The sequence below is a fragment of the Wolffia australiana genome, chromosome 12, assembly GCF_029677425.1.
Source record: "Wolffia australiana isolate 7733 chromosome 12, ASM2967742v1".
NCBI classification, from domain to species: Eukaryota; Viridiplantae; Streptophyta; class Magnoliopsida; order Alismatales; family Araceae; genus Wolffia; species Wolffia australiana.
Genome location: NC_135846.1, coordinates 12,138,737 through 12,199,684, shown reverse-complemented (window position 1 = coordinate 12,199,684; position 60,948 = coordinate 12,138,737). Strand labels below are relative to the sequence as shown.

The following is a 60,948-nucleotide window of genomic DNA, read 5'->3' as shown; positions in this document are numbered from 1 at the left end:
TCCATCTAGGGTTTATTTGAACAAATTGGAGCATGTGACAGCTCCAAGGTGGGTCAGTCAGCTCAACAAGGCATCAAATAATATCAATACCTCCTTTGATTTGTGCCAGAAAGGAGGAAGATGGGTAGAGGTCCATACCAAAGTTAGGGGTTGTCGATCGATTAAGGTGAGCTTATGAATGTCATCTTATCTCACTCCTAAATCCTTCTAAACTTAAGTAAAAACTATTCTCATCTTATCTCGCACATTCCTATGCTCCTATATAAATCAATAATCTCTTTCTTATTATAATTAATATTTGTATTCCCTTTTCTTCTTTATTCTTCCCCTTACATCTTACTAAAATCAAATTCCCTATTCACCAGCAACCAAAATATTAATATGCCTCATTTTATCTATCTCCTATCTTACATATAATCTAAATATCAATTGAACTATATAATAACAATAAAGTCATCTAGTTGTAAGAATAGTATCCATATTGATGTCTCCCTCTTATTAGTCTTTGATTAGTGTCAGCCAATCATGAAAAGTGAACTGTTATGGCACCACGATTAGCTATGCCATAATGACATTTATTACCAGCACAATCTCTTTCTCATTTTTTTAATCTCAGGGATGACGTACCCCAATGAAAAAAAAGAACAATATTTTTCGCATAAAATTGACGTGGAGACCAAGGCTCGAAAACCTAAAATAATATATTTTGTTTCTCTCCTATTACCCTAGCTTCCTTTCGCTTCCTCTCTCTCTATCTCTCTTTTTTTCTCTCTCTCCCTATCACTCTTTATCGCCCTTCTCTCTCTCTCCATCTCTCTTTCTCTATCTCGCTTCTCTCTCACTCTCTCACTCTATATCGCCCCTCTTTCTCCCTCTCGCTCTTCTGTCTCTCGGTCTGTCTTTCTCTATCACTTTCCATTGCTCCTCTCTTGCCCTCTCACTCTCCATTTATCTTCTCTTTCTTCCTCTTTATTTTTCTCTGTTTCATATCTCTCACTCTCCATTGCTCCTCTCTCTCTCTCTCCCTCTCACTCTCTATTTCTCTTCTCTCTCACTATCCACTGCTCCTCTCTTGCCCTCTCACTGTCTATTTCTCTTCTCTCTCTTGCTTCTCTCTCACTATCCACTGCTCCTCTCTTGCCCTCTCACTGTCTATTTCTCTTCTCTCTCTTTCTCTTTCTTTCTCTCTCCTCTCCACTGCTCCTCTCTTGCCCTCTCACTGTCTACTTCTCTTCTCTCTCACTATCCATTGCTCCTCTCTTGCCCTCTCACTGTCTATTTCTCTTCTCTCTCTTTCTCTTTCTTTCTCTCTCCTCTCCACTGCTCCTCTCTTGCCCTCTCACTGTCTATTTCTCTTCTCTCTCACTATCCATTGCTCCTCTCTTGCCCTCTCACTGTCTATTTCTCTTCTCTCTCACTATCCATTGCTCCTTTCTTGCCCTCTCACTGTCTATTTCTCTTCTCTCTCTTGCTTCTCTCTTACTATCCATTGCTCCTCTCTTGTCCTCTCACTGTCTATTTCTCTTCTCTATCTTTCTCTTTCACTCTCTATCACTCCTTTCGCTCCCTCTCTCTTTTAATCTCTCTTCTTTCTCTCCCTCTTACTCTCTTTCGCTCTTCTATCTCAATTGCTCTTCGTTGTCTCCCTCTCTCACCATATCGATCCTCTCTCCCTCTCACTCTCTTTCGCTCTTCTCTCTCTCTCAATCATTATTCTCTGTCTCCCTCTCTCACTGTCTATCCATTCTCTCTTTCTCTCTCTATCGCTCCTCTCTCCCTCTCACTCTCGTTTGCTCTTCTCTCTCTCTTTCTGTTTTCTCTATCTTTGTCGGCCTTATCTCTTGCTCTTACTTTTCTCTTCCTTTATGTTGATAGCTCATTTCTCTCTCTTTCTCTCTCTCTCTCTCTCTCTCTCTCTTTCTTCGTCAATTTTCTCTATCTCTTGTTTGCTCTTCTCTCTCTCTCTCCCTCTCCCTCTCTCACAATGACATGTGCAAATTTGTGTTATGTGCGATGCAAATTTCTGCAAATATTGCACTAGATATCGCACAAGGGTTGTTGAAATGAGCTTCTCCTATTATTTCTTTTATGTCATTATAGAATCTCTATCCTCTTCCCTATAAAGACTCTGTAATTAACCCTAATTAGGGTTAAGGCTTTTGATTCTCTATTTCTATGCGTTATCAGAGCCTCTTCGAATTTGATTTCAGTTTCGGCTCTGCTGTTCTCTCACGTTGGCTCGCCACTCAATCGTCTCTTCGACAGTGCCTTTGGCTTTGCCTCCGACTGATTCAGTGGCACATTTGGCTCCTTTTTTAGGTCCGGCCGTCACCGCAGTCTGGAAAATTTTGGCTCCTCTACTCGGGCAGGCCTCGCATCTGCTCGCTGCGGCTTCGCCGGCCCTCGCTTCAGCATGATCATCGTCCAGCCTACCATTACTCCTTCACATCGGATTATCATCAGGTGTCGCAGGAGTAGTTACCATGGCCACCGACGACTCAACCGCATCCTCTGTCAACCTGCCTCTAGTGTCGTCTACTCTATTGGTGCTTGAATTTTTCTTTACAGGATTAAATCATCTTCAATGGTGCAATTACATGCAAATCTCCTTGAAAGGAAAGCTTATGAAAACACCTTTTGAAAGATCCCCCACTTCCTACTGATCATGGTTATGATCATTGGTTTTATGTCGAGGGTATTGTTCACTGTTGGATTCTTGACAACATCAATCCATCCGTTACCGGTGAATTCTTATCCTTAAACACTGCAAAGGGGATTTGGAATGCCTCTCAAGAGTCTCATTCAAAGAAGAACAACTTGGCAATTATATATGATCTTGTCACTCACCACACCAATTTGGTGTAGGGTCCACGACCAATTCTTGATTATAGCACCAAACTGTCCTCTCTATGGGTCGAGATAGACCACTACATTCCTCCTGATCCACACTGCGTTGATTGTGGTTATGTTCTTCAACTCAAGGTTTTTAAAATCCTCATGGGATTAAATCCCTAGTAAGAGTCTCTTCGCAACCGACTCATCCATTGGGAGAAAATTCTCAATTATAAGGAAGCCCTGCAAATTGTTCAAAATGAGGAAACTCGGACTCGTTTTGTTCACTTTGAGCCAGCCTATGCAATGGTTCTTCTCTAATTTGGGGGTTTTCATCTTGTGCCTGTTTGGGGAGGGCAGTCCAACATGCCATCTCCTGCATTGACGTAGTCACATCAAACTCTCAAAGTCCCTAAGTCGGTGCAACCTGTTCAAGGGACTCAAGAAGATTCTTCCCTTTTCTGCAACTATTGTCAGAAATGTTGTTATACAAAGGACACTTTCTAAAAGCTGTAGTGAAAGAATGCTCATCAAAGTCATTTGGTGACCACTCTGGTGATAACTTGCATTCTTACTTCCAAATGCAGGCCTAAGTTGACCATTTTAAGGCATTCTTATCATGAAATCGATGCACGTTATCATGTTTTGTGGTCATTTTAATAAAATCATGGCATTTAGACCTGAGTTCCTAAAACTTCATTAAAAGAGGTGTTTTTCTTAATTTTAATGAGTTCATGCGTCTAAGGACTTAGGAAGCATCTTAAGTAAATATTTATATTATTTTATTTTTTTAAAATTTATTTTAAATGCCATAGAAATAGAGAAAATTAAATTTTGAAACCAATGAAAAAAATCTGACTCAAAACGCATTTCTATTTGAGGAGATATGATATTTTTAAGGTTTAGGGCTTTTTCTGATATATTCAAAATTCCAGGGGGCATAACCGTAAAAAGGAGCCAACAAGCAGCCCGTCTGACGTGGTGCGCAGGTGGCGCACGCGTGGCGCCGCATAGGGTGACGTGGCGCAAGGAGATGCGCTGATAGCAGTCGCCAGTCACCAGAATGGACGGCGCTCACGCGTGACTGTCCGATATGGCCCATCCAACGGCCAGCTCTTCTCCCGATCTGCGCTGATCACAGATTCGACGGCGTGCGCATCCAGCGACTCTCCTGCTCTATTCTACTTTGTTTTTTCTCTTCTCCCCTAAACCTTAAAAAATAGGGTTGATGTGGCGACATCTGAGCCGTCGCGCTCCTCAGAAGGGAGATCCGACGGCTGATAACCCTCGGGACCTCCCTTAACACTCTGTTCCTCGTTTTGGTTGAGACTATCCCGTTTTTTGAGCTTGTTCTTGGAGAATCTTGAAACTTCTTGAGAGATCTGTGATTCCATCTCTTGGCGGTGATCCTCGGGGCCTTCGTGACGTGATCGAAGAAGAAAAACTCCTCCGATGAGTCACACAAACCCCGTGTACATATATTTCATTGGACAAATTGTCTTTGCCTTCTCTCCTTGCGATTTCTTTGATTACAGCCTTGATCCGGCATTGAATAGAGTCAAGAATCCATTGGATAGAGGGTTATCGACGAGAAACCCGATGGGAGCACGTTAGATAGATTTGATTTCTTGTTTTAGATAGGATTAGGACCACAGTTTTCATCAATATTATCGATCCCGCATCTTCTCTTCATTCCACGCTTTCTCCGTCGATTATAGTCCGATTCACGCGATCTTGGGCTCGTCGGAACGTTCGTTTCCTCTATTTTCTGTCTATATATATATACATTCCTCAATATCATCTCACCTATTTTCTCTCTCTAATCTCATAGTAATTCGATATCGATATTCGAGATTTTCTGATTTTGACACTAATTCCTTGAGGATTCGATCCGTACTCACCGTTATACTGAAATCTTAGTTCCCGTGAGTCAGAATTACAATTTTTTTGACACGTGAGCGCGTGCACTAACCTTAATTAGTAGCCAACACGACTGTGCGTTCATGGTTTGTCATTTGGCTCCTCCTATCTATTTACCTATGACATCAGTTTCAGGTGTGGCTTCTCCTCCTATGCCACTTCGTCTACTTCCGGAGATATCTCTGTTAACCTTGTTTCTCTTTGTCACCTTGCTCGAGACTTGGGTCAGGTGTTATCTTTCACACCTGATACATGTTTCTAATGTGATAAGGTGTTGGGGCAAACAACTACACTTGCTGAGAAACACAGGGGCCACTATATCCTTTTTTGTTTTTCTTCGGTCTCTACTGGAGGAATGACTCTCTCCTCTATGACACACGGCCATCTTTGGCTTCTTCTCCGTTGGTTGGGTCATCCTTCCTTATCTACTTTGAAGTTAATTTTTCCTCTTTTGTTTCTTAGACATCCTATGGACGAGTTTGTCTGTGAACCGTGTCATTTGGTAAAACATACTCGGACAACGTACCCTCCTAATATGTCTTCATGCTCTTCTTCTCCTTTCTCTCTCATTTATAGAGACATATGGGGTCCTGCCCCTATCCCTAGCACTTCAGGCACACGATGGTTGGTGATATTTGTTGATTACTGCACTCGCTTGACATGGGCTTATCTCTTAAAAAATAAATCAGACCTTACCCAAATTGTCATTTCCTTCCATACCCTCTTCTAAAATCAGTTTTCCACGTGTCCTAAACACTTCCACTTTGATAATGCCTGTCATTACCTTAACTCCACTCTTTCTACTTTCTTTAGATCCCATGGCATTGTTCATGAAACATCTTGTGCATACACTCTAGAACAAAATGGCCTTGCTTAACGAAAGCTTCACCACATCTTTGATACCACCAGAACCCTTCTTCTTAACATAAACATGCCGAAGTATTTTTGGGGTGAGGCTTCCCTCTAGTGTCATTTCTCATCTATCTCCCCTTGATGCTCTCCAGAAATCCTACCCATCTGTGTTGTTGAAAACTAACCTTACACCATGAATATTTGGATGCATTTGCTATAACACCAACCATCACCCTTCTCGAGACAGACTTGATGCTAAAGCGCTCCGATGTGTCTTTGTGGGCTATTCTGCTCATCAAAAGGGCTATAAAAGCTATCATCCGTCTACTCATCACTTCTTTGGGAGTAAGAGTGTCATCTTTGATGAGTCGACACCTTTCTGTTCTTCGTCCACTTCTTCTCCTCCAATACTTGATGAGTCCCTTGACTTCCTCATCCCCCTTGCTCATGTTCCCATTGCTTCTGACCCCGCTCCTCCTCAGAAATTCAATTGGACCAGGTATAATCAACATCCATGCCCTGCATTGGTTTTTGCTGGCCCGTCACCTGAATCAGCACCTAATCACTCTCCCGTCTCTCTTGCTCATGATGAACGACCTCCTCCCTCTCATAATGACCTTCCCATTGTTCTTCCCAAAGCCACTAGTTCATGTACCTCCAAAGCCCTTTATCCTTTGGCAAATTATATCTCCTTCCATCATCTTTGTCCTTCTTACTGCGCCTTTCTCATGAGACTAGATTGCATTGTCATTCCAAAGATAGTAGATGCAGCGTTGGCTCATCTTGAGTAGCTTCCTGCCATGGAGGAAGAACTTGACGCCTTGGACAGAAATCAGACTTGGGAGCTTGTTCCCTTTCCTCCAGGAAAACATTTTAGTGACTCTTCTTGGGTTTATGACGTCAAGTACAAGTCAGATGGCTCTCTTGAACGGTACAAGGCACGTCTTGTGGCTACGGGTTATACTCAGCAATTTGGTATTGACTAGCTGAAGACGTTTGCACTTGTGGCTAAGATGAACACTGCAAACCTGCTCATTGCCCTTGCCTCTCATCATGATTGGCCTTTACAACAATTTGATGTCAATAATGCCTTTCTACATTGTGATCCTCACGAGGAGATCTATATGTCCTTGCATCCTGGCTATACTTCTCCTTCGGAATCTCCTTGGGTCTGTCGTCATTAGAAGTCCCTATATGGCTTAAAGCAATCTCCTCGGGCTTGGTTTGGACGCTTCATGCAGTCAATGAAATTATTTGGCTATCTCAGTGCAACAATGACCAAACTCTTTTCTATCGTCATTCAACAATTGAGGAGTAACCCTTCGTCTTGTCTACGTGGATGATATTATTATCACAAGAAATGAATCTCATGTAGCAGCACAATTGGCTACACATCTTATCGTTGAATTTGACATCAAACACCTTGGACCACTTCGCTACTTCCTCGGTATTGAGGTGACATATTCTGCAACAGGTATTTTTCTTTGCCAGCAAAAATATATTACTGACCTTCTTCAAGAGCTTAGAAAAATTGGTTCACAACCTCTTTCCACTCCTATTGATGTCAATCATCATTTATCTACAATAGAGCATGATGAGTATGTTGATCAGGGACGATAGCAAAGATTGGTTGGTAAGCTCATATATCTTACAGACGCTTGCCCTGATATTGCATATGTAGTGGGTACTTTGAGCCAATTCATGCATGCAGCCAATCATGTACTCCGATATCTCAAGGGAACCGTTGGACTTCATTTAGATGTTTATACAGATGCTGATTATGCTAGTTCCCATGTTGATCAAAGATCAACGACTAGATATTGTACTTTTCTTGGTGGCAACCTTATTACATGGCCCAACAAAAAGCAGTCAGTGGTTTCTCATTGTAGTGTTGAAGCAGAGTTTTGTGCTCTTGCTCAAGTCTTTTGCGAGGCATTGTGGCTCACCAATCTTCTTGAAGAACTTAAATTGTCTTGTGATCTGCCTACTGAAATTTTCTGTGACAATCAATATGCTATTAGCATCGCCCATGATCTAGTGCAACATGAACACACTAAACATGTTGAGGTTGATTGTTACTTCATCAAAGGAGAAGTTTGAGTCCGGAAAATTCTGCACATCGTACATTCCTTCAGCTCAACAATGGGCCAATATCTTCACCAAACGATTGTCTACTACATGATTTCAAGAGTTGTGTGTCAAGCTGGGAATGGATAATATCCACTCACCAGCTTGAGGGGGAGTGTTGAAATGGGCTTCTCCAATTATTTCCTTTATGTCATTGTAATGACCCAGGTTAACAGGCCCATTATAGAATCTCTCCTCTTCCCTATAAGGACTTTGTAATTAATCCTAATTAGGGTTAAGGATTTTTATCCTCGATTTCTACAAGGGTTTTGGTGCAACTGAAAAATTATCACATGTGTGCAAATTTTTGAACCACATTATGTGACCTTCCCTATTTCAAACCATAATTTCAATATAAACCCAAAACATAAGTTTCTTATAAAAATTACTCCTTAGTTATCATTTCATCTAATCGTCACTTCGTCTTGACCTCCTTCATTTTTTTCTCTTATGAGTTTTAAGGACTGGATGTCGCCAATCATTAGCCATAATCGTCGGTTGGTTGCCATTCGACAAATTAAATGGCGACACCTGGTGCGGCCAAGATAAAAACCTCAAAATTATCTTGAAATTCATATAAAATTAAATATAACTGAGAAAAGATAATCAAATATATATTCTGACTTAGAAAAACCATGAATATAATGTCAAAAAACTCAGGAAAAGTCATATTGTGATTCAGAAAATCATTTTCTGTCTGCACTTATGGTCATAAAATCCCAAAAATACTTAAAAACTTATTCAAAAAACATCATTCCAGATACTTCAAAATTCTTAAAATCTAAAATCTTAATATTTTGCTTCATTATAATAATATAGATAAACTTCATTCTCCACTTACTCACTATCTCTTGTATTTATAAAAATATTAATTGTAATAAATAATGTATTTAATATCTTATACTATAAAGGGCTTACCTCTACCTATTTTTCTCTCGTAATCTTTACTACTTATTTTTTTCTTACTACTTATATTTAACTTATCATTGTCTTATTTTAAAATCATTTTATCTGTTATGTTACTCAAATATATAACTAATTTGTATTATTTTAAATTTTATTAACTTATTTTCCTTAACCCTAACTCAATCATTCAACTAACCTCCAAGGATAGTCCTTAGGGAGATGACATCACTCCTACTATACGTATTTGTTAGAGTTACATAATTAGAACTTTTATTTGATTCAGGAAAATTAAATAAGAATTATAAAATTAAAAACTAACATTAAAATTAAGACCACAATTTTCCTTCATCAGAGAGCATCTTTACAGGAAAATCTACAAGGATGACTAGTGTTCTTTTAATTTTCCTAGTGGACTTAAAGCACCTCTTAAAATTAAGAAAAAATGCTCTAGGAAGCACTTAAAATTGAAAATGACGGACCAAGGAAGGCATTGAACACACCTAGGTCAAAGTTGATTGTGTTTTTGGTCAATAAAATAATGCTAAAGTTGGAAATCTTCTCCATCTTGAGGAGCCCTGCTATCATTCTATTGTCGTCATTATGTTGTTCCGATCGCATCATGAGTGGAGAGGAGCCAGTGGCCAAAAGGAGAAGAAGAGTGGGGCATCTAAAAGGTTATGGACTGGGTAATTTATTTCAGGGCCTTCCCCGATTTATACTTAATATTATTTTTTAATAAAACCCTAAACATTAAGTATATCTTCTGATGTCCAAAATACCATTTATGCATGATCCTTTAGGCCCATGTCTCATAAATAAATAGTAAGTTACCGGAGTTTATTATCTATATAATCATATAGAATAAATGATTATGACTTGATTTATCCCAACTGACATGTTGAGCTTGCATCATGTGGGATGATTATCATTTGGTTAATTCAGGGAATTTTTCCCCGAAAGAATACCCACTATCTGTCCTCAGTGTCTCCACACTAATGATTGCAGGGTCAAATAAACTCATCATATGGTTGGGACTAGATACTGTATTCTATCTGGATGTTTTGATGTCCTTCTAGAGTATCATTCAAATATAAATATTTAGAACACGTGGTAAAAGACTAGTGATCTCTATAATATGATGTCATCATAATTCAGTTAGTGTTTATTTATGAGAATTCACATTAGTATAATCCTTAGATACTGTTATCAATAGCTCAGACTGATAACAATGGATAAGGCTTGAATTAATCAAGCTTTTAAAAAGTGGAATATATGATTGACTTGAAAGTCAAATAATTTATTAATTAGGGTACATGTGAGAGCATTGGATACTTGATTTAGATGATCAGCCTGTGCTATATAGAAAATTTAATCTCATCAATTTGGATATCCATTTAAGATATTAAGGATAAACCTTGCGGTGTCATGTAAAAAATGAGGCTTAAATTAAAACTTTTAATGAGCAAAGCCTCAAGTATTACTTCCTTCAAGACGTTTTCAAATTTAATGATACCAAGGTCAAAGCATGTGCAAAGGAGACAATGTAGAGGTTATCCTGACCATGAATGCAATGAAATATCTTTTACACATGTTTCCTGTACAATAATTCTGGTTGTAATAAAATTATAGAGATCCCTCTTTTAAAATTTCAGCCTTTATAAATTCTAACCAGAAATTTGGTTGTCATTTTCTTGTGGAGTTTTGAAAAATGGATTGAGATTAGGTAAGTATTCCTCAAGTGTGCTTACATTTGATCCAAACGATATTCCCCCATGGTCTTTGGGTTGATCTTTAGTTGGTTCCCCCATTACCAATGGGTCATTGGTTTGGATCTTCCCCATGAACCATGACACTGAAAAAATATCAATAGCACATTCAATCTATGCAAAATTAGTGGTAATGTTGTATCAAATGATACACATTCTCCATGAAAATTTTCACATTTTTCTTCATGGTCTGATACCATTTTATTGGTGCCCAATAGCTATAGAGTGGAGGAGGAAAAATGGAGGGCATATGATAATAACGTACTTACCAAATAATGAACATTCTTACTTTTTACCTATATCTTCATGCACATATATTTATTCTCTCCTCAACTTGTCCTACAACTAGACATGGTTGTTCAGTTCCTTTGTGAGAATTTGTGTGAATTTTTTATCCTGTTCAGTTTTCCGAACAGAACAATATCAAATTCGAACATATCATCGCACAGACCAGTGTACGGTTCTATTGTTCACTGTGCGGATTTTGTTCTAATTTTTTTTGAATGTGCAAATTTTGTTTGAATGTGCAAATTTTGTTCATTTTTGCACAAAAAAAGAACAGAACGAAGAACAAGGCCCTGTGCGGTTCTTCTGTGCGAATTTTTTGTTTGTTTCAAATGAACATAACAGAACAACCGTGTCTACCTACAACTGGAAGACATTAGAAAGTGCAATTACATTGATACCTATTAATAAGACATTTTTAATTTCTGATCTTCGAGAAGTACCCTCCTTTTCTGGTTCAAAAATCTTCTTGACATCCATTTCTTTTGTGCTAATTTCATCACTATTATAGTAAAATCTTAGTGTGTTATAGCCAGATAAAAATGGGTGGGAGACCTCTATGAATCTGCATGTCTACTTTTGTGTTGGCATCATAAGATATTACTTCCATAGAAAGTTCTAACTTTGATTTTATTTTCCATACACGATCATAGGTATGCATACTAAATAATTTTTTTAAAACCCATATTTTATGAACAATGTGTTCTTTAGCAACAAACTTTGACATCATTGTATATGATTCAAATATCCTAAAAACCTTTTAGCTTTTTAAAATAATAGGATGAAGATTCAGAACATCAATATTGAGGATTTTGTTATCATATTAAGCGGTGTGATTTTTCTACCAATGGCTCTGTCTTTGAGTCAACTTTTGGGAATTCAGATCGTTCTGCACATTAAATTTGATGATGTTTGGAGTTCAGATCATGTTCTTCTGATCTTTTTCCTCTTTCCTTGAATGGAATACAAGTTTGTAAGATATGACCCCCTTCATCTTAATTCAAATGTTCCACTAGTATTGACCCCCTCAGTTTGATGCTTCTCATACTTGAAATCACTAAATTTTCCACTTCCCTGTTATTCTCTTCACATTTATGTAGCTTGACTTATGATACATCAGGCCTTAACATTGACATGGAGAGTGGAACATGGAATGTACACCAAAGAATGAGAAATGATGGAACAGTCTTTAGCATTTGCACTTGATTGAGTGGTTCTCCCTTTCCAATTGGAAGGCTCCAGATAGCAAAAATGTAAGCTCTAACATTCAAATGTTTTTTTCTGTGTAGTAGCTGTTAGGTTTCCCACCAACTAGTACCAAAATATTTAATAGGAATGTTAAGATATTCTCTGAAACTGTGCCAATCATTGCATGAAAAAGCAGGATAAAATAAAGAGAAAAATCAAAGACTTAAAAATAATATCAACATTTACACTCTTCTTTTAAAGAAAAGATGCACAAAAAATGCACTGAACTTCAATGAATAACTAGGGATTACTCTGTGGTTAAAGATTTTGGTGACGAAAGTAGAAAAATCAGTAAAAAGATATCCTGGAGAAAAAAACTAACATTATCATATATGATATTATTCATCTTGTAGTGAACAGTGGATGACTCCAGCGGGAAAAAAATACCACATAGAAAATTAAGGTAACATTTCCATGACAATCCCAAGTTTCGCCGCTGTTGATCTATGATTTTTTCTTCATCATGTTATCTCAATCTTGTAGCAAAAGCAGACGACTTTTGCCAGAAAAAGGATATTGCTCAGAAAAATCTGGGGCTGTACAATCAGTTTGCATGCCGAGGCATAACATGCGTTTGATATAAGCCCAAAGAGGCATACCTTTTGATATGTAGAGGAGAGAGAGATGACAGGAACCCATCTATATGGCCTCGCTACATGGATTTCTCTCTCACATGGCCACGTCAGGATCCAATCTCCTCTGAATGGCAGCCGCAGCCTAACCAAGGAAACGAAGTCTATGTATGAGATGATCCATAAATAGAGATTAAACATAAATTCAACAACCTAATCAAATATTTCATTGGAAAAATATACAGCGACATCCTTATAGGTGTATTAAGAGAGAGAAAATGATACCTCCAAATTTCCTAATTTGTATTGGTACGCCATTTCTTCCTTCAACTGGGCTTGCTCCTTCATAGCTTGGGCCTGATAAGCGAGCAAGATAGATCGTCAGGAAAAAGATAACATGTGATGTTTACTGTAACAAGAATGACATTTTATGATCGCATCACTTTCCCTAAATGAAATTTTTCACAAAAGCTATATCAGCTAAAAGAGATGCAAGAATTTATGAATTTTAATTACCATTCCAGCCTGCATTGAACGTTTCAGCGCTTCAACCTCTTCATCCTTTTGTCTTTCGCGTACCCTGAGCATTTCTTGTCTGCAAAAATTGGGCCGCAAAGAATCTTCAGACAAAGAAGAACGAGAAGATACATGGGGATAATGTTGTTTCTTCTTTTCACATACTGGATTTGCTAATGTTCGCGAAAAATATCAAACACTCTGAGAGTTTAGATAATTAAATTCAATTTCATATTTTTAGCAATTAGAAGAAAAGTTCTCCAAAAAAAGGTACATATTCTTCGAATAGTTCCAAACAAACTTTAGACTTTACATATCTATTTATACAGTTTCTTCTTCCAGCCTACAAGCATCGGGATGGTCACATACAACACACAGTAATTACCCTCATTAGTCTTATTTGAAATGCAAATAAGACAGACGAATTCAATTAATTTCTGACGAATTGCTAAAAAATATATTGTAATAACATCATCTTATTACAATACTTGACACATCCATAGTATTACCTCACAAGAGTAAATGCAAAACCCCTAAAAGACTGACATGATCGTTCCAAAATACTCTAAAATGAAATGAAAGCGCCATAAATGAATTGAAGGGTTAAATAATCATAAGACTTTTGAAAAGGCTGAAGTAGAACATTTCTTTACCTGCGCACTTCTTCGTCATTGAAAACAGTGCGCTCTATTTCTGCAGGTTTCTTGTAGGCCTTCTTCATATCCTTATTCATCTTACGCATATGATATGCATCCAAGTTATAGTATCTGAACCCAAAATCACATAAATTACAAAAGGAGCAATATTTTAGAGGTCAACAGATGACAGAGATCTGGGTGGTCTTCCCTTTTTTCTTAAAAAAAAAGATGAAAGAAATCAGTAGACACTATTAAGATATCATTCTTGAAGTTTTTGGGAAATGTGCTAATCTTTTGAAAAAGGCACACACACGATGCCACTGGATCATCTACCGGGTTTCCTGCTCAAGGAGCCACAACAAGGGATAGGCGAGAGGCACATTCGGTACACTCAGGATGCACGTGCGACATGAGTTTAGACCTAGGAAGAAATACTATAAACAAGTGAGTCGTCTCCAGTAAGAATCAATAATTCTGTAGGAGGTTCGTTCAGACACTGGATAGGGGAGGTCCTCTGATCCAGAAAAAACATTGCCGATCTGGCCACTTTGCGTTCTTTACTGCTTTTAGTCCTGATTCCACTCTTTCTGGAGTTGTGTTGCTTCTCAGGAATGATTCTTGGGCGAAGTCCTCTTTTTAGACTTCTCCAATCTCGAATTCTCATCAAGAATTATCGGATATTGATACGATCCCAGCCAGGATCGCATCAAGAACGAGGTTGACCCCGGCGGAGTGGACGACGCCGAGGGGTCAAGTGTGGGCAGAGGAGCGGTGGAGTGGGCGTCACCGGAGAGACAGAGCTCGACGGAGTGGACGTCGTCGAGAGAGAAGAGACTACTGGAAGGGAACTTATGACTAACAACTCATGTTCTGCCCTCCAACGAGGAAGCCTACATATTTAAATGAGATGCAAAAGACAAGAATGCCCCTAGTGGGCTTACTAGATGGAGTGGATCGTAACAGATATCATATCACTATTTCTAATTACGTTAATAAAAGTCACAACAGTTTAGAGTAACTCCTATTCTAACCTTGAGAGCTGACACATAACAGAATATATGAAAGATCATTTCAGGTGTTCTATTAATGAATATATGGATCATTAATAGAACACCTGAAATGTAAGTTCAGAAATCTATTGTTCTGCAGCTTCCCACATGACGAAAAAATGGAGTCCTTTTTTACTGATAAGCATTCAGGTTTTGGATCACCAAGGCACAAATATTGATATTCTCCCGAAGGGGTTCTAATCTTCTAATTTGTAATTGAATACAATCAGCCACCATCAGCTTATCCTGAATACAACGTCATCATCAAGCACCAAGAAAAAACGAAATTTTTGGATAGTCATAAATAGGAATAATTTGCTACAAGGACCAAAATTTTGTATAAACATGGCCTAAAGTAATCTGAGTCACAAATTTGCTACAAAATTTTGGATTCCCCGACCAAAGAAAATGTCTGTTTCTTGAATTTCTAAAATGTCAAACACAAAATGATTACAGCAAAATAATAAAATGCACATGAATCGCCTGATAGACTCAGAAAAGTAAACAGCAATAACGGACAAAATAATTCCCTGACACGATGCCATCTTTAAAATCTCCACTGAAAGGCTAGACTGATAACACTTTTGAGTTATGGGAGAGTTAGTCAGTTTATATTTCTATTTTAGGAGAGGGAATGGAATGACGGGAGAAATATTCATGCCTAAAAAAATTATCCTCCGGTTGTGAGGTCCATCTTTCATTTAGACCTCTGAATTCTTGATCCTCGATAGATATCTAGTGTATCCCTTATGCAGGATGAAAAACATGAGAAAAAAACGAAAGTCTAGGATAACTTACTTCTTTGAAGGGAATGTCGCAGTATTATGATCCTCCATGAATCTGAAAACAAATAACCACACTGGGAATTAGTTAAAAAAAAGAGAAAATTTGAAGTTCTCTAGAAATTGCTAAAATACAGTAAGGAGGATAGATCTCAAGAATTGGATGTTTGGCTACTTACTCTTTAAACATTTGTTTCTCCTCCCAATTGGCCAATGATTCCAAATTAACCTAAAGTCGTAACCCAAAATCACAACAAATAAGTCCCAGGATGACTGAAAAAGCAATAGCACGATGATTAAACTTCAGTAGGAAAGTGACAAGTTTGATAATCTGAAGAAACAGTTAACCGGCCAAAATAGAACAAAACCCTTCATACGAAACAACTTTTGCAGACTTCCCATAAGAATCATGGCTAAACAATGCATTAGAGACTGGAAAAGGATTAAGAGGGCCTTAGAGAAGAATAACATAGACATCGATCTGGGAGTAAGGCTAGCCTGTAAATACTATATTATCACGCCGGCAGAGACCAGGCCTTGCTATACTTAGATTCTGCAGAGGAAAGGCCGGGAAACCTACCTAATTACATACAATGAACGTTAATTTGGGCTTTAATGGATTTTGACTGGGCTCTTTCTGTTTAACAGCCAACTCTTCTTCACCAATCACTACATTCCAGCTCAACAATCGACAAACTTGGCATTAAGATCTCTATCTGATTTTCGAAGAGATTCGCCAGCATATTCTTCTCTTATGCAGCACAGTTTTATTTGAATATTTCAATTTTAATAAGATTTTAAGGCGGAGTTTCCCAGTCAGCCGACGAAGGGGATGTATCTGTATAGATTTATCAAGGTTGGCTTGTGCGAATAGATAAAAAATAAGACATTAGCAGGTTTCCATCATTACATCAAAATTTCTTTTGAGACAATAGTAAGGAATTTAATGGGAAGAAATTAAGAGAAAATAACTTGCAATGTGCACATGCAGATGAAGGAAATAGTACCTTTTTAACTTCAGCCAACCACGCAGTAAACTCTGGCCGTTTATTCCTGGGCACGGGTGATACAAGAGCTATCAGCAACATCCAACCTCGGTTTTGGAATTAAAATTGATGAGGAAGGTAAAAAACTGGCACTGAATTTCAAAATCAGCAGTAAAACAACTTCGTAGCATCAACTACCCATGTTGGAGGCTGACCCAGAACCGTTCGAATGAAAAATTAAACATGAAAACATCGACAAAAAATGCAAATAATTCCTCTTATTCCAGGGCAACGAGCCAATAGATGACAATACCTACAATGTGATTCAGAGAAAATCGTGCCCACATCATAAAAAAATCACTTTTGCAGACATACCACATGTCAGTCTCCCTAATGATCCCATATTTTCCCCAAGAATTCGTCACTGCCGCTGTTTTCCCCAAGTCCTTTCTCTTCTTCTTCTTGCTCTCCTTCTTCTTCCTCTTCTCCCTCTCATCTCTCTTCTTCCGCTTCCTTCTCTCCTTCTCCTTTAAACGCCGCTCCCTCTCAAGCCTCCTCTCCCTCTCCTTCCGACGCCTCTTCCTGCGCTCTTCCTCGCCTTCCGACCCATGCGACGAATCCGGCTCGCTCAAAGAATCCTCCGAAGACGAATCCGAATATGAATCGGAAGTGGAAGAATACTCGTCAGATTCGCAACTTCTTCGACCCTTAGAACTCTTGAGCGAGCTTCTTCGATGCTCGTGCTTCCTCTTCGGCCTGTTCAACTGTTCCTTCTTCTCGTCCGCGGAGCACTCATCTCTGTCCTCCCTCCTTCCTTCCTTCCTCTTCTTGGAGCTTCCATGGCGATGCTTCTTGTCCTCGTCTTCCTCCGTTGAAGAGGATTCCCTTCGCTCCTTCGCCATTGCTAGGGCATCAATCCATCATCTCTTCTCCTGCAACGACGATCCAAGTCTAGAACCAGATATAAATATGTACTATGTCTCAGTATTGAACGCATTTTAGTTCTATTTATATATGTTTAAATTTAGATGATTTCCCAATCAATATATTTATTATATCGTATGCTCTAAACTTTAATTGCACTAAAAATTGAGCACACAACTAGCTGAACAAAAACGTAGTTAATGGTGGTGATGCAGGATGATAGGGGTGACAGGGTAGGGTAGCGTAGACTAGCTTGAATAGGGTAGGTAATTCTGATGCTAGAAGATGGGATTGACCGAGTAGGGTAGACTAGCTTGAATAGGGTAGGATAAATCAGACCACAATTCACACGATCGAATTTGAAGATTTAAGTTCGGTGAAAATACTGATGTTGCAGGCCCTTTCCTCGATCGAGGGCGAGAGTACTGTCTCACAACCACTGCGGTGAAAACAAAGCAACAATGTCAATAAATCAAACAGACGATCGCGAGAAGATTCAAAGGCCTAATCAACTTATCGCGAGAAGATTCAAAGGCCAAATCAGCTAATCCAACGGCGGTGGAAAAACAGTCGAGGAACACTTGATGAAGAACACCGACACCAAAGAGGAAAGAATTTACCTCAGCACTAGAGCAATGCGTCGTGGCGGTGTGGGTAATTCTCGACGCGTCGTTGGCGAGGGCAAGTGGCGTGCGCATTGACAGGGTGTCGTGGATTCAACTGCGCATCAGTTGATAGGGGTCAAGGGAGGAGTCGCCCCCTCGCAGGGTTCGGGGCAGCGCCCCGAAACCTGAACGGTAAACGAGGCGCGCTGTTGCAGGACGTAGGATCTGAAGCCCTGGATGCTGGTTGCAGGGGTCGTGTGGCCGAGCAGCTGTGCGCGGCGACTGCGTTGGCGGGCGGCTATGCGCAACAGCTGTGTGGGCGGCAATCGCGTGGACCGGAGATTGTGCACGGCAGCCGCGTGGTCGTGCGTGCGGCGGGCGTGAGCAGTCGGCAGTGCGTGTGGTGTAGGAGAACAGGTGGCCTTCTCTCGACAGCGGCGGCGGCAAGAGGCAGTGGCGTCGGCTCGGACGGGAGACGGCTACGGCAAACTTCCTTTTAGAAGAAGAAACTTCAATTCCAAAAGAAATTAACCAAGTTTTTCTTACAACATTGGCCTATGTATATGCCTCGGAGGAAAGAGAAAATAAGATAAATGTTTTGAAAAATCTTATATTATACGACGTTGGCTACGCGTCGACGTGTCACGTTGACGGACGGTTCTGAAGTTGGCATTTGCGACGTGTCATGACGCGGGATGTCTCATGTGAAAGTGGAGGCACGTCCTGTACTGGTGCGTTGTCGTGGTCGCCATTAGGTGGTCTTGTAGAGATGACCACTGAATATGTATTCTATTTAAGGACCATAAGAAATCTTCATAAGTAAGACATGGCCTGAAATAGCAAACTAAGAACAAACTGTCTAGTTCATTGATTTTATGCAAGTATGACATAAAATGGGCTTTGGTTGCAACCCATAAACCCTGAAGAAGCTGGAAAACTAAAAAAATTAAAAATTTAATAATCACACCAATAAACTAGTATAGATAGAATAAAGGAGATTAGGATGATTAATAAGCTAGAGTAATGTATATCCATTAATTGTATAGTATATAGTTGTTATACTTCAGTATCACTGGCAACTGTCACTATGATGTTGACGGAGGACAATGAAAGTATTGTCGGTAGAAGCGCCCTCGATGACGATGACTTTCGTCAACCATTATGACTGTTGTGATGAGAATGATGATGATGATGATGACTGCGGCGACAGTTGCGATGGATGAGGATGGCAATGCCCATGCTTGTTGACGAGGATGACGATTGTCGTGGACAATGAACTTTTTTGTGTACATGGATGATGATGACCGTTGTTATGTGAATGCATAGTAATTTACAATGATGGTGGACGATGTAGCTGGAAGGGAGGATGACGACTTACGTTGATGAGGACTGTAAACTGCCATTGATTACGACTACGAATGTCATTGTTGATGGGGATGATGACTATGGTTGAAAGGGACAGTCATAGTAGTTGGCAATGATGACGACCTTCGTTGACAAGGACAATGATTTCTGTCATCTGTCATATATCCTTAGATCCTAATTACTTAAGAAGTTCCAAATTTTTAGGAAATCTACCATTTTAAAGTATTTACTCCAAATGGTAGTGCCCTCCTAGTTTCTTTCTTGGCCCCCTAAAATGCTAGAACTAATTGTTCCATTGGAGATGTCTCATAGAATTGGACTGTCATGAGTTTTTTCTTCATTTTTTTTTAAAGTATAATATACTTCTAAAATATAATATTCTTATTAAGTTTTTTCATGAGTTTTTATAATATTCTTAAATTATATTCTTATAATATTTTTATAATATTCTTATATTCTTAAATTATTTTAAGGATAGATCATATGAATATAATATACTTTTAATGATAAAAACTTCTAAAATATGTTATACTACCATTATAATTAGTGTGTAATTTTTTATTATTAGGAGAGTTTTAATCTACTTGCATGGTCAACTAAGTATTGCGGTGAGACAAATTTCTAGGTCTATAGCAGTTTATATTGTGCTGCAGTTTTTGTTTTATGTGTGCTATGAGGGGTACAATTTCAGACTACCTAACAGTTAACAGGTGGACCAAAATGCCAAAATAAAGAGGATCACAGCCTAAGGTTAATAAAATATATCAAATGTACCTTATGACACATGTTCTTGTGTGTAGGTCCTACCACTTGCTCCAAAGAAAAAAGCTAGCTAAAAACATGCAGTTTTTACCTAAGGTTTGGAGAGCAGCCTCCATACATATATTAAAGGCTAGAGGGAGTCTATAGCCTCTTCGTATCTGTTTCTCCCTTCCAATTTCCCCCCTCTCTTAGTTAGGGAGTCCCCTATGATGAACTCAACATTGGGGTCATAATTCATGTTGTCGTTTATATTAGTGCTTATTCACTAATATTTATTAAACATACTGATATAAGTATGACTAGTTAATGATAATTGAGGTCGTCTCCACAAGGAATGATGATAAGAAATTTAGTATTGTTACAATGGTGATTAAGGAAGTGAGAAGGAATGATTATAAGGCGATAGGTACATAGTAGAGGGAAAGAGTGAAGTGAGAAGGTGATTGTTAATGTTATAGATAATATGTATATTTTCATGAAATATGGAAGAGAGTTGGTGTAAGTAGATATTGAGGAAAAATATCTGAATAATTGACTGTGAAAATGATGAAGGGTTGAGAAGGAGGATATAGATGTATGCATATATATGGATATGAAATAGGCATGTGGAATTGAGGCATTGTAATGAAAAGGAATGATGATGTATCAGAGTGTAGGGTGTGGAAAATATACAGTATAGTTTTGATAGAAGAAATGCAAGGATCTAATCTGGATAGTTGCTTATGCGGAACAAAACAAGACACCAATACACCAACTATCTTCCTAGGGCTTAGGTCCTTAGGATGTGTAATGCAAGGAGATATGACGATTTCCTAGGACTTAGGTCCTTATGTTACCCCAAGACACATGCAATTTAAAATATAGGTGAGCTCTCCCTTCTATGTTTCTTCTCTTAGATCATGCAATAACATGTTATTGGATTCCCAAACTCACCTTATTTCACTAAGCCTATAAATGTAGGAGTAAGTTCAAATATATCTTACAGTGTTTGTTAAATCCCCTTTTAAATCAGAGGGCATAGATGGATAGAGGGAATAAATATGATCCTTAAAATATCAGCTCAATTGGCCTTTTGTATTGCTAGATATCAAGGATAGAAGTTAGCACAAGCGCGACTTGAGGAGGGGAGAAGTGAAAATAATAGGTGAGCAGAAGTCAATTGATGATTTGCTTTTTTTAATTGCAGAATAGGTGAAGGAAACATTCCAGCACGACAATGGTTTCAGGCAAGCCATGGCGTAGGGAGCAGGCGTGAAAATCCACCTCGTTATAGATTGCATAACCTCATCAATATGTTTTTTGGTGTTCAGCTCATATTAAAGACAATTAGATGGATGCCTGGGCATTGAGAAGGAAGGGTACTTTCATTGGGGAAAGGCCATAGGGAGATAACATCTGTAATCCATGGATCTCTAATCTGGAACCATATCCAAGCTTTATGCCTAGTGTACACTCTTTGGGTTGTCAAAACTTAGAGAAATGAAATATCCAAGTATCTAAATGAAACAAAACCAACTAAGACCAAAAACATGTGTGTTATAGTTGTCAATTGGATGATGGAAATACCAATAAGCAACAAGTGTAGGCTGTGTTGCCATAACATGCACTACTGAATTGTACAAAGTTAGGAGTGGGGTTTTTATGTAAGACAGCGGCGATGAGCAGTGGTGTTGACCATGAAGAGGCAGGCAACAGCTTGCAGATGGCAAAAAAGACTCAGGATGGCAAGAACTCATCGCAAGTGAGAAGAGGAGAGTTTGGCATGGCGATAGCACGAAGGCGCCACACTGGCATGGCAGCGATGCACCCATGGGTGAAAATGAAGCTTTCTCTATTCAAATTTCACCAATGTTTACATTGAGAGAGGGGGCTTTTATAGCCTTCTCCCTTATGACATTTGGAATTATAAGAAAAATCTAAAATATTGAAAAATTGAAAATTCAAAGAAAATCTGGTGACAGGAGGATGGGTGCTTGAGTCATTTTAACCTTGATTTCTTCAAATGAGTTTCAGCCGATGTAGTCCACTCAAAATGGTTACCCTCAAAAACTTCGGTCATATGTGACATAATAGTACTGAAAATTAGACTGGATGGTGATACAAGGTATTTAAACCATTGAAACTACGGATATCATGGGCATTTCTTGGACTAGGCAATTTGGTTATAGAGCATCTATTTTAGCAGGATCTACTAAAATGCCTTGTGCTGATAAGATAAATCCAAGAAAGGAAACATGATCAAAAAGGAATGAACATTTCTTAGGATGAGCATGTAATTGTTTGGCCTTTAAAACATTGCATACTCATTGTAGGTGATGGATATGATCATTCCTAGATTTGCTATAAAGGAGAATATCATCAAAGTAGACCACAAAAAAATCTCCAATGAAAGGTCTAAGGACATGGATCATCAACTGTTGAAAAGTGCTGAGAGCATTTGATAATTTAAAAGGCATTATCTTCCACTTATATAATCCACCCTTAATTTTAAAAGCAATTATCCATTCATCTCTAGGACAGATTTTGACTTTATGATAACCACTCTTTAGATCAATATTCAAGAAAATTACTGAACCAGCCATCATATCAAACATGTCATCAATGCATGGAATTTGAAATTGTACTTAACTATGATCTTATTGATAGCTCTACTATCAATACACATGGGCCAACTCCCATCCTTCTTGGTAGCATAAAGTGCAGGAACTGCGCATGGGCTAAGTGATGGAGGACCATCCAGTCGATGGCGCACTGACCCATCGCCAGCCACGTCGCGGAGCCCGAGCCGACGTGAAGAATCTACAGTTCCACTATCAAGTTTTTGGCATCTCGCTTCATGCCGTGTGTTTTTATGTTCTTTTCTTCCTTTCGTCATCTTTGGAGTACCAGAGGCCCCTCCTGCGTGAGTACCGGCCTCCCCATTGTACATGTTTTATTTTGATTAAATTAGCTGTCATCTTTAGGGGGAGGAAATCCATGTTGGGCTTCTTCTCCCCCTAAAGAGCCCTTTTAAGGGGAAAGCTTTCCCCTTAGAAAGGGGGCCCAATTAGGCCACCCACAACTGCCAATTCCCTTATATAAGAGGGGGAGAAGTGGATGTGGGATGTCAGGCTTGGTCAATTTGAGAATTCCATATCTGAATATGTTTTTTGGTATTTATTTTTCCATTGAGAGAGTTCGTGTTTGTCAAAGAAAAAGGTGTTTTCCTGTGACATAGAGTGGTCGAACGATTGTCCCGACCTCTTTCAGATATCTATATGACGGGTGATCTCTTGTGGGGTCAGATTCGTAGAACTTCGATCGTTGGTGTTGATATGTACCAAGGAGGACTTTTAGGATTGTTGACTACCTTGTGTTGATCATCATTGTCCAAAGAGATTCCCTGATGCCACATGCAATCTTTCGGTGGTAAATTTTGTTGTTTATCTAGCATTTGCAAACAAGAGATTCTGCCGACCACTTTTGTGGAACCGGACAAGGTCGAGAATCGGGGGATTCCCATCGTCAATTATTGAAGCTTCGCTGCATGATGAAATATTGACAGCGGTCGATTGCTCTGGTGTAAATCTGGAATTGCTCACCAAAATCTCCCGTCGACGAGAGAATCAGACAAATCAGAATTCAAAGTTGGGATGGATTTCAAACTTGCAGATTCGATCTTGATTCCCCATCCCCCTCCTGGAGCAACTCCGATCTTCTGTTGATCGCCATGAAAATTTGTTACTCGATTGTCTTATTGGGAAATTGCGATCTGTTGATGCCCCCCTCGCTTAACTCAAGATTGGACGATCGGGGAGACAACTCCACAATTATTTATCCTGTGCTCTGTATTTTCTCATTTTCTGGTGCTTCCATATGATTTCCAGTACCCTTGTCAACTTAGGTGGGTTCCATTGAAGGGGATTCCCTTTTAACCATCAACGCTCAACAGATATCTTGCATATCGTGGGGACTATATCAGTGTCGGCCGCAATTTGATTTGCGTCATGGGAATCTTGCAAAATCTTTTACCATCATACGGGTACTCTAGCTTGGTGTCGATGTCAGGGAAAATAGTGAAAACACTGCTCTTGTGGATCGTACACTTGGGAAGCTGAGTTTTCATCAGTGTCGCCAAAGAGGCCATCTTCATCGACCACCACTGTTGATTGTGTATCAACTGTACTCGTGCTCGAACTTCGCTCTTGGATGGCTCTCCTCCTCAATTTCTCTTGAACCCAGGTTCAACTCTCCCCCTCCCTCTTATAGTATCATTATCGCTTCTAGTATCGGTCTCTGAATTTGCTCATCACCTTCGAGTGAGTTTTAAATGTGAAATTTAGGATTAACCATCATACTTGTGTTAGAGACTTTATTGACGATGTTGGATATGATCGATTATGTTGGCAGTGTGGACGCTTTTGGACGAGATCGTTCTCCACTCGTCGAATTTTGATCTGACCACACGGGTCATTGGGAACTTGCTCGTGACAAAATCTGTCACGTGTCATCCAGATTGAGCTGTGTCTCACATCATTCGACGACTGAAGTACTTCTCGTTACTATTTTTTCAAATCATATGCATTACTCCATGTCATTAAAATAACACTTAGTCCATATCCTGTGGACATAACACGAGGCGTCAATTCCGGCTGTCGTTTTACAACACTAAGACTCTCCTGAATAAAACCTTTGTCCAACAATTTTTGAACTTGTCGGTGAAGCTCCTTGTATTGGGTGGGATCCATACAAATCATGAGGGAGATTCGACAAGGATGAGCGAGGAACCAAATCAATGGCATGCTGAATATCTTGCATAGGGGAAGGGCATTGGGAAAATTGTCAAGAAAAAGACTCTCAAATTCAGTATACAAATCAGAAGTCATGGCAAGACAAATAGAAAACTCACTATCTACCTCCCTTCGGAATTGATGTCCATTAAGAAGATATAAACCTAAGGAAGTGGATTTTGGTGTAGGTGTCTTAGGTGTAAGGATGCCAAGTTATCTTCTTTCCATCATAAATTAAGGAAAATGTGTTACTCCTAACAAAAATGTGGACATCATTATCATAAAGCCAAGGGAGACCCAAGATAATGCTTCCAACCTTCGTAGGGAAAACATCACACAAAACCTTTTCCTGATACGATTGTACTTTTTGCGAAATGAGACATTAATTCTTCACATGAATAGAGGTAGCATCAATCCATGAAACATAATATGGGTGAGGATGATCAATCAAAGATATATCAATAATCCTTCCCCACTCCACATACGGGCCCGACCCCTGGTGTCGTTATCTGTGCTTACATCCTAGATGAGTCGGGTTCTGTTGTTCTTCTCATCAATTTTCAAGCGAACACATCACTATCATTGATGCATCACGTATTGTTGCCCATTCCCTGTGGTGTGACATGAGCCATTCGGTCCTGGAATGTTGTGTTACAAATGATTCCCCTAGCAGAAGTAGATGGACCACATTGATAGTGATGACAGACAATCGGTGAAACCAATAAAACTCACTAAAACATCCTCATTGACACATTCATCTACAACATAACTTTCAATCCTCTACTCTTCCTCATCAACAGGTTGATCATCAATGGTACGCTCAAGTTTGGAACACTCATTCCCAATGTGCAAAGCTCTAGACAAGCACTAGGAGGCTATATGGCCATACCCTTGGCATTTGTAGCATGTCATACCCGAACTGGCCAATTTGAGATGGGGATGGATGAGTTGGTGCTCTAGCAGTAAAATCCAGAGATGAAGAGGTACGGCTGGTGGTAGGTAACAGGGTGGAAGATTGGGGTGTAGGAGCAAAAACACATTGATCTATAGAGGAGTGAGTAGGTATAGGTGCAAGTGTGGGAAGAGAAGAAGGTAAATTGTGGGGAGAAGACAGGGTAGGATAGGATGGATATGTGCATTCACTAATAAATATATTGATGACCACTAATGGTAGAGGTGGTATGAAGAGTCTGGCAAAGTTCTAGATCTTCTACAATCTGGTAAGTATGTTCAAGTGTAGCATCATTTCAGATGAGAAACTCACTCTCAAGATATGGGTTAAGGCCAGTTCAAAAATGAGAAATAACAACGCAAGTGTACCTTGTATCTCCTGTACAACTCTTCAAACTGTATAATATACTTAGTCACTAGGCGTTTACCCTGTTGCAATTTGTGCTATTGGTTTAGAAGATTAACCAAATATGCGATGGACACATACTTCTCACAAAGCTTGTCCTTCATTTTCAGCCACATTTGTATAGGATCATCTTGTCAGTTATAGAAGATTGAAAACTCAAGGTTCCCCCAAAAAAATGTTTGACCTCCCAACCTCATCTTAGCATATTGGACCTTTTGCCACTCCATTGTATCATATCATTTGAAGTAGCTGTTTAGTTTAGATTACCAGTCAAGATACTCCTTCGGATATCTATTTCCCTCAGAGTATGGAACATCTAATTCGACACTCTTTTGGATCTATTGCCATCAGTTGTCATGATACGGCTGATGAAGATCACATAGTCACATTCTATCCTCCGGCGGATATGGATCGTCATGGTCAGAACAATTCCTATGGCAACCTTGGGGTCTATCCTTAGGCGGATAAGAATTGTCACAAAGAGGCAATTCCTATCGCGACCTGGTGGTCTATCCTCGGTTAGATGCACACCATCACGTTCAAGATAGGGATTGCCAAGCATCATCAATCATGTCACATGTCACCGTGACGCAAACGTGACGGACGACGTGATGGTCATGGTGACGGGTTTAGGGGAACATGTCGGTGGCGGTGATGGATGACGAGGAAGGCGTGATGGTGACGTGACGGTGATGGGGTGCCCTGGACGCGTGGCGTGACGGAACGGCCGTCACGGATGACGACCATGACATTATTAATACATTTTAAAAATATTATTTTTAAACATTTTCACGTTCTGTCTTTTTGCACTGAAGTCCTTGGGTTTTTTGCATCTGCAAATTGACACCGCCTATAAGTAATTGGAGATAAATCCCTTCATTTTTTCAGTCCTCTAAGTTTTCCATAGTAAAAACCATATGGAATTTAAAAAATTATTCCAATAACTGTATATATTACCGTACTATCCTATTTTCTTGATAAGTTGATCTATTTTTAACTTTATAATTAATTTATTCCATGAACAATTTCAAACAAATACAATTAATTTATAGACAAATTATGAAAAGTTAATTGGATATAAATCCCTTAATATTTCAGTCCTCTAAGTTTTCCATTGTAGAAACCACAGGGAATCTAAAGAATTATTCTAATAACTATATATATTACCGTAATATCCCATTTTCTTGGTAAGGTGATCTATTTTCAACTTAATAATTAATTTCTTCCACGAAAAACTTCAATAAAATGTCCTCTGATGTTTATACATCAAACAATTACAAGTTTATTGACATAACTAAGAATTAAACTGTATGGCCGCTGCCCGCCGGTTCGAGCCACCCGCCTCAACGCTCCCAATTTGTGCTTCAGCACACACTACTTCATTCACGTGCAGCCCATGAAGGTCTATCAACGGCTGCTTCCCCTTCTCCCCGCCCCTCGGTTCCTATAAAAAATAAATACAAAAAATAAATTTAGACATTGAATGATGGGGGAATAAAACTTTCAGGAATGATGGGGGAATACTCATGATATACATCAGAACTTTAAAGGATATCAACAAATGTTTTACAGAGGTAAAGATTTAAGATATCGGGCATATTCTGGATTTTTCTTGTCTTTAATGCCACAACAATAAATTTTGATGAATGTATTGCCTCCTTGATTGCATCTGCGTCATAATATGAGGATATGGACAACTGGTCCAGCCTTTTGGCATGAAAGTGAGTTCACTGTGAAAAGATTGATGAACCATTGGTTCCAAATTCAACTTCCACGTTCTAATATTCTTGGGATTTAAACTGATCAATTTCCATTTCCCTGTCACAAATAAGAGTTAATCCAGCTGACTGAACACGCCCAACTGACTGACACCCGGGTACGCTGATCAAGATAAGCATTTACCAGGTTTGCATCAATGTCCCTCAGAGACTTCAAAGCATTCATGTTGGATGTCTTTGTTATTTCATGAAAAACTACATGCGAGACATTTATGTTTTCACCCAGGGCATCCTGCTATGCTAGCATGTCAATTATATGCCATGCTATTGGTTCTCCTTTGCAATCCTCTGTCAAGATATCGAGCATATGGTAGGAGCCATCCTTTATAAATGTGGAATCATAAAATCAAATGTAGATGTAGGGAACCTTGAGAAGACTAAAACTGATTTTTTTAGGATAAACTGGTGACAAGGAGACCACAAAGAATGTGGAGATATGTACCTCTTGAGAAAGGAGGCCACAAAGAATTTTTTAAAAATGATTGCTATTTCAAAATTATTCAGCTCTTGAGACATAACAATAATTCATAAAAAAATAATATAGGCCAAATGTCATATCACAGTTGTCAGATCAATTATTCAATGCGGCAGTCAATACCACACCACCTAACCAAGGTAAAGCATTTTACGTCTGATCTTATGTATGTGAAAACACACTCTCGCATATCAATGACATTTTCATCCCGGAGAAGAAAAAATCTACAATGGCAGGATTTTATAGAGAGCAGATAATTTCATTGTTTTCATAGTGCTAAAAAATCCTTAAATATACAATAGAAGGAACCAAACTAGTATGATTATGTAACATGTTACTCCAGCAAACATAAGATATATAATGTAATACGTTCACAAAGAAATAATAATAAGAAGAAAATAAAATAATAGCTCAAAGTGATTACAGAGGAACACTGGCATACTTGCAACTAAATTGTGTTCGTGGATGAACACTATCATAACTACAAGAAAATTATGATTGTGGATAAACACTGGCATAGCTGCAAAAATTTGCCAAAAATAGTCTGACGAGGGCAAAAATGGGGTGTAATTTTGTCGTTGTTACTATTTTCACCTTGATCAACTAAAAATTCTAATCTGTAAACTTACTCATAGATGTATATGTGAGAGTAAGGTTGTCTCCACAGGAATTGGTACTTAGAGGTTGAATTGACTATAAGTTCGAGAGTAACGAAAGGAAGGATCTAATAGGATAATACTAATAGGTAATTAAATGAATGATGAATATTATAAATTTCATCTATGTTTTTAAAAAGAGAATTCACCCTATGTATTTATTTAGACTTATAATTTCATATAGAGACATAAGAAGTTGATTAATGATTTTTGGAAATTTTTGTAGAATTTTTAGGAGTCAAATTATAGGAGAAGGAATTTAACTAATGAGTTAGGGGATATAGAGAGAAGGGATTGTACAAAGGATGTTCCTTCAAAGAATTTATTTAGACCCAAAAATTAATATGTGCATAGTGGATGTATATTAGTGATTTTAGGATATTTTTGGAAAATTTTTAGAAGTCAATTTATAGGAGAAAATGCAGGGTCAAATATTGAAAGCAAAGTGTTCAATGAAATGCCCAAGAGAAAAAATTGGATTTATATGTATTTTTTATAAGGAACGAAATCAATTTTAATGTATTTTTATTTAAGTATGTATATAGAATAGGAAGTTTATCATCCTAGATTTTATTATATATTTTTATCAATTTTTAATTGGTTTAAAAATATTTAGAGTGGTTGTTTAAAGATCGTTTAGAAAACATGCACACAGTGTTTGAAGAAATGCCTAAACGAGATTTTTTTTATAGTTTGGCTTTTGCTCAAAATCGATTTAATTCAATTTCGAGCAAAGGGATTGAGGAGATGGTTCTTCCATTGGCAAGTATACTAAAATCAATTTAACTTCTAACAAGAAAATTTGAATTACTTATTGGATTTCTGCAACAGCTCAAGGTCGTCGACGGTTCTAGACCCTGTTCTGGCCGTGTCATCGTTCATGTAAGATTTCTCACTAGTTCTTCTCCCTCTACCACTCTTCTCTCTTGCTAATATCTCTTATGACAACAGCTCTGTCACCGGTGTTGACCGAGAGACAAAGGAGAAACGAGAATAAGACGGAGGATCTTCCCCTCCGTGGTTATTTTTATCTCAAAAAGTGACTTCAAATCTCGACGGCGAAAGATGATTTTTTGGCAGTTGACTGCATTTCCATAGGTTAGGAACAGTCTAAAGACGTTCCTGACCAATATGGGACCATCCCGCTGATAACACCCTAAATTCGGTCTTTATTTCATGCTATTAGAATAATTTTATGCAGTTAAAGAGCTTAAAATAGGGTTGTTATCATTGATTTACATGAAAATACTGTTTTCAAGTGATTTCTAATTTTTCCCTAATTTTCTGTTAATTCTATGAATTTTAAGAGATTTATTTGAGCTTTAAATGATCATTTTTGAATGGAAATGGCAGGTTTCATATTTAATTTTGTTATTTATCAGTACAGGGATGAATCAGAAAATTTTCTAGAATTTTCTAGGATTTTTAAGGATTTTTTATGATTTTATGAGATTTATCTGAAGAAGAAATACTTTTTTTTAAGAAAAAAAGATATATCTATAAGAAAAAAAAGAGTATTAACATTATTTTCGAACTTTGAAGGGCCTTTTTGTAAAGTTTTGTTGCAATGATACCCTCAAAACAGCTCTCGGTCGTGGTTGCAGGCGTAAAGATATGATTTAAAATGTTATGGGGTTTTATTGCAATTGTTTAATATATATTTTTAATGTTTTTAGGAGAAACCAGAGGAGAGAGAGTGCACAAGGGGCATATACACAATTACTTTTGGGCGGCGTCCAACAGCAATTCCAGGATTTTTAAGGATTTTTTTGCAAAAAGGAGGATTCAAAATGCGCCAGCCAATGAGAGAGCGAGACGTCATGGCGTGTTTAAAAACGAAATGAATAAATAAATCAATTTAAATCCAATGGATTAAATTGGTTTAAAATTGATTTATTAATAACTTTTGATCCTGAAGTCCGATTTAGGGATTTTTTTATCGATATGTTCGTCTTGATCCCCTCTTTCTATCTGTATTGTTGGATCATTCAGATCCACTCTACATTGATAGATAAAAATTAATTACTAAATGAGGGTAAAATAGGGATTTTTACCATGCAACCTAGGTATAAAAGTTAAATTTTGAGAGGGGGAGCTCATTCTTGATGGTTCTCTATCACAGTTGCAAGACAGAGACGAGACCCAGCCTGGATCAACCTGTTTGGTACATTTCCCTTCATTGTATTTGAATTTTTGTGCATTTTGAATGAAATTAGTTCAATTTCTTGTTTGTTCTTCTTGATTGTGATCTGAAATTCTAAATCTCTTGGCTTGAGCGGCATGTACAAGCCGTGATTAGGATTGAGAGGAGAAATTGAGAGGTTTGACTAGATATTCAACTGCATTCCCAAAGAAAACTCTAAAAAACTTTATATTCTAGGGTATTAAAAATTTGTTTTCTTTATTTATTATCTAATATTGCAGTCAGTTCTGAATTATCAAATCTACAAAAAAAAACCAACCAAATCAAAACTTTCTTCTTAATCCCTATAATGTGAATTCCTTGATCCTCTCATTTGGATCAATTAATTCAACTTAGAGTTCCCTAATTTCTTCTACTTTTCTCATCTCTCCTACCTCCCTCTCTAAATTCCCTTTCTAATTGGGTTAATTTGATCTTCATTGAAGATCAAGTTAATCCTAATTATTAAAAAATCATCGAATTGAACTCCTTACTAGCCTCCCTTGGACGTTACCTCCACTCATCATTGTGCATCTTAAGTGAGGTTTTATAAATTTTATTGTATAAGCTAAAATTGACAACGACAAGGGTTTAAAATTGCATAAATTTGGCCCTATTTTTGGCTTATCACCTACCGCCGTCTACGACAACGAATCAGCAAAATTCTGCCTTCTCGTCGCCAGAATAGCTGCACCGACAACGAAGACGGTGGCGGTATGAAGAAGACGATTGAGGATCTCTTCGACCATCGGATCATCAAATGAGAGGGATCAATGGCTAAGATTTGATCGTAGCCATGAACCCTCTTTAGCACTAGTGGACCTGGCATAGTTAGCTCCGCCACAAATTCGCTTCTGATTCATCCACGTCAGTGCTCCGTGGTGAGTTGTCACCTGGATTTTAAGAAGAGCCCATCTTGTCTCAGGCTTGGGCTCAGGCCGTGCGAGGCCCACGAAGCTTTCTTACACATAGTTATGTGTAAATGGTGGCCTGCAGGTTCATGTGTTTTTAATTTATCTGACCCAATCCGTAGTTCTATAGAAAATATATTCCAATCAATCCCAAATCGACTTTTTTAGAAATCAGAAGTGGTATATAAACTACAAAACAAATATGGAAGTGAATTGAAATAAACATGGACTTACCTGGGCGCGGGCTACTGTTACCTTGTGCTGCTTTGAGGAGCCGTCCTTAGCTGCTCTTGTGGGTCGCTTGCAGCTGGGGCCTTTTCTATGGCTGCTGGTGGCGTCTGCGGTGCGGCCATGGCTACGTGCCTTGGCAGCTCCTTGGGAGCCCATTTTTATTTGTTTTACATATATTATTATCATGTTTTCTTTTATTTCTAGTTAATCAAAGAATTTGATAATATTTTTTTAACAATTCAAAAACTCATTAAAAATAGGACATTTTACATAATGAATGAGTAATTGCACAAAAATGGATTTTAACATAAACCCTAAAAAAATGCATTTTCATTTAAATATATGAATTCATAAACCCTTAAAAAAAATTTATTTGCATGCATGATTTATGGCACGTTATAGTTGCAATTGAGAGAGGAACTTTAGAATATTGGAATGATAGAAATAAATAAAGACGCAAATATAGAAGAGTAATTTCTTACACTAGTCGTCGTCATCGGAAAAGTCATTCACACTATCTCCATCACATAGTTGAGCATTCTTGGCATGTAACCAACACTTCACTATGACCAAGAGCTCAATGCTTTCAGTAGTAAGATGGGCCCTCTTGAAAGTGACGATTGCACGTCCTGTGGAGAATAAACGCTATGTTGGGAAACTTGTCTCACATACTGAAAGAAACTCTTGCGCAAGGGTAGATAGTTGAGGATAAGTTCATGCGCCTATGCATGCCCACCATCCTAGTGTTGTCTCTGTGTCCTTCCTCTTCATTGATTGGAGATAAGTTTCCAATTCCTTCGGTGGAGTTGGTACCCATCGTTCCTTCTCCCTAGCTGGTGTTACACCATCAATGAGTTCAATGAGCCAGTTATTGTCCTCCGGGTCGTTACCAATTATATTTGATCATCATGTAGGGGCATAAGTCGGTAAAAAAATGGCAATGCATCCTGAATGACGCTAGGATCAAGTGATGATCCCTTGTTGAAAGGGTCAAGTATGGTTGTTGTTGTCGTCGCACAGTTCTTTGAAATAGTTGACTCATACTTCAACATCTTACACTTCATTCTCTCGCAAGCTTGTCGGTTAGATACAATTTGAACAGCAGTCATCTTTCTTCCCGATGTGAATATTGTAGAAATATCAAACTTATGCAAGACTATATCGATATGTCGCATTAGCGCCTTCAAGATGCGAAGGACTTGCACAACTCTCACTGTCTTTGAGCCACCAACATAATAAATCATCCCGCAACATGGCCCTAGTATTTGCGGAAGTGTCGGCCAACATTTTCCACTCGTCATGTGAGAGTTTCATGTCCTTATCTGTTACAAACAAGATTTGTAAGGTCATAAAATTGATGACTTCTCGCTCCTCCAACGCGGCATGTAACATGTCATGCGTACTGTTTCACAGTGGTGGGCAGTCCAATGGGATTTGCTTGTGATTCTTATGCATGTCTTTTCACCTCTTCACGTACTGTTGTCGTCATTGAGTCGATGCTTAGATGCTTGTCACTAAGTATCTAAGACGGAAAACTGCATCTCCCAGGACAAGGCCACTATCATGAATCACCATGTCCGCAAGACTTGCTGTGGCCTCGCGCATGGGATCCAAATCAGCGACGTATGTAATATCCTGTACTTAATCCGCTACGCAGTTGTCTCCAATCCTAGGAGGAAGTGTATTCATTGATAAACGCAACGACTTCAATGCAGCCTGAACAATGATGTTCAGCACGTGGGCAGCAAATGGAACATGTTGATCCACTATGAAATGGTCATTCACCAACTTGAGCTCCTTCGTGAGCAATGATATCATCCACATCCACCCATTACTTGATGCATAGAGATAGATCCAACCTACATGTACAAAAGTTTGGTTTTAAAATAAAGTAATATGACGCAGAATGAAGCATGATGGGTTGTCGCCGACCTTCATCTTCAACCCAAAGTCTTCCAACGCTTGGAGCATTATTGTGTTCATATTCTCACCAATGTGTCTCCCCACTAGCTTGTGTATAACAAGCACACGTTCACGTAGTTCCCACCGGTTGTTCACCAAATGAACCATGATGCCGAGAAGACCACACAAACTCTCAACAGTCCACGCATCAACTGTCAATGAGACCTTGGGGACATTTGCTGATAACTTGACAAGCCTCCCCTTCATGACCTCGTATAGCTTATGTGTTGGAGCCTTTATTGCCTTCGAGCATGGCAGGTCAATTTTTGCCTTAGCAACATACTTCCACATAATCTTGAACCCCAAATTTTCCACGATGGCCCATGGGGAATCCGTGAGACAAACAAATTGTACTATGATCTCCTTCGTCTTTTCTAGCATTTTTATGACTAAACCACCCTGCCCGTATGCCTCAGTTATCGTCCGTTGGTCATGATGAGTGCCCTTCAGCTTATTTTATATTCTACCATGACTGAATTGCAAGTGCCTCCAAAATAGGTTTGTCGACGTGTCTTGCCGCTGCTTCAACCTATTCCGCAATGGGTCAACTTTTTGGTCGTGGCATAATAGGCATGTCCATATGCCTGACACAACCTCTGTGAAAAATCTCAATATTTCTGCATTCCTTTTGGATTTGGTATGTGACGGCCCAACATACGGTAGAGGGCTTTCCTAAACATCCGCCATTGGTAACTCTATTGCCAAGTCAATGCACACATCACCACTTGGAGATTCCATCAGCAACTGGTTCATAGAGAAGAATTAAACTAATGGGGGACCATCCCATCAATAACACCAAGGGACATCAACCACATCTTTGAACAGCCCGAGCTGACGTCCGTGACCCCAACTTCAAGTATACAACTTTATGATGGGTCTAAAAAGGTTCGTTCATTATCTTACTATCATTTAATTTCATATTGGATAGGGCCACCATGTTTTTGGGCCTCAAACCCTTTTTGTTATTTTTGTTATGTTTGATGTACGTTTTGGGGAATCCTTGTCACACTACGGTTCCCCTATCTCGGCTCACTTAGGCATCCTCCTTCCTATATTAAGGGATGACATACCTAAGGAAGCTTTAGGAGTTTGCTTGAATTTGAAAAGGTTACTTCAGCCATGCTCCCACCTCTCCCTTTGGGGGATATCTTTGCAGTTTTCATAGAGTAGATCGTGGGGAAGACGGCCCGACCATGTTTCCTTTCCAGGACATCACATTCCGTGGAGGACAACCACTGATACCATCTCCTTCTTCTGATAGTTTCTTCATCGAGTCATGATTTCTTGGCGCATCCTCAAGAACGATCTGCAACATCGTCGCCAACCTGCAAGAATCATGTCGCTGGTATTCATCGTTTCCTGCTTGCCCTTCTTTGCATCTTGCAGCCCTTGATCGTCACCATCTTCCAAGAAATCCAATTTCTTGGAAGATAACTGCCAGGAAGCCCTGTTCTTGGGCCACTCCATTATCGATCGCCGATCGCCACTACCTCCACATCATTGCCTCACCACATCACCGTGATCCTCTCCGCCACCCTGCTCACATCGGCATCCTACGCCGGTTGGCCGTGCCCGTGTCCTTCGTGTCCAACACCCCACGCACCCTTGCGCCCACGCTTGCCCCGATGCCCGTGCGCCTCTACACCATGAGCCACATCTCCTGCACACCTTTGTACCGCATGCCTGATGCCTTTGTGTCGCGTGCCCTGGCCCTACACGCCACCACCACACGCATGCCCCGCGCCCTCGCACCCTGTGCCCATGCACCTTGCATCCACACCCTTCAGCCTCCGCACAATTTCCATGTGTGTGTGTCCTTGCACCTGCCTGTGTGCGCCCGAGCGTGCCCTCACCCACGTGTCGGTGCGCCCAGCACTTCCGGCCCCCCCTGGCCCGCCCCTCCATCTGTGTGCCCGAGACTCAGTGCCCACACAACCTCCCGGATTTGCCACTGTCGACCTTGTTCGTGTCTTGCTACGTCGCGCAGCCCCCTTCAGCCTTCCTACGTGCAATTGTCAGTGGCATGCATTGACTCGGATTTTGGGTACTAACCCATACAGGTTACATCCTCTCCCCTATGCTCGCAATTAAATTACCTCTTTTAGTGCTGTCGATTTGTGTTCCTCTGCCTGAGAATTGATACATTGTGATAGGATTAGCCACCACTTGTTGAGGGATACGATACTTCTTGTGATACGGCTTGGCCCTAACGGTAGAGGATTTGGACGCGTCTTGGTATTATAATATCCCTCATCGCTTAAACGTCTAATCAGTCCAAAGGGACGTTGAGGAGTCTGAGTTTGATTAATCAAACTCCGTGTCTTTAATTGGCCTTCCAACTAAGTAGCACTACCGTGTATTGTCTCATTGAATTTACATGCATTACCTTAGCATTATATTGCATTGATAGATTATGCCTTGTCACCTTATTGTGTTGTAACACGTGCGGATCGATACATGTTACATCATAAACTCTTGCTCTGCTCATTGCAAAATTCAGAACAGTGCATTGAGCATCATTCTAAAAATCTTATTTACTTAAGTTCAAAGATTAAATCATTTAAACGTTCCTATGACATATAACGTAAAGAAAAGTGCACACAATCATCCTCAAACAACCAAAATAAAATAATTTTCTTCAGAATGGCAGATCAGCTATGTAACAAAGAAAGGTCGGTTCTAAACTAAAATATTTCATGTTTATTGTAGATATGATTTCTTTCACACTTTCACACGTTGTAACAAAAACTGCACAATCTAAAGCCCACTTTGTCACCACCTCTGCAACACACGCAGGGCATATTTTTGGCACTCAAATTATTTACAATGTGGTTCTCAAATTTTAACCGACAACTTCCATTTAAATCACATGTACACTGCCTAGAAATAACCATGATGATACCACAAAAGAGACAGCAGAAATATAGAGAAATATGTGAAATATTTCCTTTTAAATTAATATGGATCAATATGATTCTCTGAACTCGGAGGTTCGTCAAGTGTACCAGGTTTCTGGAGCACCTAAAGTTGGAAGTTGGAACTTTTGGTCTATGATTTTCACCTCAAGGAGAAATTCCAAAATTTGCAACTCGAGCAGAAATTCCAAATTTTTGGTCTTGGAATGTCCCCTCCATTGATTATCACCTTCTCAAGTGAGATCATGAAAGTCTTAGTGCAAGAGACTAATAAATAAGAAAAATGTGCAAATTGGGAATCTGATAATTAAAAAATCCAATAAATCTTTAATCACTTGAAGTTCCCCATAAACATACACGTAATTACACCCAACCAATAAAGAAAAAAAGAAAAAGAAAAATTAATCCCCAAATTTGATGCCCTGTCACAAAACGGACCTATCAGAATTATTTAGATAATCAGAAAGTTAAAATCATGGAGTCCCTTTATTTAGGGATTAAATGATAGATTAAATATTCAATAAACTTTATTGGGATCACATCCCCAAGAGAAAACAGACCTATCCACAACAAATATTCTTTGAGTTCTTTGTCATGGAGAGAGAGAGAGAGGGGAAGCCGTAAACATACATGTAATAACACCCAACCCATAAAGAAAAAAGAAAAATTAATCCCCAAATTTGACGCCTTCTCATAAAACAGACCTATCAAAATTATTTAGATAATCAGAAAGTTAACATAATGGAATAGATTTATTTTGGGATTTAGTGATAGATTAAATATTCAATAAACTTTATTGGGATCACAATATCTCCATGACAAAACATACTTATCCACACCAGGCATTCTTTGATTTCTTTGTTTTCGAGAGAGTCAGAGAGGGAGCGGGGCAGCCATAAACACACGTGTAATAACATCCAACCAATTGGCGCAAATTTCAAACATCCATCCTTTGATTATTACCTTTTCTAGTGAGATCATGAAAGTTTTAGTGGAAGAGACTAATAAATATGAAAAATGTGCAAATTGGGGAATCTGATAATTAGAGAATCCAATAAAGCTTTAATCAATTCAAGTATATGATTAATTTTAAAAAAATTGCACACAATCACCCTCAAACAACCAAAATAAAAAAAATTCTTCACAAAGGTTGATCAGCTATGTAATAAAGAAAGACAGGTTCCAAACTAAAATATTTCCTGTTTATCGTAGAGATGATTTCTTTCAAACTTTCACACGCTTTAACAAAAACCGCACAATCTAAAGCACTTTGACATCACCTCCACACAATGTTCACAATGGCCAATTGAAGTATATGACATAAGAAATATGGATCAATATGTGAAATATTTCCTTTTAAATTAACATGGATCAATATGATTCTTCGAACCAGAATGTTCGTCAAGCGTACCTGGTTTTTGGAGCACCCAAAGTTGAAAGTAGGAAATCTCGGTCAAGGATTTTCAACTCGAGCATAAATTCCGATCTCTGAATCGATACCAAACGCGTAATCGACACCAATCAAAACACCAAAATTGACTCCAATCATAATTCTAATCTACGATCTCTGATCTCTGAACCTTGCCTCGCCTTTTCCACGCAGCAAAAGCAGAATCGACACCAGTCAATGCGACACCTTGCCTTTTCCACACAGCAACAACTTGTCGCAACCTGATTTGCATAACCGATCAAAACGATCAGAAAAAACTATCAATCTAAGTTTCGATCAGATAATTGAAGTTTTGAATGGCATCCTCAAATCCCTCATGAACGAGCTCAGAAGTTTATTGAAAGACTGGGAAGATAAATGCGATGTAGAGGAGAATTTGTCGGATTCTAGGATGAAGAAATTAGCCATTGAGCCTCTTGATCTTTGGTAAGAATCTTAACAAAGGAAAAAATTGATACAAATCTCTGGGAAGTGCACGGCATGATGTAACTTCAGAATCAAATCATAGGCTGCAATCAGCAAAGAGTCTTAATAAACCTAAAAATATCATCAATGCTGCACATTGCAGATAAAAGAGAGAGAAACACAGCAGCATCAGCTCTGGACACTTTGAATAACATAAAAAATTCAAACACAAGCTCAAATTATGATGAACAATTGGAGTAGAGGACTTACACATAATAGGTTTTTTTTACGTCACTGGTGACAGTGACATCGTCACGGTGACGGGGACATGACGGGATGCCCACTGGAGGGCCGCGTGATGGCAACGTGATGGTTTTTTTGGGAATGCAGGGAAGCGTGACATGACGGTGACATGACAAAAATTTTCTCATGTCACCGTCCATCACTTAACGTTATCGTTCCATCACATCCCGAACGTGCAATTCCCTAGTTCAAGATGACTCCTATCACCAACTCCAGGTTATTATCAAGGAGATAAGGATCATCATAATCAAGATGATTCCTATCATGCCCTTGGGGTCAATTTTCAATGGGATAAGGATTATCACGATCATGACGATTCCTATCACGACCTCGAATCCAATCCTCAAGTGGATACAGTGCATCATGATCATGACAAGCCCTACATGACCTCTAGTTTCTAACTGACGAGTTCGCTCATTAACTGCCTCAGTGGAACTGGTTAGGTAGTTGTCCACGTTGGTTAGATGTGTACTCACATCAAGAAAACCATTTTGGACAATCTCTAACACACGACCTACATCACCACGAGGTGGAGATGGTGGAGGAGGAGGTGTGATGGGTCTGGGATAGGATTAGAAGCCTCATGGTTATATATGAATGGATCAATCATGGTAGCGATATAGTTGACTGTATGATGGTGCACGGAAGATGAAACGATGAAACACGATGTCTAAAATACAGGAAAAGTAGGTGACACATGCTAGGCTCTCATACCAATTTGATGTAGGTGGGCAGTGGTGAGTACTGGTGGTGACCGTGAAGAGGAAGGCGACGGCTTGCAGATGACGAAAAGGACACCGAGGAAGACAATGACTCATCACGAGTGAGAGAAGGAGGAGAGTTCGACACGATGATGCGGTGCCCACATGGTGGCAATGTGCTCCAAGAGTCAAAATGAAGCTTTCTCAATTCAAATTTCACCAACATTTATGACAAGTGAAGGGGCTTTTATAGCCTTCTCCCTTGTAACGACTGGAATTACAAGAAAAAACCAAAATATTGAAAAAGGAAAATTCAGAGAGAGGCCCATTATGTTTTGTTTGTATTGTGATGACACCGCTACGGTAACCGTCAGCTTCCCCTGCTATGCTCCACCAGGCTTCATGTGTAGGGAAGGCTACCAAGTAAATAAAGGCCTGAATTCTACCTGGCTACCAAGTAAATAAAGGCCTGATTTATACTGAAGCCTAGGGCAGCCCAAGGAAACAAAAGGTCAATTCCGAATTGGAAATAATTGAAGCATTCTATGAATTTTACATCAACACAATTGTCCTCATTTCTCAAAACATTTCCATGAAATAACTCATATCAAAATAAGCTAAAAATTCTGATTAGCAACCAATGATCAAACTAACTTGTTAGTATAAGTGGCAAAAGAATGACCTAAGAAGGGGGGGGGGGGGGAATTAGGTTCTCTAGCTATACCATATTTTTTTTCTTAAGTAAGCTAGTATGTTTCTAACTAGGAAAGGAGGTGGAGGATATGGGACACACAATTATTATTTTTAGACAGCTTAGGATTATCCTTAATGTTTTTCAAGGGTATCCAACCCGAGGTGATGATATGTACTAACGGTGATTGTGTGAATGCCTCCCAAGAAAATCACTTGAAAATAGGGCTGAGCAACGACGCCCAAAGTCTTCCTTGGAGGGATGACGTTTGACCTACTTTAACTTGGCCCCCAAGCCATCTCTACTTTTACCCCCAAAGCCTTAACCTGACTGACCACAAAGATTTAACAAGAACAATATATTTATGAAAGATATGTGTTTCTCCTCAGTAACACTTAGTATATAATCACTCCTGCAGTAGTATTCAAGACAAGACTTAATCTCGTGTACTTTAACAGGAATATTTTTAGATTAGAAATTTATTACTTCAGAGATAAAAATTTACAATTATAATTATGACTTCTCTGCAATGGTACCCCTTGTTTGTAGTTTTTCTTTCCTCTAGTCCTCTTTTTCCCATTGTTTATCTTTGGATGAGATTCATTCATTCAAGTTTTACCTTTGGTGCTTAATATTAAAATATCTTATTCACTCCTCACCATATGAGACAATTCAAACTTGTATGGTTTTGTAACATGATTACTAACAATTGTTATCTCAGACAAAATGTTTAAAATTGAATCAAATCAATCTCTATAGGTTGACCTTTCCAAGTTTTTAATCAATCGTCTCATTCCTCTGTGTCCAATTTGAAATCCCTATAACTTCTTGAAAACTCAACCAAACGATGTGATTCCAAATTCTAAGGATTTTTCAGAATGTTAGGAACTGGCCATAAGTTGAACAAAATCTCATAATGAACCCAAGATTTATATTCAACATTTCAAACTTTTCACAAGGATTGAGCACACGTGAAATTTGGAGGCCACCATTTTTTTCCTCTGAATCTTGAATCTCCCTGCACCAAAAATCATGATTCCAAGTTCTATGGACTCGGATTGACGTTAGAAAAAAATATCATCTTGAATAAATGCTGAGAAAACACTTGAAAATTGGTTCAAAGAGTGAAATATCTTTCTAGCTTTTGAGCTGTGATTTTTAAAGAGCAAGGAGAAGGGGAGTTTTGAAATTAGGTCTCAAACTTGTATATATGGACTTAGAAATCTGTATGGGAATAATAGTAATTTATAAAAATTCCAACAGTCATATGTATTGATTATGATAAGACAATATAAAATAACAACCTTTTAATTTCAAATTTTTATAATTACTATTATGCTATAAGTTCAAAATACCTCTTAAGTGTTAAGAGTAAAAACTAGCTGTTATGCCAACCATCTCAGCTTGAAAATAATCTGAAAATTATATATTAAATACATAATTTTACTCAAGATATCACCATTGGGTAGTAATATCTTCATGCAATCAATATTCATTAAATCATCAATAAATTGAGCCTTAAACCAATTTGATGAAGTTATTAAATCAATCGAATGAGGTCAAATTCAGAAAAAAATTTGAGAGAATAAGTTGATCTTCATTTCAAAGAAAATACAAATTCTAAATCCATGGTTTAACTTTTGATATAACTAAGGGTGCTATTTGGTCTTCACTCATAATCAGTCAACTAGTTGACTGAGGACATATTGTGCTTGATCACAACCCCTATCAAGGCATGCATTACTTTTGACATTCATCAAGTACATATAAAAGTAATTTATTTCAATGTCCTTAAATTTTAATCTTCCAAACTCATGTGACTATGTTGACGAAGCCAACTCATTAGTATTTACAAGATAATTTTTATTTCTGTTATATTTTAAGGATACTATATGTATTATTAGAAATATAATTTTAATTTGAATAAATATTAAATAAGAAGAAATAATAGGACAATTCAACGTGTTGAAAATCACCAACCCATTGTTATTAGGTGAATTAAGGTCAAAATGGTAATATAATTTAAAGAATAGTAATATAATCTAAGTACTTTTGAATAAATTAGATTTCAAACTAGAGAGAGAGATAAATGATCGCTATCATATAACTATGGGAATAGTTTAAGACAATATAAAATTAAAATCAAGATCAAGGCTTTTCAAATAACCCAATTTATGACATCCAGTCAAAGTCAAAAAATTGACCAAGCAGTTGATGTCAGAACTGGATTAATGAGTATGTATGGAAAGCTTAGGAAAAGAGGACTACAAACATATAAAGTGATGAACTCAAATTTAGGGTGTTAATTTTTCATTGATATTCAAGTTAATGAATAAAAAATATAAACCTTTACTCCTAAAATAATTTGACTATTTAGTGATGAGAAAGGGTTGTCTCCATAGGGATCATATATTATACTTTAATTACTCTTTAAGTGATGATTCAAGAGGAATGAGAAGAAACCCATTTAAAATATGAGAGAGCGATGTGATGAATATGAGGAGGTCAGATGGTGATAATAACTATTTGATAAGAATAACAATATGAGGAATAGGTGGGATGACGTTGAAAGATCAAATGGAAATGAGAGTGTAAGATAGATGAAGATGTGAAGTGATGATGGATGTAGAAGATGAATGATAACACCCTAAATTCTGTCTTTATTTCATGATTTTAGCATGATTTTATGCATTTAAAGAGCTTAAAATTGGGCTGTTATCATATATTTACATGAAAATAATGTTTTCAAGTAATCTCTGATTTTTCCATAATTTTCTGTTAATTATATGAATTTTTAAGGATTTATTGAAGCTCAAAATAATTATTTTTGAAAGAAAATGGCATATTTAATATTTTATTTCGACATTTATCAGCATGGGAATGAATCAGTGAATTTTATAGAATTTTCTAGAATTTTTTACGAATTTTTAGGATTTTTCTGAGATTTATTTGAAGAGGAAATGTATTTATTTCAAGGAAAAAAGTATATTTATAATAGAAAAAGAAGTATTTTTATTATTTTCAAACTTTCAATGGCCTTTTTGCAAACTTTCATTGCAAAAAGACCCTGAAAACAGCTCTCGGTCGCCACTGCAGGCGTAAAGATCCAATTTATAATTTTACAGGGTTTTATTGTAATTTTTAATATATATTTTTAATGTTTTTAGGAGAAATCGGAGGAGAGAGAGTGCGCCAGGGGCATATACACAATTACTTTTGGGCGGCGTCCAAAAGCAATTCCCGGCTTTTTAAGGACTTTTCTGCCAAAAGGAGGATTCAAAATGCGCCAGCCAATGAGAGAGCGACACGTCATTGCGTGTTTAAAAACGAAACTAATATATAAATCAATTTTAAATCCCATGGATTAAGTTGGTTTAAAATTAATTTATTAATAACTTTTGATCCTGAAGTCCGATTGAGATGATGTTTTTATGGATTTGTTCGTCTTGATCCCCTCTTTCTATCTGTACGGTTGGATCATTCAGATCCAGCCTACATTGATAGATAAATATTAAGTACTAAACGGGGGTAAAATGGTAATTTTTACCATATAACCTAAGTATAAAAGCTAAATTTCGAGAGGGGGAGCTCATTCTTGATGGTTCTCTATCACAGCTGCAAGACAGAGAGGAGCCCCAGCCTGGATCAACAGTTTTGGTACTTTTTCCTTTCATTGTATTTAAACTTTTATGCATTTTGAATGAAATAGGTTAAGTTGTTTGTTTCTTCATCTCTATTCTGATCTGAACTTCTAAATTGCTTGGCTTGAGCGGCATGTACAAGCCTTGATTAGGATTGAGAGGAGAAAGTGAGGGATTTACCTGGGCATTCAATTGCATTCCAAAAGAAAACTCTAAAAAATTTAGTTTTAATTCTTAGGATACTCAATTACCCCTTTTTAGTTCTGAATTATCAACTTGCAAAAATCAACCAAACCCAAATTAAAAATTCCTACCAACCTCTCTAATTGAATTCTTTGATCCATCCAATTGGATCAATTAATTCAATCTAGAGCCCACATTTCTTCCATTCTTCTCACCTCTTCTACCCCCCTTTCTCAATTCTCATCTAATTAGGGTGACTTGATCCTCGTTGAAGATCAAATTCACTCTAATTAGGATTAAAACACCAAAAAGATAATCATATTGAACTTCCTACTTGCTTCCCTTGGACGACACTCACACTTATCACTATACATGTTAAGTAGAGTTTTATAAATTTTATTGCATAAGCTAGAATTCACAACGACAAGGGCTAAAAATCCATAATTTTCATCCCTATTTTTGGCTTATCAATGAATAAGAAGATAGGATGATGAAATGAGTAAATGGATGTGGATAGATGATGGTGAAATGGGATGGTGGAAGAATAAAGGATAATGATCTAACTAATGGATATGATGGAAGAATGGATTGGTGGTTGTGAGATGGAGAAGAGGATGGTGCCCTAGATGATTTAGGTTTTTTCTATGAGATGAATGTGGCAAGGTCATGATTGAGATTGGATATGGCTTTGGTTGGGTTAGATGATGGAAGATGGTGATGAAAATAAGGATGTGAAGGAGAGAAACAAATGTAAGGCAAGAGACTAACCTTAGATCCCTATTTTTGCTGGGATCAATGTGTTTTTCTGATGTATATCAGAATCTCCAATTCTTTGTTGATCTTCCACAATCACTCAAAACACCAAGAACATCTTACTGAACCTTCCAAATTCTCAATCCCTTTCAATATGGCTCTCTAGGAGAAAGTTAGTTCAAAGATGGTTTTTACAAAAATCCAAGGCTATATTTATATATCCAAAATCCATATGGATTGAAAGAGGTAGGAAAAATCAAGCTCCACTCAAAAGTTTAGTCCAAAACTCATGTGGATTGTCAGATATCTCATTTTAAATTGGGTTTGTTCTCATTTGTCAGATTTTCTCTCTCCTTGGACTTTCTCTCTCCTCCAATTTCGTAAAGTCAAAGAGCCATTAAAATTCCAAAAACGACTAGAATTATATATTTTGAATTTAAAAAATAGTAATATCTTTGAAAATAATGCAAAAAAATTCAGGATAAATTATACTCCAACTCAAAATATTATTTTATTTTACAATTTGAGTTTAGAAAAATTATTATAATTCCTAAAATTTCATAAATTTAAAAATATCATTCTAAAAATAAATTTAACCTGTTTAGGCTTGATAAGAAACATGTATAATAAATTTAATGTAAATAAACATGTAAGTATGACCATATTAACCTACTGAAATGTATGTTATCATCCAGTTTGGAGATCCAAGTACTGAGATGGGTCCCAAAATTAAACATCCAAAAATTGTGACTTGCATGAGAATGTAGTGGTAAAACAAAGATTTTGGGGGTCAAATCTAAATAGAATTCCTATCATTATATACCAATAGAAGGATGGCTAAAAATCTAATTCCACCAAAATCACAAAGTTTGGTGGAGTAATGAGTGAGGAAAACATCACCAAAGTTATCAAAAAACAATTAAGGGCAACTTGACAAAAAATAGTGAGGATTGAATCAATATAGCTATATTTTTCTAATATAGACAAAATTTTATCTCATTATGAATTAGAATCAGCAAAGAGTACATCTTCCTAACCTAGAATCCCAAAATTAAGTCTTAAACCAAGTTCAAAATAATAATTCAATTTGTAAATATGTAAATTCTTGGAATATTATAAAAGGGTGATACTGAATATTTATAAAATAACTCTTCTTGTCCACCTATCGTCCTCCATGTGCTGCATAGGTGATGTGCTGGCCCTATCTATGGTTTGAACACCCTATTAGTGCATCCATCTCAGCTACTGCCAATGTTATTTATACATTTTTAATGACATTTTCTCCATTGGTTTCTAATTTTCATCTTATTTAAACCCATACCAACTCAGAAAAATAATTAGACAGAAAAATGATAAGTTTACAATAGTCACTAGTTTGACTTGAAAAGTCAAACTAGGACACTTTTATTCTTCTAATCTTTGCCTTCATCTCTTTCATTCTTATTTTATCCACTTAAGCCCTAAACGAACTAAACTCAATAAATGTGTTCAATTTAAAATCTTTTAACCCTGAGAATGGTCAACATGAATAAAATATATAATTAACCTTGAAATAGTGGTAATATTATTAGTAGAATGACACAATAATGGTGAAAATATCATAAAATAACAATAATAGGCATCGTAATCATGCTAATTTGATATCAAAATGTAGTGAAGAGGGACATAATTTAATCCAGAAGATGCATGTTATTAGCCTCTGATTTAAAATCTCATTCTTAAAATTTTAATCTCTCATCTTTCCTCATATCACATCATCCCTGCATATAAAAAGTGAATAATTTTCAAATTATGATTGTTATATCATGATACGTTTTTGGAATGATTTATGCAACTAATAATTGGCCAAAAACAAAAATTGGTCACCATAGAAACAAATTGGATTGCAAAACATGGTGGAGCAGAATTAGAAATACAAAAGTCGTATAAAACCTATGAATCTGATGTCAAAATTTGCATGAAGTACAAAAAAATATACACGCATTAAAATATGATCATAAAATTTGATTTAATCTTATAAAAAACAGGGGACGTAGAACAGGCTCTATAATTCTCTTCTATTAATTAAATCCATTTGAATTATTTTCGAGTTAAGATTATTCTTAATTGATTCTTAAAGGAGTATAAATATTTTGATATGACTTAGGATATGGCCATTGAATTCATTCATCAGATCATCTTCCTTGAGCTATTTCCTCTTATATTGAGGTCAGCGGATCCATGTTTATCTATAAACATCAGACAAATAGTTATATAAAAAAATCCCAATGCATCAATACTAACTTAGATAACCTATTTGAATTTGATATTTAGCCATACCCTAAGCAATATTAAAGCTTTAAGCATATGAGGAATTACACATACAGAGCAACTAATGATAGAAGGGTTCCATGTGAGAGTTTCCTTTGGATGTTCTAGGGCACGAGGTGTACCTTGACACCCAACAAGCAGTCAAATTATTAATATTGGGCCACTGAAGTAATAAACTATACTGATAAATGGGCCTAGAGAGTCACAAATGCAAGATTTTTGGACTCCCAAAGTTTAGGGACTTACATTAATTTTTCTTGAGGACAAGGAATTTTATGAAAAATTCCTCAAATGATATAAATAGTAGGTTACCCTCATTTGATATCCATGAAATTTATTTTCGAGTGCCCTCTATCTTCCCTCCCTCTTCCTTCTTGAGTTGTGCTTCTATTATGACCAAATGATGAGGAAATGCTATTGGATTTCTCGTGCCTCAGTTAAAGAAATTGAAGAGGAGGCCCAATGATATGAAGACGTCATGGATACATCTAGAGTATGGGAATTTGAACGGCTTGAAGAAACTCAATTATGTTTTCCAGTTTTAATATCCATTTTTGATTCAGTATTCCATTGCACAATTTAGTTTGTATTGTCAATTAAAAAACTAGGAATTCACCTAGTGGTGAAGAAAACTCCAAATTCAGTCTTGGATGTTACAAGAACCCAATACTATGGCCTTGTGCATAGTAAAACTAATCAGAATTCAAAGGGATTTGATTTGATGGTTCTTAATTTTCTCCAAAATAATGATGCAGGATGATAGGACTGACAAGGGTAGGATAGGCTAATTCAACTAGAGATGGATAAAACAGACCACAAATCAACCCGATTGATTTCAAACATTTAAATCCTGTGAAAATGTTGATGGAGCAGCCCCTTTCCTTGGTCGAGGTCGGGAGGACTGTCTTACGTCCACCGCGGTAAAAACAAAGCTCCAAATCCAAAATCTCGAATGGTCGATCATGAGAAGATTAAAACCTATTCAACTAAGTCCGACGGCGGTGGAAAAACAGACGAGAAACACTGGATGAGAAACTCTTATACCAAAGAAGGAAGAATGGACCTTGGGCACAAGAGAAGTGCCAAGAGGCGATGCAGGAAATTCTCAACGTGTCATTGGCGGGGCGAGTGACGTGCACTTGGACAGGGTGTCGTGCACATGGGGGCCGCAGGCGGCCGTGGGCGCATGCGCGGTGGGCGCGGGTAGCCGTGTGCGCGTGCGCAGCGGGCGGGGGCGGCCGTGCGCGTGGCGGGCGGAGCGGCTGTGCGCGATGTGGACATGGGGCGCTGTAAGCAATGACACGGGCGATGCTGCACGTGGGAGGAGGTGATGACGTGAGGGTGACGAAGCAGGTAGGGAGGCCTCCTCTCAACGGTGGCAGCGGCAGCAAGAGGCGGCGGCGGCGGCTGTCAAAGGCTAGGGCTAAATTCTCTTAGAAGAAGAAAACTTCAATTCTAAACAAAAATCACCAAGTAGTCCATTATAGCATTGGCCTATGTATAGGCCTTGGAGGAAAGAGAAAACATAAGATAACTTTAAATAATTTTAAATGACGATCGGATCCCGGTTATGAAGTTGACAATGGCGACGTGTCATGACATGGGACGTCTCGTGCGGTAGTGGTGTCACGTCCGGTGATAGTGCATGGTCGTATGCACCATCAAATAAATTATTACCTCCACTGAGAATTTCCTTTTTAAAAAAAATATTCATATTTATCTAATTCAGAAGTAATTTTTTGGGTAAAACTTGAGACAAAATTGACATAATTTCTGTCTCATTTTTCTCTATTTTATCTACCTGGTGCATAAATAAAGTATTTTCTTATTTATATTAAAGCTCAACTTTAAAATAAGTTTTCTAAGAAATATATCCTTTGGTTTAAACCACCATTTTTTTGTTTAAAATAATTGTTTTACTTTGGTCATGAGAGTCAATGTTGATAAAATCCATGAGCTAAAATAATACATTTCCATTGAATTCTAGAGCCCACCACATAGAAGAATAATAACATGAGATATGATAGAATCCAAAACTAATGAAATATTATTTTTCAATTTTTTTCTACTGAATTAAATGATTGTTTAGAGAGGTGAAAAGTCACTACATCATCTCAATTGAAAGAAAATTCATATATTTGAATTTAACTATATTTTTCATGAATAAAATTAGACAATTAAACCTTGAGAATGGAATATTTTATCGGAACTGAAATTTTAAATGTTTAGGGCAGCAGAAATACTTGGATAATCTTAAATCCCACATGAAATCAGATATTCATTTAAAATTTAGCGCTACTAAAATAAACTATTATTCCCAGATATGAAAATGTAATAATAAATCAAATTAATAAAAATACTAAAATAATTTATCTGAAGTTAATTAAATCACTAATAAAAATATTATTAATTTTGAAACGTTTTAATTAAGAATACATACCATAATTTAGAAATAAAAGTCAAAGATGACATTTGTAAGTTGGTGTTACCTAGGTTGTAGTTTGAACCTTTGGATCTAAGATGGTTTCAAAGGCTTACGTCCTAAGCTTGTATTTGGTAATGGAGGAACTGAGTTAAGAGAGAATACTTGAGCTTTCAACATCCTTCGCAAAAAGGCATCAAATGTTGAAAGAGCAGAATGAAGTACCAAATTATTTTGTCTGAGGGGAATCTCTTTGTGTCTTAGTAAATCGTAGAGAGGAAATATAATAACTCAATGGAAAACAATTAGGTACTAAAGAAAAGCTATTCAAAATTTATTTTAAATTTAATTATCACCAATATTTAATATCTAAATATAATTGATATTTGGAAAAAATATATTTTACACACAGGTGGAACATATATGTCAACAATGAAGGCTTGAAGTATAAAAAAATTATGGTAATAGAATTCAAATACCTCTCCGTCTGCATATCTCTGTAAAAAACAACCTATTCAGTTAAATACCACTTTCAAAGTAACCTGGGATAGTTATACAATTTTTAAACATCCTTCTTCTCTCTTTTGCTTCATCATTATTTATTTATACTTCTAAATAAACTTTGAGTCGTCCCCTACCTGATGAACACTACATAGGGACTTCCAACAAAGTTATAAAGTTTCCCATAGTTTACCTTCCACTGTGTATATCTCGCGATTTATCCCCTTCCTAATTTGAAACCACCACTTCCAATGGTGTTGCTGGTTTTAATTAGGAATAAAGAAACAATTATTTCAAAGTACACATATATTTAATATGTTTTAAGTCCATTAATATTTCTTGAGAGTATCTAATGAGTGTGAGCTCCCAGTTAAAGGGAATGAGAAATGTCTATTTAAAATACCCCAATGGACAAATGGGCTGTTACTCTTATAGTGCCACTCCTTTCAAAATCAGTTGAATTTACATCTTAAAGCATAGATACTAATTCCATATGTTTCTACAACGTATGATGTAGAGTATAAAAATACCTCTTAAATATGTGTTCATTCATTATATGTATTGAATAATATGATGAAAATATTAAATATTTTTATTGTGTTTTTAAAAGTGATTGGAACTATAACTCCCTGTGATGAATAATTTTGTTTTAAGAATCAATCATTTTAAATAATACCCATAAAATGTTTTACATGTAGTATTATTATATTTAATACATGTAATGAAAGAACAAGTATTTGAGAGTGGTTTCTATAATATCCAGAGTTTAGCTGAAAAATATATCCATACATTATTACATATTTAATAATGTAGAACACACTTTTTTTAGTAGCATTTTTATATAGTGATTATTTACATTATTTTATATGTATTATAAATGTACTAATAACCCGAAGAAAGGCCAGTGATATTTAGACTACAAATAAAATGAGAATCAACATACCTAGAGAAAATCAAATTATAGTTTAAGGCTAGCTCAATAATTCATAAATATGTAGTTTTTTGAAAAAATATAATGTCCTAGCTTAGCAGTTTTTGATATAGGGTTGAGATACAGAATTTTGGACGCGATCATTCCATTGATCTAACAAGACTCAATTGATATCTGATTTATAAGATCTGGATTTCATATATCATTAATGTTCTGGTGGAGTAAATATTGAGCCTACACAATGAATGCCTAACACGACTGTGATGATGCTTTTTTAATTGGTTGATTGTGATGGACTGCTGTATTTAAATCTTTGAAAGAGACTGAAGTGATAGAAAAAATTCAAACTTTATATACCAGCGTGGATTGAAGGAGGTGAGGACAATAATTTAAAATGCATCTCCTCCACTAAAGATGTTAGCTGCAAACCGACATATTTTTTTATAGCTGATACTATCGGATAACATTTTCAGACACATGATATGCCATCATGTTCCATTTTATGTGTCACATTTAATTTAATAATGTAGTACATTCATGATTGTTAAAATAATGGAGGCAGGTATTTTGCGAAGACTATAAGCACTTACAATTAATACAAACCCTAAATCAATTCGTCGTTTGAGTTAATAACACAACACACATGAATTTACCCTGATAATTTTTTGTCCTCATACATTTACCTCCTCGTGTCGTTAATTAGTGATTACTTCAATTGGTTATTCAGGTTAATTGCATATTTTATTAAATTCCCAAAAGTATCAACGTCAGAGCCCGGATGTTGACAAACATATCAACGTGGGATTTAATTTTTTACATCGACAATAATTACACTTTGAATTATTATCAACAACTAACCTTCAATTCCTTAGATTCCCTCCACAAAAAATACAATATTCTTTTTATTCGTTGTCTAGTCTGTCATATAACCAGAGCCAGGAAAAGATTATACCAACCCCATCCCTTCATCCGAATAATCGGACGGCTGTGACTTATCTGGGAGATCAAATTTTTCAATAAGCTTTGATTATAATATTACTGCTGACATGGACAGGTCTAGCACGGGTTTTAACTTCTCATCCGACGTGGCAAGATAAAACTAAGGTGGGCCAATCACAGGGTCCCACGCGGATAGTGATTTGTTTGCAACTTCCGACACGTGGCGTTTGTTGGTAGGTTATCGCCGACGGTGACGGACTGACGGTGGGGTTAATCTCGTCCGTTCATTCTCTCGTTCGATCATCTTATCGCACGCTTCGCACGTGTCTCTCTTTCTCTTTCTATCACATCTCTCTTATTTCTCTCTCTACGTCGAAGTATAAATTATCGTGATCTTCCTACCACTGCACCGTGGAAAAGCTTCCGTAGTTATCGTTGAACAGGAAGAGTAGAAGAAAAACGGGGGGCGAATAGGCGAAGGCGGAGTCGTGCCAATCGGTGGGTATCTGAAGATTTGTGGGCTTGAATTGTTCTTGATCATAGTTGTGTTCTACACCCCTTTGTTCAAGGTGCTTCTCCATCTTCCTCACCGGTGATTGTTTTTCCTACTTGGATTTCCCGCTTGATTTCGTCCGATTATCTCATTTTTGCTTCGATCGAGGGTTTTTTTCTGGTTTGATTCCTTGTTATGTTATTTGTAGTACTGGTTCTCTGTTCGTTCCGCCGGTTGAATCAACTTCAAGGACGATCGGTCGTCTCGAATGGGGTTTTTTGTCGATTAAACGATCCAATTTTCGTCTAGGGCTGGAACGTTTTGGTATTCGGTTTTGCGATCAACGCGGCTGATTTTGCGGACTCTGAAGACATGTAGCCTATTTCCCTTGCTTTTTTATTAAATTCCTCGTCCCTTCGCGACAAAAGAAGCTTCCTCCTTCGTGGACGCAAAGCTGCAGATTCCTCTTCTCAACCATCATTTCGCGCAAACTTCCAAATTAAGCCCAATTCAAGCGTGCACACTCCGATAATTGCGCACGCACATCGATAAGGCAGTTGTGGCGTGCACATCGAGACTTCCAGCCATCTCCACCATTCATCATCATCATCATCATCATCACAATTATCATCACCGACCCTGAAGATTTTCATTTCCCTCAAGCCATCCTCATCATCATTATCATCATTATTCATATTATTTTCATCGTCATCATAATTATCATCGATGACCCTCGAAGATTTCCTGGTTCCTCTAGCCATCACTATTATCAACATCATCGTCGACCCGGAATGACTTCCAGCTCCCTCTAGCTCATCATTATCATCATCGTCGTCGTCAGCTCAATTATGATTGTGAATGATTTCCAGCTCCTTCTAGCCATCATCATTATCATCCTCATCACAATTATCATCGATAACCCTCCACGATTTCCTGCTCCCTCTAGCCCTCATTGTTATCAACATCATCTTTCGACCTGGAATGATTTCAAGCTCCTTCAAGCATCATCATCACAATTATTATCGATGACACTCAAAGATGTCGAGGTTCTTCTAGCCACCATTAATTTCAACATCATCGTCGACCCGGAATGACTTTCACGTCCCTCTAGCTCCTTATGGTCATCATCATCATCGTCACAACTATCATTGTCGCCCTGGAATGACTTCCAGCTCCTTCAAGCCATCATCATCATCACAATTATCGTCGATGACCCTCCACGGTTTCCTGCTCCCTCTAGCCATCATTATCATCATCACAATTATCATCGGTCGAACGGGAATGACTTCTAGCTCCCTCTAGCCATCATCACCACCGCCATTATCATCGTGATAACTGTGACGACCATCATCATGACAATTATAGCGAGGGAGATATACATCCCATTACACCAAACACATCTCTCTCTTGATCTCGATTATCAATAACACATACAGATCAAACCCATATCACTCGTAGATCTACTTCCGATTTCTACAAACCCATCTCACTCTCATAAATCCACATCCCATTTCAGCCATCGTTATCATGACAATCACCGTAATCATCATCGATCCTCGAAGATTTCCTGCTCCCTGCAGCCATTATCATCATCATTCACATCATCTCTCTCTTTATCTCGATTATCAACAACAGATTCAGATCAAACCCATACCACTCGTAGATCTACTTCCGATTTCTACGAACCCGTCTCACGCTCATACATCCGCATCCCATTCCAGCCATCGTTATCATGACCATCACCGTAATCATCATCGATCACCGTTATCATTGACATGATCTATCTTGCGTGGCAGGGAAGAAGAGCAGTCGATGGCGGCAGTAGCGAGGGGGAGAGCGGAGCCGAGCGCTGCGTCTTCTCCGGCGAGCGGCTTCGAGTGCAACATCTGTCTAGAGGAGGCGGCAGAGCCGGTGGTGACGCTGTGCGGCCATCTCTTCTGCTGGCCCTGCATCTACAAATGGCTGCATCTCCAGGCCACCACCAAGACAGCCCACCGCCACTGCCCCGTCTGCAAGTCCGCCATCTCCAGAGCCTCGCTCGTTCCTCTCTACGGCCGCGGCGCCGCCGCCGACGCCTCGCCGGACGTCCCCCGCCGCCCCGCGCCACCTCCGGCGGAGCTCCGCCCCCAGCTTAACCTCTTTGGAGGCACCGCGGTGGCCGTTCTGCCGTGGGTTCTCGGAGACCACTGGATGAGCATCTGCTACAGCTGGCCGTACCGGCAGGTCGCCGGCGGCGGCGCCGAGGCCCGCCGTGTGAGGCGCGAGGAGGTGCTGGCGAAGCGGTCGCTGCACCGCGTGTCTGTCTTCCTCTTCTTCTGCTTGGTCCTCTGCTTGCTCCTCTTCTGACCCGGATTGGAGATGGCCGCTGGGAGCTTGGAGAGAGATGGGTTTTGCGTGGATTAGACGTATTAGGAAGAGATGGGTGTGGTGTAAATGGGGTGTAAATTGGTCGGAGATGCTAGAGGGAAGGACGTGGGCTTGGCGTACGTTGGTGTTTTATCTTTGAGTGCTACTCTTCTAACCTGGAGAGAGAGATTGATAGATAGATAGAGATAAAGAAAGGAGAGGAGAGGGGGAGAGAGTGAGAGAGAAAGAGAGAGAAAGAGCGAGAGGGGAGAGAGGGAGAGAGGGAGAGAGGGAGAGAGGGAGAGGGGAGAGAGAGAGAGAAAGCGAGAGAAAGAGAGAGGGAGAAAGGGAGAGAGAGAGAGAATGAGAGAAAGAAGTGGGAGGGGGGAGAGGGAGAGAGAGGGGGGGGAGGGGGAGAGAGGGGGAGAGGTGAGAGGGGGAGAGAGGGAGAGAGGGAGGGGGGGAGGGAGGGGGGGGGGGGGGAGAGAGAGGGAGAGAGGTGGGAGGGGGGAGGGAGAGAGAGAGGGAGAGTGAGAGGGGGAGAGAGGGAGAGGTGAGAGAGGGGGAGAGAGAGAGAGAGGTGAGATAGGGAGAATGAGAGAGAGAGAGAGAGAGAGGTGGGAGGGGGAGGGGGAGGGTGAGAGGGGAGAGAGAGGGAGAGGGGAGGGGGGGAGAGAGGGAGAGAGAGAGGGGAGAGGGGGACAGAGGGAGAGAGAGAGGTGAGAGGGGGAGAGAGGGAAGGAGAGAGAAATAAAGACAGAGACAGAGAGAGAAAGAGAGAGAGAGAGGCAGGTTTGGGGCAAATTCGATGTGAAAGAGACGGGTTTGGGGCAAATTCAATGTGAAAGAGACGGGTATGGGCTTACCGTATCAGTAGGACTTAAGTTGGCAGATCTTTTTATCTAGTTACGTATAAAACTCTGCTTTTACACGTAGTTATATACTCGATGATCATAACAAACGGGGCTATGCGTTTATAAATTATTTATAAACTAGTGGGGCCCGCTCACAATGCTCGCCTGGGGTAGAGAAAGAAGAGAGAGAAAGCAGGGCCGGCCTCATCCTGGGAGAGAAGGAAATCAGTATCTCGAATTCTTTTAATCATAAATGTTAACAGAAAATTTGGCGATGATTTAAAGAATTCTTTAAATCATAAATATTAACAATCGCCAGATTTTGGAAAACATCAAAATCAACAAAAGGATAAACCTGTATTAAATCATTGCATAAAATACATTTTGAATAACTAATTGCTTAAAAATATCATCACTTCTGGACTCGTGTTACCATATGCTATCCTATTGTCACGCGTGTTCCACGTGTGCTGAGAGCCAGCGATCATGATCTTTCTGATCTTCATAAATTTTAGATATGACTATCTGTTCCTTAAATTCAATCTGGATTTCATCCAATTGTGAATTTCAGATCTATTGAAATTTACAGAATTTTCGATTCACAGAAATCTACGGAATTCTTCTGAATTAACATCAACAAATACACAATCGAGAATCATGTATTCAAAAATCCAATATGACATCGAAAATGTAAAATCTATTTTTGATTTTATAAAATCTTCAAAATCTACGGATATCTGTGCTTGAATAAATAAAATATATAGTGTATTGGATTCAAAAATCTAATAACAAAATCTACTGAAATCACATTCAAATATCCAATACACAATATATTCTCGTTATTCGAGCACAGATATCAGTAGATTTTGACGATTTTATAAAATCAAAAATAGATTTTACATTTTTGATTTCATATTGGATTTTTGAATACACGATTTTCGGTTGTGTATTCATAGACATTGATTCAGAAGAATTCCATAGATTTCTGTGGATCTAAAATTCAGTAGATTTCTGTAGATCCGAAATTCACAATCAAATGAAATCCAGATTGAATTTAAGGAACAGATAGTCATATCTAAAATTAACAATAATCAATAGATCTAAAATTCACAATAATCAATAGATCTAAAATTCACAAACGGATCTAGATGAAATCAGATGAAATCCAGATTCAATTTAAAGAAAAGTAAAAAATTACAATAATTTATAGATATAAAATTCACAATCAAATATAAAAATCACATTAATTAGATGAATCAATATCTTAGTCCAAACAATCGAGAATCGTGTATTTGAAAAAAAAAAGGAAAGATAAATAAGAAATAAAACAAATAAATGGCAAGGTGATACATTGTACAATATCTAAAGAAAGAGCGAGCCAGAGAAAGATGAAGGTATAAAAAATTATGCTGGAAAAATCAAAGGCTCACCAAGCCGAAAAACAATTTCAGGAAAAAAAGCAATAGGGATTTTCCCAAGGCAAGCAAACACAAAAAAACGCAGTTTCCTCCAACGAAAGATCACAGATAGATTACATCGATGGAAAAAAACAGAGCGAGGCTGAAAAAATAACTGAAAAAAATGAATAAAATGCAAAGTGACTCATTGTACAATATCTAAAGAAAGAGCGAGCCAGAGAAAGATGAGGCCATAGAAAATGAGGCTGGAAAAATCAAAGGCTCACCTCGACTTGAAGGTTACTGCACTGTTTTAATCGAAGTTTAATTTAAGATAACGCAAGAAAACACAAAAAAACAAAGATTATTCCAATCGCCAATCGAAAATCATTACAAAAAACGCAAGCGAACGCAGACAACGGATTTTATTCCAAAGAAGTTCGACGTGCGATCAGAGAAGTTTGATGTTCGACGAATTTTGTAGTATTATTGGCTGCATGATTAGCGACTTAAACCATGCCACAAACTAAGAAAAACCAAGTCATTCAATGGGAGCAGAAAAAAAAGGATTAAGGATCTTCAGTTGGTTATTCTTTCTCCCTCTCTCTCATGGTCTTTCTCTAACTCTATCTCTCGGTTAATCATCCTCTCGCTCTCTCTCTCTCCCTCCCTCTCTCTCTCTCTCTCTCTCTCTCTCTCTCTCTCTGTTAATCTTCCTCTCGCTGTCTCTTTCTTTCTCTCTCTCGGTCAATCTTCCTTTCGCTCTCTCTCTCTTTCGATTTCTCGGTCAATCGATTTTGAACAGCTTAGCACGATGTGGCAACACCAGATCTATGGAATAACCGATTTCTGTGGCAACATCAGATCTGTGGCAACACCAAACAGTTATTCCAGAGGGAGAGAAAAAGAGAGAGAGAGCGAGAGGAGGATTGACCGACAGAGAGAAAGAGAGAGAGAGCGAGAGGAAGATTGACGGAGAGCGAGAGGGAGATTGACGGAGAGCGAGAAGGAGATTGACCGAGAAATCGAAAGAGAGAGAGAGCGAGAGGAAGATTGACCGGCAAAGTGAAAAATTCCGGAGTAGCTTCACCTGCAAAGTGAAAAATGCTTTGCAATCCGATAAGCGAAGGTGCAAGTTCTATCCGAAGAGAGGTTCCGATGCCGAATCCGATGCCACAACAGCAATCGAGGAGACTCCCGGCGACAAAATTAAAATCAAATCCAGTAATTTTAAAAAAAATCAACGAAACCGCTGAAACACGGTTTCAATCTCGATCGATTTCTGTTATTCTGATGCCACCGCCATCGGATTTTACACATACAAACATGTAAAAGCGGTAAATTTCTCAGGCAAAACTTGCATGAACAGATTTCACCGTCGGATTGATGCCTTGCTTAGATCCCTCCATTGGTGAACTGCGATGCCAAATCCCCAAAATCTCGTCGCGAGAACTCTTTTTACCGAATGCAAGCAGATAAAATTAATATAACATTTTCCAGTCGACCTCCCGATCGAGACGACGTAATCCCGACGACGTAATCCCCCGGCCTGAGCATATCCCTGAACAACTGCTTCTCTCTCTTGTGCACGACGTAACCTCCCGATCAAATGCAAGTACTCTTATAGATAGATGTACATGCAGGGAGATGGAAGAAAGAGAGACGTGGGCTTGGCGTTACCGGGACTTGGATCTATGAGAGAGAAAAGAGTTCGCTGGAATGTTTGTAGAAGTCGGAAGTAGATCTACGAGTGATATGGGTTTGATCTGAATCTGTTGTTGATAATCGAGATCGCGAGAGAGACGTGTTTGGTGGTGGGATGTATATCTCCCTCCCTATATTTCTCAATCTTTCTGTCCGTATCCTTCTCACTGTTCTCCATGTATGTCTCACTATCGCTTTCCTTCTTTCTCTCTCTCTCTCTCTCTCTCTCTCTCTCTCTCTCTCTCTCCATGGACATCTCTTTCTGTGTCGGTCACTCTGCGGCTCCCCTTCTCCATTTCTATTCATCTATACATATCTTTCTCGATCTATCCCTCTCTTTCTTTACACCTCTTTCTAACACCATTTCTCCCACTCTATCTTTTTCTGTACCTCTATCTGTACCTTTCTCCTAGTCTCTCTCTTTATCCATGTACATCTCTTTCTGTCTCGTTATCTCTCCCTTTCTCCATTTTTCTTACTCTATACATATCTTTCTCGATCTATCACTCTGTGTTTCCTTTTCTCCATTTTTTCTTGATCTATACATGTCTTTCTCTATCTATCACTCTGTCTTTCTTCTCTCCTCTTTCTAACTCCATCCCTCCCAATCTCTCTTTTTCTATATCTCTACCTCTACCGTTACCTTTGTCTCTATCTTTATCTCTATTTCTAGAGATATCTACATCTCTTTATCTATGTGTATCTTCATCTTTCTATAATCTCTGTTTCTATCTCCAACCGTTACCTCTATCCCTCTCCATAAATGGACAATAGATGGATTACGACAGATCACGTCGTTGGGAATGATGACGTTATCCGTCAGCCAGCCCTACTTATGAGGATACAAAGGATTTCTTTTTCTCTTTGGGCCCCGAATTGAACATGGGCGTTCTGATACGGCAATTATAAGATGCTGGGGATGGATCCCAGAAGGTCCGGAAACCTCTCTCATAGGTGGACAGTTTCAAGTACTTTAAAGAGGATTGCAATCCCAAAGCTTAGATTTTAATAGGGAAAAATGGAAGGGCTTCATTGGCCGGTCAAAATTGAGGGTTTATCAAATGGGTTGCTGTTGTAATAAATAAATAAATATCTAGTTTATTCCTCTGAGGCCCTTATCTTAAATGTCGTCCACATTTTTGCGTGGCAATGAATAAGGAGGCGAGCAATTATGGGTCAGCATCGTTGGTTTGGTGTCTCCATTCGCTGTCGGAATAAGACAAGTATATTAAGCCAGTTACGTGTCCATTGGGAAATTCATTTCAGTGCCCCAAAAATAATATAAATTATTCAAGAAGAGCAAGATTCGAGAAGTAAGAAGATTATACATTTATGTGTTTGTAAAGACATAATTTAAGCACCCATATGATTCAATTTAGTGAAAACTAACCCCTTACCTCCAACCCGACCTTCATGCCAAAGGTTTCTTTTAAACATCAAATTATTTATGTTTTGTGATGTTTCAATGTAGACACAACCTGCTTATTGTAGAAAATATGGAGACTACTCTCAAATGAATTATTAGAAATCTCTGGTTATAATAATCTACATAA

At 38.3% G+C, this 60,948-nt stretch overlaps 2 protein-coding genes across 4 annotated transcripts; one reads left to right on the top strand and one right to left on the bottom strand.

Moving 5' to 3' along the window:
- Positions 1–12,300: 12,300 nt before the first annotated feature.
- Positions 12,301–17,448, bottom strand: LOC144710443 (nucleic acid-binding protein). The gene is made up of 8 exons (XM_078584215.1): positions 16,855–17,448; positions 16,501–16,546; positions 15,673–15,722; positions 15,510–15,551; positions 13,678–13,791; positions 13,025–13,103; positions 12,794–12,865; positions 12,301–12,653 (listed from the first exon to the last, which is right to left on the bottom strand). Exons 1-8 carry the CDS (start codon positions 17,379–17,381, stop codon positions 12,606–12,608), a joined length of 978 nt encoding a protein of 325 aa, XP_078440341.1. The 5' UTR covers positions 17,382–17,448; the 3' UTR covers positions 12,301–12,605.
- A 35,563-nt stretch (positions 17,449–53,011) lies between these two features.
- On the top strand, positions 53,012–55,606 carry LOC144710429 (E3 ubiquitin-protein ligase RMA3-like). 3 transcript variants are annotated; one of them, XM_078584195.1, is made up of 2 exons: positions 53,012–53,170; positions 54,891–55,606. In XM_078584195.1, exon 2 carries the CDS (start codon positions 54,907–54,909, stop codon positions 55,438–55,440), a length of 534 nt encoding a protein of 177 aa, XP_078440321.1. In that variant the 5' UTR covers positions 53,012–53,170; positions 54,891–54,906; the 3' UTR covers positions 55,441–55,606. The 3 variants fall into 3 exon arrangements, with proteins under 3 accessions (XP_078440321.1, XP_078440323.1, XP_078440322.1); XM_078584197.1 differs by having other exon boundaries at positions 53,012–53,193; XM_078584196.1 differs by having other exon boundaries at positions 53,013–53,099.
- The last annotated feature ends 5,342 nt before the right edge of the window (positions 55,607–60,948 follow it).

What these genes read in the sequence shown, in the direction of transcription:
- LOC144710443 (XM_078584215.1), bottom strand. Translation starts at nt 17,381, where the DNA reads ATGGCGAAGGAGCGAAGGGAATCCTCTTCAACGGAGGAAGACGAGGAC. An exon ending in ATTAGGGAGACTGACATGTG is followed by an intron (nt 16,547 to 16,854) that starts GTATGTCTGCAA and finishes ACCCGTGCCCAG; the next exon opens with GAATAAACGGCCAGAGTTTA. An exon ending in ACAAATTAGGAAATTTGGAG is followed by an intron (nt 12,654 to 12,793) that starts GTATCATTTTCT and finishes TTCCTTGGTTAG; the next exon opens with GCTGCGGCTGCCATTCAGAG.
- LOC144710429 (XM_078584195.1), top strand. Translation starts at nt 54,907, where the DNA reads ATGGCGGCAGTAGCGAGGGGGAGAGCGGAGCCGAGCGCTGCGTCTTCT.